This window comes from Tyto alba, unplaced genomic scaffold (assembly GCF_018691265.1).
Source record: "Tyto alba isolate M040663 unplaced genomic scaffold, T.alba_DEE_v4.0 Super-Scaffold_3, whole genome shotgun sequence".
Lineage (NCBI taxonomy): Eukaryota > Metazoa > Chordata > Aves > Strigiformes > Tytonidae > Tyto > Tyto alba.
This window is the reverse complement of record NW_024881304.1, coordinates 2,266,535-2,338,623: the sequence shown is the minus strand read 5'-3', so window position 1 is coordinate 2,338,623 and position 72,089 is coordinate 2,266,535. Positions and strand designations below refer to the sequence as shown.

General features: G+C 41.3%; 1 long non-coding RNA gene across 1 annotated transcript; it reads right to left on the bottom strand.

Annotated features, from left to right (window-relative positions):
- Positions 1 to 46,613: 46,613 nt before the first annotated feature.
- Positions 46,614 to 69,859, bottom strand: LOC116959469. The gene is made up of 3 exons (XR_004405866.1): positions 69,678 to 69,859; positions 51,775 to 51,841; positions 46,614 to 46,719 (listed from the first exon to the last, which is right to left on the bottom strand). It is a non-coding gene; the product is annotated as an uncharacterized LOC116959469 (long non-coding RNA).
- Between the last annotated feature and the right edge of the window lie 2,230 nt (positions 69,860 to 72,089).

Here is a 72,089-nt window from a genome sequence, read left to right as displayed (position 1 = left end):
AGATCTCCAGCATCGGCAGTTCCCAGAATGGAGACAGCTACTTTTCTCCTCAAACAATGCCCCAGGATCCAAAACCTGTTTTACTGGTTCTCCAAAATCTTCACAACCTGCTTATGCAGCGCATCTCACCCTCTCAAACCCCGACAGTCAAGAAATACTTCCTAATATCCACCTTGCATTCTGTTTGCTGCAAAATTTGCATCCTTTTGTTTTGCTGTTACGGAGAGAGATACAGGGGACAACAAGGAAATAGTCCCTTCACCTACGGGATTGTTATTCTCTTAGCTGAGACTTTTCCTTCCTGTGCTGAAACTCTGCTTTTGCTCACAGATCATTTTTTCTGACCTCTCCTCTTTCTTACTGCTGCTTTTCAGAATACCTCAGACTTGTTCATATCTTTCTCATCTCGTGTTGCTCAGAACTGGAGGCTAAGTCAGACATAAGCCTTACCAGTTTAAACTGAAACAAAACAATAACACTTTGTGACACAGATAGGATACATTCAACAGCACACATCCCAGGACTACACATGCCATCATGCACCAAATTGTTGGTCTATATTTAGTTTGTCGACTTGAGCTACGGGTCTTCTGTCATTTTCATGTCTAGCAGCATTTCTCCATTTTGTGCTTGGGGGCTGATATATCACTTTTATCTCTCCAGACAGCCAGCCTCGGCACCCCATGGCCAGCATTGGTGCACCCTACCATGAGAAAAGGGACGCCAGCAAGGCAGCCAGGCTCTGAGATATGATCCAGATCAAGGTTCCTATGCACCGTTCATATCCCATCAGCAACCCCACAGCAGCAGAGCAGCAACCCACATGCTCCTTCCCATGGTGGGTGCTGTGGCTAGTGTGCACCCCGGTTGTTTAGCCTGGGATGAGAGGGGAGAGCAGACATTTGGCTGATTGCTGGGTGATAGACAACATGCAGAGGACCTACTGTACCAAAAGGGGAAAGGGAATTGTCAACTGTAGACATCAGTGGTTATAAATCACATCAATGGCAAAGGGTCTCTATCAGCTGAGACCAAAAAAGGTACTTCCAGTTCAGCAAAAGTAATTGGAAAACTTCGGAGAAATGCAGGAGAGGACTAATGGTGCTTTCATTATCAAAACTGAATTCCTCAACTCCTCTTCCCCAAAGCAGATCTAGAGAACAAAAACTTTATTAATCTATGGGATTTCCAGGGCCAAGTGCACCAGAAAAGCCACTGTTTGAAGAGTAAGCAAAAGCATATGAAGAGCATATGTAGCAGAAGAAAACAGAGGCTAGTTCCAGCAATAAAAAACAGGCAAACAAACACACACAACAACGACAACAAAAAAACAAAACAGCCCCAGAGTGTAGATTTGAAAACCATACGCAGGTTTCTGAGTAACCAGCCCAATTTTTCTGATGTGTTGAGGGCTGACTAGTTCCCACTGAAATCAATCAAAGATGTTGATTGCTTGGTACTTTTGAAAATCAGGCCAACTCTTCAGGAGCATAAGTAGGGGCCTGAAATGCCTGATTATGCCCCATTTGAAGTCTGAGCCGTGATACACAGCAATGTGCCTGCTGTTCAGAAACATGTCTCACAACATGCACATCCTCTGCAAGGATGAAAGAGGAACCCTCCCTGTGACAATCAGGCTGGGGAAAGAAACCTCTATTTCCACCACGATGACACACTCCACCCCACCTACCCCTTATAAAACTGAATATACTAGCTTCAATTATCAAAGAGGAAAAACCCTTTCATAGATGCTGCAGCACATTATCAAACACTGTATGTTACATAATGAAGAGATAAAGTAATGGAAACTTAAATTTGCAGGAAAAGAAAAGCTGTGATGTGCATATATCTGGGACCTGTCATAATCTATTCGCAGGCAGAAAGTAAGCCAAGAGGTGAGGAAAGGGTGAGGCAAACAGAAAGTTAAATACAAACCTTATAGAATATATTTCCTAATTAAAAAATCCTCCAAATATTTGCTCTGAAGCTTTATCTTACTAGTGCTGGCTACTAGCGTGTTTCAATAAGCACTTTGTCTGGGCTTGGGGCAGGTCGTGTGCTCAGCCGCTGTTTCCTTCATTACCATTCAGCGCTTAACGGCTGCATTGGAAAGCGCATCGCATCCTTCCACGAGCACCTTCCCACCTGATGCATGCTCTGGCATGGTAAGCAGTGATTTACTGTTGAACCACACAACAAAACTGACTATATCCTTTATAAATTCATAAATCCCGAGTAGGACGGTTTTCCTATTATGGCTGCAGTATTGTTTCAGTGGTGTAACCCGCATTGCTGAAGGAGAGAAAATAAATCGTGAGACTCTGAAATCCATTGTAGTTATACATGAGGCTGCTTTTGGTCTCCATTTGCTAGTCACAAATAAACTCAGATCTTTTGAGTTTTCCGCAGGGATATTTATAGATTGCAAATGGTGACACATTAAATCAATTGGCTCCTATATTTTCTCCGGGATATTTTATTGTTTCCTACAAGTCAATGGATATTCTCCCCATCCTACAGGCTCTTCCATGTGGAGAAACTCTGGATGAGCTTAGGCTTCCTTCACACCCTTCCTTTATACTTACAAGGCTGTGATTTATACATGTACAACCATGCCTTTCTTGCAGCTGACAGAGGCATCATGAGAAACTATTTTTATTATATGGCTTTTTTGTTTGTCGCTTTTCTGTCTTCTACCTACTAATGCCTCTTCTTTAAGTTATTTATATAGAATAATCACAGAAATCCCTATTATAGCATTTATAATAATTAGTCAAAGTATTTTTTGAGAGCTTTTGGCAGCACCATTGTATCCAGGATATGGTCATGGCCCAGGACCAGAGGTGTTAGACACACTCCCATCACAAAATCAGGATTTTCACAAGTCCAGTTGCCATACAGGATAAAGCAGTACACAGGAGCTGCAGCCAGGTGGTGATATACTCTCCCCTGGTCCCCAAAAGTTAAATATCAATAGTTTTAGAGGACCACACTAGGGAACATCTCCCACTACAAAATCACTCAAAAACTTAAGAAGAAAATTAAGCCCATGAAACTTACCTGAGCTGTGTGTCAGGTGAGGGAAGGAAACTTCTCTCTTTCTAAAACAAATTAACAAGTGTGGTGGGGAATGGAGTCATTCTGTCAATTTAAAATCAGACAAAAAAAATATAAATCAAGATAGAGTGTATCAGTAGCTAACTTGAAGGAAACAGCAGCAAAATTAATTAATATCTTTTCTTCTTTTATCTCCTGCTGATTATGTCTTTAAGTAGTGGACATTCAAAAGACAGGATCTATCTATACACTGTAAATACTCTTGGATACCGATATAATTGTCAGGTAGTGTGCATGGACTGGTCTGTGGTATTGTGGGACATATTTAGGTTCCTGAAGAACAAAAAAAATAAAAGCAACTTCTGTTTCTTTATTTTTTTCCCCTGGTGTGGCTGTGCTTCCAAAAGGGCATACCAGGATTTTCTCTAAACTCAGCTCCACACCGGGAAGTTTTGCAGTAATCCTGTCAACAGCAGCTGTATCAGCAAGGCTAGTTCACTGGGTGCTGATAAAAACCTAAAGTGTTTGGAAAGTGGTGGTTCTTTTTTTTTTTTTTTTTTTTCTTCCTTTTTATTCACATGTTCAAAATGGCAATAAATATCCAGGATTTTGATTTTGTTCTGTTAAAATAAATGCATTTATACTAAAATACTTGAAAGAAGTTCTACTTAGTGATGAAAAAGCTTTATGTTCAAATTACTAAAATACAAGAAATGGGTTGCTGAATAGTGTAGCTTATCCTTCTGGTTTGACTTATTTACTACTTTTTTGCACTAGTTAGTAAACCTTACAAATAATTCTATAATTCTCTGCAATCATATTTCTACACACAAATTTTGGTGTTCAGATTACCTTTTCTGTATACAGACTTGAGCAAGACGGCTGAAGAATATCTAGAGCCCCAACACAGACATGTCTGTTAAAAAATAAGGCAAAAAACCACTATAATTTCTTCTGCAGCTGTCAAAACCAAAACTCCGTATTACACTGGACACCAGTGACAAGAGCAGGAGGAGAAATACAGAGTGCAGTATGTGCTTAGGTTAAGTGAGGCGTGATTAACATGTTTTCCCAGTCAGATTTTGACTGGTTTGAAGCTCTAGTAATCTGGTATTTGATTAATCCTTTTATTTCTAGAGCAATGGTTGTAAAGATCAGAATTTAGACAAGATGACAAATGAAGCAAGACTAGCAGGCCTCTAACTCACCATATAAAGGACAAGCTGTTAACAGGGTATAAATAGGTGTAGCGACACAGGAGGCTAAGACGGCCTGAAGATACTGAACTGGGAGCAGCTGCACCCACCCAGGCTGCGGCAGCCATCGTGCCGTGGCAGCGGGGCGCAGAGGGCTCCCTACACCTGGCCAGGGGTTCCCAGCTCCACACTGGGAGCACAGCACTGTGCCAGGAGGAGGAATAAAACTCTTCCCCCCATGGCAGGTGGCTAAGGCCAAGGCTGCAGCATGGGGCTGGGGTTCGTGGTGGTGCTGCCCCTGCCAGTGCAGAGCACCGGGGGCACAGCTCAGAGAGCCCTGCCACAGATATCTTCGCTCTTTAGAGACTAAAACTTATTTTGGTTATTAAAAGCCAGCACAGTTCACCAATAAAACACTGTGAAAGATGCTCAGGAATTAATAACATCAGGAAAGTGCCCTCTTATTGTAACCTAACAATGCAGATTTAGGCACCTCCCTGTCTGAGGACTCACCAGCCCCACCATCATTCTCACACCCTAGTGCTCTGCTGACCTTCCAGCAGTTCCTCCAGCAAGAAGCTGCAGCAGATTGTGCAAACAAAAATGATCAGAAAGTGATTTGGACCTAATATAAAGCCCAAACTTTTCTGCTACCTCTAAAAAAAAATAATCTACTGCTATTAATTTTCTTCCCAGAGGGCAAGGCTTTGCACATCTTACCCCTAGCTCAAAAAAGTTCTCATTAAAATTTAAATTGTTATAAAATACCTTTGAGTCCTTACTCTGTTTTATCATCATCCATCCCAAACACACACATCTCTTTGTAGCATGTATTAGGCACAGGGAAAGATGAGCAGCGCACAGTGGTAAAGCTGTTGCTGTAAGCATGATATAGATCCTTAACACAGAAGAAACTGAAGGGTCCTAAAATAGCTCTGTATCGTATTTCAGAAGGACATAAACCCAATGGTGCCTGCCTGCCCCCTGCGTACCACAGATCTGGGTATTTAGTTTTTGGGGAAGCAAGATACGTTGAAGTCACCGAAGAATGAGAATGAATAACACATTCAGTTTCTTTCTAAAATAGATGCAAGTTACTTGTAAGAAAAGATGTGATGTTTCTGTCATTGTCTACACAAAACCTTTGCTTTAGTTTTAACTAAATTAATGGAAACAATTTAGTCAGTGTGAAGGCCAAGCTGGCCTGCAATTCTAAAGGTTTATCTTTTGCTGAAGTCATCTTTCTGACTGCTGACATATAAAACAGGTCAACAGTATCAGCAGAGGATGTCCTGGAGGAGACAAAAGAGAATTGCCAGTGGAGACAGCATGGGAAGACAGAAGAGAGAATCATGAAGGTTAACAGATGATGGGAGAGAAGCTGGCTGATGGGGAAAAGCCTTAAAAATTCTAACAAAATACAAAGCGGTAGATAAACATACAGGGGAGAAAAAAAAGGACAGCAGGAAAAAAGAGGAAAAAGAACAAAGGGAAAGTTGAAACAGTGGTTTGATTTACCAGGTGGTGTTCTGTGCTGTAGACAATACAGTTGTGCTGTAGATTAGTTTAGCCTTGGACATAAAAAGCAGTGGAAGTCACAGAAGATTGTTCAGAGGCTGATTGGTTTTGAGTATCTAGCAAGAAGCCAGAAATATCTGGACACATTGTATTCCTTTTTAAAATAGACGAGTTGGAAACCTAGCACTAGCCCAGTAGTAATTCAAACTGATTCGATCTCTCTTGCCTACTTGCAGTGAGCTCCCAAAGAGTGTGCATGCAAAGCATGTGGCACAGCAGAATTCCCATCTAGGCTGAAGCAGATACAGACATTTACATGGGAAGTTTTAACTTCAGTCGGTGCATTTTACAAAAATAAACCAAAAAGTAAAACAACAAAAAATAAAATGTGTCCAGGGGGCTGCAAGAACAAATTCGGTCCTTCCTTCCCCGTCTGGATGCACATCTGCCTGTTGGGAGGCCCAGTCCTTCCTCCTGAGCAAATTCTGACTCCCAGGACTGTCTCCCATCCACTGTCTGTTGCAACCACCTTATTTCCCGCCTGGGCCAGCCCTCCCAGTCAGCATCAGAAGTGTCCAAGGACAGCTGTCCTTTTTAGTTTCCTGCTTCTCTCCTAAGTGCACACAGAAATGTGCAGGCAGCCCGGGCTCAGCACCTCTGCCTCTCCATCTGCCAGGGAATCTCCAGCTGCAGCATACACAGACAGTAAATTCTAGGCCCAGAAAGGGGCAGGCAAAGTCAACGCAGTGTGAATTTTGGACTTGCTTTTTAGCCATGTCCTTCCCAGAGACAGTGCAGGCACCTTCAGGTCATCTTCTAATTGCAGACCTAAAAACCCTAATCTCACCTCCCGACAGTCAAGTGAAATTAGCTACTCTGTAAAGCTCCTAAATGTAACAGTTAGACTGAACTTACTTTTAAAGTCCCTGTTAGCAACTGATCTCTGCAGGAAAAGTACTTGTATTTCACTCTGGTTTTCAGGTATATAGAGAGTACAATAGGAGGCAAAAGACACAGTTATGTTGTACCAAAAATGCTTTGCATATGCGCTGTTGTGTTCAGCTCACACAGAAATTTTATGTTTAGATAAAAATATTGTAATAAAGAGGCAAAATGATCTGTTGCAGGTAGAGAAACAAACTGCTGAAAACCCAGGGAGATGATAGAGCCGAGACTCCCAAGCCATAGTGCTGTGCTTGAAGCACAACCTCTTTGCTAAACGGATCAGGGGAAAGGTTGCTTTCCTTACACTACCTCGAAGCAGCTGATTTGAACACCATTGTATCTTTTCATACAGAAAAGAAATTAGGTCAAAACTTTCTAGGAAATTTCTGTCGTCTATTTTAGAACATGGTTCAAAAGATCAAAGGAAAGAAATTCTATAGAAACTCGTATGCGCTCTCATGTGGAAATTAAACACTAACAGGAAGAAATCTTGTGACTGAATACTGCTGAGATGACATCCAGGGGCTTACCTTTTTAAAAATCTCAGTATAGCTCTGCAGCAGCAGAACGTAAGGCAAAGAAAGCGAGTACACTTAAAACAACTCTTCCATCAGCGCCCACCCCAAGGACAGAAACACAATTCATTTTGTTAACGTTATGGCATCATTTCTCCCTGCTCCCATCTCCAGCGGCAGCTTGGCTGCAAAGAGCCACTTTAGCCTCTTACCAACAGTAACAAATCTTACCCAAGCAGTGGAGTTTTTATCGGTAGAGCTCCTCACTCATATTCGGTATTAAAGCGTTCTTCCTTCTAAAGTACTACTTTGATTAGATGATCTCTTCCCTGAGGGAAAAAAAAAAAAACAAAAACAAAAAAACCACAAACAAACAAATAAACAAAAAAACAACAAAAACCAAACAAACAAAAAAAAACCCAACACCACTTAGGTCCAGGTTTTTAAAAAGCTATTAGGCTCCTGCTTAATTTAAATGCATAACAGCAGGCAACTCAGCCTAATTCTCTACTTGAGCACACAGTCTCCCGATTTACACACACAAGTGGAAGAGCTTTTGTGCATGCATATTTTGCCTCTTGTTTTATCCTCTTTGTGTTTTAATAACTTACCTTATTATGATTTTCTTAGTTTGGATTTAAATTACACAAACAACTATTTAGCACACAGACTGCATGGACCAGTTCCTTCCAGTTGCTTTGAAAATAGAGTTCACTGGACTCCTTTTGTCCCAAGTCATCTCGTGGTGCAGGAGTTTTGGGCCAGTCCTACATTTGAGAAAGAAACCTGGGTCTTGTTGCAAGTCACAGGGGAGGAGGAAAGAGCAGAGGGTTTAAGTCCACACATCATTAACTCCTCCCAAACAGCCAGAGGGAACACTGAATCTCACAGTAAGACGACTTTTATCACTGATATATCTTCTTGCAATTTCCACACTGATCTCTCCATAGGTTCCTTTGATTTATGAGGTCATTTGTCTGTTGACAATTGATTGAATTAACTACTCTAGAAGAGCATTTCTGTCCCAGAGCAGGGAAGGGTTTTTTAACCCTTTTTTGTTAGCTCTAGTTGAAATAAATTGTTGGACATGCAGCTCATCTCTATATAATGGTTAAATTTCAAAACATTCTGGAGACTTACAACTTTGTTTAGAAGATTCAAAAGAGACAAATGTGATAAGTAATAGAAGAATTTTGCTTTCGTTAAAAGCAATTAAACAATTACTTCCTAGGCTAAAGCTATTATTAGTACAATGATCCAAATTTTAAGAAAAGTAAAGACTTTACTACTGGGAAAAGGGGGGAATTGATCTGAGGAAACACCAACCCAACAGCCCCCCCTCTTGGGATGCTCACCAGATGATCCATATCAAAGGGTGGTAACTCCTTTGCAATGGAATGAGAAAGAACAGAATGGGCCATCTCTGGTATCCCTTGTCCTTGAGATAAGAGAGGAGCCAGAAAAGACAAAGGAGCTGCAAATTGGCCCAGACTTGAAGGACAAGGTGTACTTGACCACAGGACTGAAGAAAGAAGATAAGATTGTAGAAGAAGCCAGGAGGTGTGCTGAAGGTGTTGAAACCGGCAGCTGGGTGGATAAAAGGGGGTTTGAAACTTAAACAATTTGGTGGGCCTGGACGGAGCTGCGACTCCTCGGCCACCCCAGTGGCCACCCCAGCGCTGCATTTGCTCTCTTACCTTAATAAAGATTCATTAATCCATATTTGGATGTGATTTGCCTTAATCTACCTATAACACGAAGATCTCCTTGATCAATGAATAATAGTTTTTTGCACAAAAGAGAATAGCAGGTTGCAGAATGTAATGTTAGATAATATCTCCTAAGCATGTAATTACTGCTGATTGTAATTTATACTGAAATACAGCTTGGCTAGCATCAGTTTCCAAAACATTTCCAGCTGATCATGCAATTCTTCCTAAAAGGACACCAGAAAATTAAGCTCCTACTGAGAATGAGATTGCCACCTGAGGACAGAGTAAACATACAACATAGCATGGGTGGGACACTAGGCCTGCAGACAGTGCTGCGCAGACCCCAAGGCACAGATAAAAACTCTGATAGACTGGGGCTGTGTAATCTGAGTAGAGACAATTCCTAATGCTGTGGGCAAGTAGGGACTGGGCATCACAGAAATGCCAAAGGGGATGTCCTAATGCCGAGATACATGCCTACAACTTTGTGTGGATTGCTTCATAGGTTTACAACCCTAGTTAGGTGTTGGGGAAGAGGACCCAAAAGAAAGAGTTGCTGAGATGAGAGTAGGAAGCACGAACTTTTCACGTGCACAGCTACAGTTGACCGCAGAATACCACCAGTGTGGTTTAGGCAACCACTGACTACGCAACCAAGGCAAAGGGTTACATCTCGTCTTCCTAGAAGGACATTGCTCAGTTGAGTGCCTTCACTTACCGTATTTTCAGTAATGCATGGATTGGATAATAAAATAAAAGGTCAGCCCAGAGCAGCTTTATCTGGTAATGAACCTTGTTCATATGGGGGTCCCCACCAGTGGGGCAACAAGATCTCTACTTCCTTGAAACTCATCAACTTGCCCTTGAACAAGACTTGTCCTTGCAGGTTGGATTCTTAATTGCCATAGTGTTACTGTTTCTTAATGCCCTTAAACTTACCAGAATTTCAACACTTACGTTCTTTTCTTTCATCTATTTCTGTAAAATTACACTAAGTTTTTCTTTTATGCAATATTTTATTACCTCTTTTGAGACATCAGTTGTACTCCATCATTAATATTTTCAGTGCAGTTTTTTCTTTAGAAACAGTTCTTTGGACTATTTTGCTTTTTCTGGCATTGATTCCCTGATTTTATTTTATGTTTTCTGGTTCACAGCTCACTTCTCAAGGCCAAAACTCCATACACAGGGTTTCTATCAATTTTAATTGGAGTTCTCACCTGATTAGAAGCTGCAGCAAAAAGTTTTATGATCGCACCCAGAGCGTGATGTTTCAGCTTCTCCTGACGCATCACTATTTCCAGATTTGATTCCAGTGCAAAGTGTGCATTGCAAGCTGGAATTAAAAAACAGTTCATTTTCAAAATTCCCTTTTAAGGAGAAGACACTGAAATAAAAATGATAAAAAATTCTTCCCCCCAGATTAATACTGAGGTAACTTGAAACACTGTTTTTTATTTAATAGTTTATGTTTCTTATTTGACCTGATTGTATGACACACCAGTAACAGTATTATTTCCTAATCACAGCATCTAATCACAGTATAAAAATATTTCTTGGTAATGCGTAACAGGTTTTCTAAGGTGAAAATAAAATGTAATGTTCATCTGCCTACAATATTTGAAGTAAATAAAAATGAAATACACTATTGGGATTACACCATATGAGATGATTGGCAATACTGGTGTGATTTGACATGCAACAGCCTACTTTGCTGGTATTAGCAGGCAATGAAATCATATAAAAAAATAACAGAAGAAAAAATAATGAATTTCGTAAGAAAAATGTACTTTTTGATCTTTTCTCAAAAAGAAACTTTCTGTTCTGCATTTTGTCCCACACCTCTTTTGGAGTTTCCAAGGAGGAGCCTTTTCACAAATCGCGTTAATTAGTCAGTAATGACACTCTTTGCAGACCAAGCCTAGCTGAACCAAAATTTAACTGGCACTTATCTGATCCCTAACTCTGTTGGCTTCTTCAGCTTCTTCCTATGCCAGCCGCTGTTCGCTCGCTATCAGACAGCTCATCCAGTGAAGTTTCTCAGAACCTCCAACCACGGTTTATTCTACCACATGCCCACGCTGTGACCAGACTGGTGACATCGCCCTACAACCCCACTGGTGGGTCAGAAATCCTCCTGGGGGCAGCTCAGCTGCCGAGGGTAAGGAAACCAGGGCCACTGGCAGACATGGCCCTCTGTGGGTGAGGACAGGCCCAGACCTGGCGCGCACCTCAGGCCGGGTGGACCTGGCCCCCTGGACTGAATGGGTCACTGCTGCCTCTCTGGGCAGCCTACGGCACGTGGCGCGTAACAGATCAGGTGCTGGGTTTGCTCCACCTTTGCCTGGGTGTTCAGCTGGTAAAGATGGACAGCTGTTGTTGGTGTTTGACTCCTTTTGCAGTCTGTGCTGTTCAAGAAGTAAATCATTTCACTGTATCATCCTTCACTTACAGACAAGCGCCTGTAGGCTCTACAAGATGGGAGCCAAGGAATGAGGAAAAGAGATAATGATGGAAACTGCCCCCAGTGAAAACAATGCAGTTAATGATCAACAACACACCAAAATCACTGCAGCTGAAAATACAGCTTCCTTCCATTGAACGCTCCATTCATTAGAAGGAACCTAAATGTCATTGGTTCTCAAGTACCTTTTCCCATCTGAGGCTTTTAGACAAGATATGGGTTATAAAATCCCTATGGAGGACTTATGGAGTTATGGTTCCACTCCCTAATGCCAGCTTTTGGGATGGGCGTAAAGTAACATAAAATGAACTCCTTCTGAGGTATTTCTTTTCATGGTGTTAAGGTGGTATTTCACCCTGCAAAGAACACATACACAGAATGTTTGCTTCACAGACTCTTGAAGTGTTTTCTGTGGAAATGATCCAAACTTTCTAAACATGAAACAAAAGCCTTTTGCTTCATGGGTCTGAATATAAAACATACTAGGAGCTACAGAGACTTGCTACCTGAAATCAGAGAAAGCAGTTAGGCTTCACAAGGTGAACTGATCTGGCCATGCCTGTCAGCTGAGGGCACATCCAGCAGGATACCCAGCTGCTGAAGGAACTTATTTGGACAGACAATCATTTCCCACCTGCACCACAAGAATAAATGTCCTCTCAGCCTGAGCTACCACTTCACAAGTAGCCAACAGCAAATTAAAACAAGCCAGAATATTTCTACAGGTTAAAATGGAAACAGTCTATTTTTTTAAAACCATTGCATTCTCTCTCACGTCAGACACATTTCATCAACGTTTTGTAAAAGCATACAAAGTCCTTTGGTTTGAAAAGCACTACATTAGTATGTTCTGGCTTTTAAACATGCATTTTTCCAAAACAATAATTTTTACGCATGCAGATACTTCAAAGGGAAAGATCAGAAGAAACAACACTTCTTATCCCTCCTCTATTTTATCTATCATCAGGATGGTAATCTTTAATAGCAAATGCAACTTCCACTTCAGTCAGCACTGAAGCAAATGAGTATTATCTGCTGAGTAACATCATTATTTCATCAGCAGATCCTCTGTTTTGTTTGGAAGCTCCTGATGGAGGCACTGCCCCCGCCTTGAGCCTGGCTAGTGCATTAGCCCTGGCAAGATCACAGCAAAAGTCGTATGAGCAAAGGTCCTCAGAAATGGAAATTGTTCCATGAGCTTTTAATGCAAATAAGAAGGGGTCAGTCAAAATAAGCACCCACAGAAAACTAATTGGAAGTGAAATATGGACTCAAATGATAAAATATAGCTCAATTTTATACAGCTCGATGCTCACATGCATTTATTTCTAACGTCCAAGGACAACAGCATGAAAACGTCAGCCTAAGCAGCTGGTTTGCACTTTTCTTCCTGTCTGCAGTGCTACCTTTCAAGCACAAAGAATCAACAAAAACAAAGTGATCCCAGGTGGGTAATATTACTGCTTGAATCATTTCATCAGAGTTTCAAAATGTTTTATTTAAGTAACATGACAGTCCTATAAGCACAATTGACCAAAGTGACCTGTTAGCCTACAAAATCTGAACACACATTAGAGATATGAGGCTTTTAGATACAATGGCAGTTTTTAAAATTTGGCAAAAACATTCAGATATTTGAGAGGATAAGGGCAAGTAAGACCACGTGGTGTTTTACTTCCAGTTTAGGACCCACATGGAGCACAGAGAAAGGTATTTTATATTAGGACTTTTAAAAAGCCAAATTGCTTTAAAGATTTACAAATTTTCAGTGAACCTGCCCAACAGTGAAACTGTGTTACTTGAATAGATAGAGGAAACTGGGGCTGCAGGCTCATGCCCAACCTGGAAGTACAGGGAGGTACCAAACAGCAAACAGCAACACCACTGAGCCGCAGGGCTTACAGCTCCCTCCAGAGTCTGCAAGATTAGGAGAAAGAACCAGCCATAATTATGTGATTTTTTCAGAAAATGTGGAAATTAATTCAAGCCTAAATTAGACTTCTGTTTGACAGCTGACCCATATCTATGCTAGATCCCATCCTAAGACATGGAACTCTCTTACACAACTCAAATGCTTGCAAGTGAAGGGGTGCTGCTGAGGTTGCCCCTGCCCCTCCATCAACCTCTTCTCCTTCCTCAATCCTCCTGTAAAACTAAAAAGAATGACTGGACTGGAGCAGTGTTGGGTCATAGGGAGAAACCACTTCTGTGTTCTGCTAAGTCATGAGTCAACATTCATGCAGGTGCACGTGTAGCTGTTAAAAAAAGAAAATAAGAGCAACATGCTGGCACAGCTCTCCTTTGGAGAGGTCACAAACCACTCTCCAGCAGGGGAAAATCATGCCAAGAGAAATGGGCTTAGCAGCTGCAAAATGCCAACTGATCATGGTGAGTATCTAAGCATCCGTTTTCATGCGCCAGATAATTGGGTCCTTGGGAAGCAAACTAAAAAGACAAATAAAATCTCTAAAATTCAGATTTTGTTTTAAGCCACTCACTTTTCCCCAGCAGTCATTTTATATAAGAGCAGTGACTGAGTACAGATGCAATTGTGGTTGTCCTGTCAAGCAACCATCCGTATTTCTTCGGTCCTATTCCTTTCTAATGGGCATTGTTTCCCAGAGATCAGCGTGTCAGAGCACTAGCACTTTTTACTGTAATCTCTTTCTTTTTCACCTCTTCCTTCTCTCTGCACCCACTGAAATCTGTGTGAACACCTAAAAATATGTATGACTTGGCAGATCTATGCTGGGGCTCCTCACACATCAGCAGTCTCCTTCAGGCATAGTGTCCAAAAGCTGAACATCATTATAAGTTATCCAACTAGCTGATAAAATGTTACTTCATTTTTGTTTCCATGCATTGATTTCCCCCTTGATGTGACAGCACAATCTCCTACTCACTCACTGTCAGCTGCTGTTTTCCATTTGATGCTGACATTCAGTCACTCAGTCTTTTCAATACACACCTTCCTTCGCATTAAATGTACATTTGCTATGGATTTGGCAAGCTGAAATTGCTCAGGAAAACTTTCTTTCTTTAGTTTAAAAATAATCTAAAATATTTCTTCACTGTTTAAGGTAATTGCTTCCCCTTGGAGAATGACATCATGTTGTCTTTTATATGTATACTTTATATCGCAAACAAGATATTGTATATATTTAGATTTTTTTAATATGTATTTTATGCCTTTTATATATATAAAGCCAAAATCTTCAGTGACCACATACAGTCAGTATGGATCCCTGAGCACCCATCAAAAGCCTGTGTTCAACTGCCTGCCAAAGTCCCAGTAAGGTAAGTGCCCACCCTCACCCTTGATGTCTCTAAAATTCACTAGCAGGCCTAGCTGGAAAGATACTCTTTCCTTCCTCAACTAATCAACCCATCATGCTTAAGGCAAATATTTTTGCTGGGATTCAAGCTGGCAAACCAGAAGGCACTGCGAGTCACCTATAGGTAATTGTATCTTAAAAAGAAAATCAGCATTCATAGACTGAACATAGTGTATTTGTTTGATTTGATGTTTCAGTTCTTTGCAGAAAACCAGCTATTTATAAAGTACTGACATTTTGATTGCCAAGGTTGACTGTTCTCTGCATTGTAAAGTTGGTCTGATATGTTAAAGCATTACACCCAGACTTTTGGATGATGGTTTTTCTGTTACTGACTGCTTTTCCTTCCTTGAGCCTTATATCCAAGTAAAGATTTTGAGATGGTCTTTCTTTCTACACTCCAGTTATCCCAGCTCAATCATCCTCTGAATGGTAAAAGCTATCCTGACTCTTTATAGAAGAGAAAGGGTATGCAAATCTGAAGACCAGATTCAACTTGGCTGCTGAGTTCAATTCTCCACCACTGGGAAAGCACCAACATCACATGCTGTTTTAAAAAATTAAAAACAAACAAACAAACAAGCAAACAAAAACCCAACCAAACAACAAAAAAATCAAAACCCCAAACATTTTAAAGAAGGAGCAGGTGCTTCCATTCCCAGTGCCTATCTTTACAATCTTTAAACAGCCTCATTTTCTGGGCATAAACATTGAGTCAGTTTAAGATCATTAATTCCTTTATATTCCATTCTCTAAACTTTCTGTAACATTCAGAAATCTTTCTCAAGGGAATAAGTAAACTGAAGTTTTTTTCATAATCTCATAATACGTGCTCTAGGTAAGTTCTGATCACACTCTGCTCTTTAAGGGACACTTACCACATCCCAGTGATAACTCCTGCACATCCTCTTCAAAACAGTGAAAGATAAACCAGTGCAGTAAGTATGATTAGAAGCAATGGTTAAGGTAACTGTCAGATCTGGAGAGCACTTTATTGAGAGTCGAGTTATAAAACACAGCTTCACTAAATAATTACTTGCCCCCACAACAGCACTTTTCAATGTCTCTATACAAAATCACTGTCAAAATTTTAGGCTGCTTCTTGGAAAGTATGGATGAATGTCCAAAACTTTCTCTTAATGATCTGAGGTTTTGGGGAATTTTGTTTTTGGTTTTTTTTAAGATTCTGGAATCATTTAGCACTTAAAAAATACCTCGTTAGAAATAAAAAAAAAAAATGAGGCCAATTTCCCTGGTACACGCCTTTTGGAATTTTTAAGGAAAAGAGAGCTATATTGGACAGTTTGAATTTTGCATATGTGAGTGTGTGATCATTGCACAACCCCTCACTTGTAGTTTCCAAATGACACGATATTATTCTTGATGACTGTAGCTACAGGTTGTTAAGAGAAAGGAAATGGCAACAGTCAAGCAAACAGCAAAAAAGTCAAATCCAGTAGCAGTAACCCACTATTACTGTCTTTCATTTTCACAAAAGCAAGCAACTACCAGAAGATATACTTCTTTACAGACAATGGGCAAGAAAAGAAGAGAACCCTCTGAGAGGTCTTGCAATCTGGCCCTGATCTTTACTTTAATCCAAAATAGCCTGACCTATGTGGTATTTGGCATGCTAGAAAAATCCCAGGTTTTATGGGATTTTTCACAAGGGTATGCTTCCTGTGCAGAGACACAGGGTGAACAAGAGTTCTTGTCACCACTGCTGGCAACCGAGTCCAGCAAAGGATGTGCTTGACAGCAAAAGAGATTTCTATCATGGCCCTCTCAGACTAAGGAAAATTACATTTTAAGTCTAAAACAAAGGATGGAAAGTCAGATTGCAAAAGAGCTGGTATTCATAATTGTGAACAGATTTTAAAGAGCTCCATGTATATGGGCTGAGTACTTCTGAGATTCTGACCACAAAACCACACACTAAACTTTTTTAAAAGCTCTGATGCCCCAAGCCATGTTACAGCCTATATTAAAATATCTTTTTAATATTTCAAGGTTTTCTCAGTGCCAACCTATTAAATGCATAGACTGATATCCTCAGAGCAAAATCCCTCCCCAAAAACCCATACAGAACGTCAATCAAAATAGTTAATTACTAACAAAAAAATCCCAGTAATTGACTGCATGGATTTTAATTTTATGAGATAGTGCTATCCTATGAGAGCTCTCCAAGCTGAGGTTGGAGAACAATGGCTCCCTGAACACGAAAGCAGTTTCCAAATCACAGCAGAGATGGTAACATTGAATTTGACCTCACTTGCTCCAATAAAAATTCAGGTTATGTCCATAAAAATTAATGAGAAATATGTAACAAAAGGGGTGACAACAAGAAGAGGAGGAGGGTCTTTTTGAGGGGAATTTGCAAAAAGGTACAGCCAACACTGCCTTGGAGCTTTCATCAGAAATTGTCTATAGGAGGTAAACAGTTTAGCAGACTGATAGCTACAAAAAATCACTACGAAAGCAGCTTAACAGTGGTTATTACACAGAATTCTTGCATATCCTTTCTTCCCTGCCCAGCAATAATTGGACTCAAACTGGGAACAGTGACAATGCAAGACCTCCACACCGGGTGATGGGTATTCTTACAGAGAATAGCAGTGTCCATTGTCAACATTTTATCTCAAGTTTCACACCTAGATTTTTTCCTAAAGGCCCTGCATTTATGTAGGAATCACCAGGCAGGTGTTTTAAAACTATTATTAAGGCTCAGAGTTGAGATGGAAGGCTCTGAAGTATAACACAGAATAAAAACTGCATTGCCAGTGCTCACAGCCCAAGGACTAATTAAAAGGCTCCACCAGCTTCTTGCTGCAGAGGAATGCCGACTCCAACTCCGCCACATTCAAGGTCCCCACTCAGAAGTGCAGTCCTCCTGCTCTGTGCTTTGGCACTCAGCCTGATCTTAGCACTGGAAGAGCAAAGCTGAGATTTGCGTGCCGTATCCATTGCCTACAGCATCAGCATCGACCAGCCATGAGGCTGCTATTCCTAGAGTCTGGGTGCAAAGCATTCCCAAGCTAAGAGGAAACTGCCACACTGAAGGTAAATACAATCTGGTCTTTGAAAATTCAAAACCAGGACAGACAAACTCCCATATCAAATGGAGCAGTGTGGGTTTTGCAGCAATTACAGCAGTACATGGAGTGATCCAGTCAGTCTTAGCTTCAGCTGGTGGGCACTGGCAGGCAGGTTTTCTCCAAATACAGAGCTCGCTTTCAGATCTACCTCTGTGTCTCATTCAGTGTCACCTTTCCTTTCTCACAGATATTGTTTCAGAAGTGTTTAAAGATGAGTATTTTTGCCTAGGTGTCAATAAAATAAGCTAAGGAGATTTCTAATAACTCCCCCTGAAAAAGGTCCCTGTAAATTACCTAGAGGCTGGATATGTTGAAGCAGCTCTTACTAGTAGTATAATATTTTTAGATTTTTGCTAGTCACAGCATCGGGTAACTTTAAAAGTCAATTCTTTACCCCCTCTTGGTTATGCTCTTTGGTTCAACATGGGGGTTTTTATTGTTTCCTTAACAATTTGACATACATCCATGAGTGGAAAATAGCAAACTGATAGTGTATCCATCAGAAGTCCTTCCTAAAGAAAGCAGCACATACTGAACATTTAAATCTTGTGTAGTAATATGCCAAGTCTACACCCCATCCTCTGCTGGAGTATCATTAATTTTGCCTGCTTTTTTTTTTTTTTATTTCTTTTACTGTAAACAAACTACTAAAGCATGCCCATGTTTTACTACACAGGTGGCCCTTCTCTGTGTTTAGTACAGCACATCCCAAAACCACAGATAAAAGGCTCAACAGATACTTACAGTGTTGCCTGCACTGAGTGGAAAGCTTTGAAATACTTTAAGGTGTATTTTATGTCTGAAAGTTTGTCTCTGGAGACTTTAATGAAGTCTTTACATATAGATAATAAACAATTAATGCTCAGTGCTGATGTGATTGACATGTAGACATGTCCTCTGAACTGGACAGTTTCTCCAGCTCGAAGCTCACAGTAATAAAATTTATACCTCTGCTTCATGTCAGCAGCGACTGAAATGACATGGGACTAATAAGTGGCAAGTTTAATTACATTTCAGTTACTTCATTAAAACAGCTGTTAATTTAAACTGGAAGGAGAATCCATTCTTTTGACTGCCCATCAGAAGTGCTCCCCACAAAAGGGGAGAAGCAGCAGTTCTGCTCATCAGCTCAAAAGATCGTTTGAATGATGCACAGGAGAAAATTGACACAAGGAAATGCAAAGGAGATCCTGTTTATAGCTGATACCACAACTGGATTCTATTAGAAAAAGACTGACAAGCATATTTTAAACTCCCAATAAAATTTTAAGCGAAAGCAGAACATGTTGGAAAAATCACTTGAAACTTTATTCACAACTCTTCTAGCTCACTATGCCATCCTAGTGGCTTTACAGGCAATGCAGTTCTGTACTCCATGACACTATTCTCCTTTATCACCAAGCTATATATTTTAGGGAATAAAGCAGATAATAGTTCCCCTCTGTTAGCCACTGAAGAGTATTTACAGACCTCCACGTAACAGTTTACCTCGGGATTCAGGCATGGACACTTGCTCAGAGTGAAGGCAGAGAGACATGCCACTGATGTCTCAGAGATGCTCTGCTTCTGTCTTGGCGGCGTACCCAAACAAAAAGTTTTCAAGTTTTTGAAGAAAACAACTAACTTAGAAAAAGGACAGATTAAAAAATCCTAATGAAATCCCACTGAAACTAGTTAAGACCACCAAAAACATGCAGCAAAGGACATTTTTTGACCAAATGATTTCAAAACAATGGTATCTACCGAGTTACATATTTAATATGACATAGCAATCGGCTGGTTTGAGGACCTATTATTTCCTCTCTTTTCTGGTCAGGCAAAAGAGAGGCAAGCCTGTAACTTCTTTTCCACCTGTGATGCTGTCTATGTTATACCCTATCAAACAAGAATGATGCTTATACAGTACCTTTGTTCAAAATGTGATGCTCTGGTTCCCTCCACCTACCCAAAAAACCCCTGAAAACTACTTAAGTGAGTTCTAATGTAAACTAGAACATGGGAAAAAAATCCTTCTCATTTGTCTTCACAACTTCGGAGCTCTTCACAACTTCTCAGAGCCCCAGGCTCTGATATTGGAGGCAGAGATCTCAGAGACAAGATCCACTCACTGCCCAACCAGGATTTGCTCCTCGATTCATCCAACATGTGCAGAAAAGAAGCAGAGATCTCATGGAGGAAACAGCAGTGATTACAGAACAAGACTATCAGAGGATAATCACCATGTGCCAGCTCAGTGACGAATGTGCAATTTAGGAAATAAAAAGACAGTTATTCACATAACTGTTCATACATACAACTACATTCAGCTAAACTTAGGCACATATGAACAACAGGTAAGTGCTCCAACCTTACTCAAATTGGACAGGGGGTTGCAGGAAAAAAAAAGAGTGACTCAATTAGCCAGAGGCAGTACTTGGCAGGGTTGAGCCTCCAATCAAACAGAAGGATTAGAGAGTCAGAAGAAAAGTGGCATAGCAAAGAAAAACAAAATGAAAGGAAACATAGATGAAATAAGATTCTCTTATTGATTTGCACTGAAGATGAATTACTTAGTTATCACTGCAGTTGTAAATGAAAGCCATGCCAAAGGGGTGTAACTTCTAAAGGAAAACAAATTAAATATGTTTTCTTCCTTGCTTTGTACAGAATGTGTCTGACTTCAGAAAGTTACTGCAGCAAAAGCTGAAAAATAAAACAAATGTGTCCTGCACAGGAAAAAGCAACTTAAAGTTGTGCGTTTAGCAAAGAATTTGCAGCAGACCTACAGCTGAAATCATACACTTCTCACACCTAAGGGCATAGCAAGATTTCCACAAATGAGGAGGATTTCCAGAAACCAGCAAACTTGGCATTTCAAAGTCCAGATTGTCAGCAAGTGCTGAACCTCCTCCTTATACAGAAAATCTGCCCTGAGAAACTGCAAGTCTAACACCCAACGGTGAGCCATGTGTGCAAGATCCTAACCCCAGTCTAAAATCACAGACAGGCTCTGTGGGTTAGAAGAGACTGAAAGGAGAACAACTTTCAGTGTTCTGCAGCACTCGCTGGGCCAGCGCCAGGGAGATTCCCACCTCTCACGCTCCTGACCTGTTGTTCACACCAGTGCCATCAAAGCGCTCCGGCAGTGCTACTCTGTTTTGTCATTGCTACTTCATAATTTTTCATAAACGAAGCCAGGTACTTCAGTGATCCCTATTCCAACTTACAAAACACATTGTACACTCACAAATGATCTGAAAACTATGTTGGTTTTGGTGCCGATTAGACTTCCTATGGCTGAGAGTGAAAGCCCAGTTGATGTGGTATGCAGGGAGTCCTCTCTCCAATAGAAAAGAAGTTTCTAACCCAGAACTACAAGATAATGGACTTCAAAGCTGTGAGGTTTATGCATGGAAAACCTGTCACTGGTGCAGGACTGAAACCTGCTTATCTTGGCCTTTCACATGGTGTAATTTGACAGGGCCCATAGCACATCTAAAGGGAAGGCGATGAAAATGCATCTAACTGTATTGAATTTATTTACTTATTTATTTTTAAGTAGTGGCAGAAGTTACTCTCTTCAGTTTGTGAGCAGTCCCTGTAGAAGTAAATTAGTACATGGGGCACAGCAGGTGGTAGAAAGTAAAATCCTTTACAAGGTTTGCTCATGCTGGTCAGAAATATATTTGTAAGTTGAAGAAATCATTGTACTCCTGAGAGCCCTTGGGTAGGAAACGAGTTTATCATTTACTAGTAAATGATTTTGACCTTTCTGGCAAAGGTTAGAGGACAAAGATATATTAACTGGAGTAATTTAAGTCAAGTGTAAAGTAACAAAGAGTTACATGGCCTTGGGGAAGAGTCTGAAGCCTTAGTTGCTGAAGATATTACAGCATTTGGTGGGGTTTACTATTTTAAGAACAAAATCATCATCATAAATTTCTGGGGTTTTACCTGGATGTGACTTGAACAATTTAAATTTCTTAATAAAGTTTATTGCCCACTTAATCTGTGACTTGATACCTATACCACAACATTGCACCAGGCTTCCAGGGTTATGTTGTCAGCTCTAATGAAGATCATCTTTGTGATCCTAGAGACAACACTTGGACTCCACTCAAGTCTTCAGATGGCTGGATGAAGTATGTCAGATAGAAATACTTTAATAGATTCCTCACTTTCCCCTTGTAATCTAAGACTTGTTCCAAGAAGCAGTAGCTCCTGCCATGGCCTCCTGCCACCTGCATGTCCCACTTGTACATGCATCCCATAAGCAACAGAACAAGAAAGTTTCAATACTGACTTGTGCTTCCAGGATAAGGCCGCTCAAGCAGAGGTGAGAGCCTGGTCCAAGCATGTACCCCCCATTCCCTCCTAGTCAAAGCCCCAAGGAGCCTGGCATAGAGTTGCCTTTGCAAGGAAGCATCTGCTGCAAACACTTCTGGCCACATCATGCTGCCAGTGGCAAGCACTCCTCCAGTAGATGCTCCTAGAACCAGGATGGATGTTTCTGAATGCTACATTTACTTTCTCCTCCATAAAAATCAGCCATATGAAGACAGTGACATGCAATGCAAAGATGAATTACTCACAGGAGTGATACTCTCCTAACAATTCACATAAACCAAATAGGCACCCTTGATACGGCAACATACCCCTCCAAGTGATCCCTCCTCAGCAGCTTATTCTGCCATACCTCACAGTCCCACAGCTTTCCAAGGAGCTCCTTGTGCACAACAGCACCTGAGCAACATTGGGTTTTGCAGTCACCACAGAAAAGTACACAAGCATTAGCCTGGTGGAGGTCTCCTACCTGCCTGAGGGGTCCTGAGGTCATGTTTCATCCCGTGGAGGTGATATACTCAACACAGACGGCAAATTGCCCATGTTATAGTGGACCAGAACAATAGCATCTACAAACTTGTAGGATGAGATGAGACCTTGGGTAATGTCAACTGTTAATTTTATTAATTTATTTTTGTTAAAGTGATTTTTCAAATGCTTTTGATTTTTAACCAAAAAGAATTTCCCTTACCACAAACCTTTTCCAAGACCTAGCTTCCTCATTTCTCCCTCCTTCCTTCTACTCCCAAATAATTCTAAGTGCATTAGGAAACACATGCAACCAGATTTCTATCTGACTTCTCTGATAGTTAAGGTCTGGCCAGATCAGAAGATCTTGCTACCTAAATGATCAAGAGTTTGCTTTCTAATTTTATCATGCTTTGACCCCTCCCATTATAAATTTATCCCACCACAGTATCAGACTAACGCTGCCGATTGAAGTATACTTTCGTATAATACTCAGGATAAGAGCTTGCTAAAGCAATACCAAATTCATTAAATTAAACAGTGTTAACACTACTTTTTCAAATCTCAAATGGAAAGAAAAAATTCCTATTGTGCTCAGATGCCTTGAACTTTGCTAATTCTCCATGTGCTGCCCAGATTATTGTTTCCTGTGTCAGGCATGTCAGATGAACATGTGTGGTCCTCTACTCTCACTCTGCAACATAATGAAAATCAGCTTATTTCTTAGCAGTTTCTGAAAGAGCTCAGCTATCTAAGGTTATTCAGGACTTGCTGTATGTTCTGCTGCTAAATTAAAGTTTGGGGAAAAAAAAATGACATATGAGAGATGCAAATATCATTACTGAAATCAACTGGCTAGGAAGTTAGCCCAGTATCACATAGTGACATCGTTTGAAGGCAATGCACAGAGAAGCTGAATATTCAGTCCTGCTAACGTGATTTTAGAAAGTTATCTAGAAATAGGAAAGGCAGAAACAGAATCTTGGGAATATGATGACTCAACTCTTACCCAAAATGTCAGCTGACCAATCCAAGGAGAGACATTTCTTCCTAATGCTGAGAAAATCCATCCCAGGGAATGAGGTTATGTGCTGTTATTTTAAAAGCGGTTTAAGTTCTCCCAGAGTTTTCATCTGAATGATTTCCTTTTCAGGGTAGAGTCACAAAATGGAAGAGGACAATAAATGCCTTCTATCCAAAATAACAAGGACATTTACACAGAATATGGAAAACCTAGACGTTCATTCCCTGCCCAATTCACAATAGGGATTTGAAACAAGTCTTCCCTTTACTGGAAAGTGATTTTGCGATGGTACAAGAGCATGTCCTAGGGCTGTGGTGTGCAAGCCACTGAGCACGTCCTCCTGGTGAACAAGAAATGTCTCTAGAGAAGCCTCAAGAAGTGAATATTTCTGGGCCATCGTTCTGCAGCCAAGGGAAGCAGGAAAACAAAGCTTCAAGGGCCTCTCTTCCAAGGTGGCATGAAAGGCTTAGCCTCCCTGCCTGGAGCTCATCCAGTTTGTAACAGAAACTAATAGCTGCTGAGCTGGCAATGAAAAGAAAGTCTCCCTGGCCTGATTAGAGCATCTACCTAACAGGCAGGACACCAAGGTATCAGTTCTGCTCTCATAAATATTTAAGTTCTTTAGATGAACTGGAAGAGTACTAATAAAAGACTGAGAACAACCCTACAGCCTCGACCATGGTGGCTTGAACATTGGCTGCTGAAACCTTTCAAGGTAGGAGTTTGTCACACCTTTAGCAAAGGTCATCACCCTGAAGTATGGTGTCTGAGAAAGAGGGCTAACTGTACTACCTCCCACTTCTCTCCCTCTCAGCTCTGTATAAATCCAGCTCTTAATTTCCTTTGCTTCTCTGATGTTAAAGATATGTTTAAAAATGGGAATGACTTTTTTCCAGACTAAGTCAAGCATTTGATCCAAATTAATTTCTGCTTTGTTTTTAATCTTAATGAAAAGAAGTATTTGTTAAAATTCAGACAAAACCAACTTTTTATTTCCAGCAATAAAAAAGGTTTGCACAGCAGTAACTCATACTTCCTGAGACTATGAAGAAAATTAAAAAGAAAAATGTTTCAATAATAGTAACAATATATAAGTAGTAATAGTAACTCCTCTTCCCAGGTCCCTTCTTAAATACATTATTGCAGAGGTGCGACTGATTGGCTCGGCCTTGATGCAGAGGTTGGCCTGACTTGGAGCCAGGGGAGTTTCAAGAAGCTTCTCACAGGGGGCACTGCTGTAGCCCCCTCCCCTGCTACCAGAAAACTCCACCACTCTCTCAAACCCAGGACAATAGTTTAAAAAAACTTTTCCATCTCAGTGTTATTCATATTTTGTGTCAGAGAGTAAAGCTGGTGCACCATTCACTAACTTAAAGTGAAGTCCGCAGCAGAAGACAACCTTGAGTCAAACACAGTAGATCATGCTGCCCTTAATACTATTTGTCAGTGCTCAAAGAATTTATTTTGCTTTGTTGTATTTTCTTTTTTTTTGTTAAATGAGTTGAAGCACAAACTACACTTCATAAGATACTATCATCACTCTTTTGCCAGTTCAGACTGAAAAAACACGTTTTTTCTATGACAAAATAACTTTTCCTCAGAATCATGTGTTAAATCACAGTTTTAGTCTAAAGAAAACTCCAGCTAGCATTCAATGAAATATCAAATGGAAAATGAAGATGAAGAATTTTCAAGAACTGCAAAGAACCACAGCAAGATCTTGCCAAACATTTCTCTGTTCTGGGCTATTTTAGCATTCAGCATCTTCTAATGGCACTTACTGTTCTAGTCATCTGAAAATTGATATTGGATGGTCTATTCAAAGATGGTCTCTGATGTTAGCAAGGCCCCAGTTTTCACTTTTTAAAAAATATTTTGAATGAGGAAAAAAACCCACAGGTAACATCTTTTCCCTGTGATCTCTCCAGCAGCTACAATAATCACATCCACCCCAACAGTTGCCTTCACCTTCTCCCAGAGACCATGATGAGCCCATTACTCATCCAGATGTTCTTCCTTAAGTAACTGCTTTAGTGCAAGGAACAGGTTCCTTGGTCCTCGCAGGATGGACATCACAAAGAACTACAAAAGGCAGAGCCTGAGATTTTTTTTTTTTTTTTCCAAAGACAGAAGAAAGACAGAAGTCATGCAGTTTAGCTACAGCGCAAAAGATCACAAAACTAACAACCTGCCAGAAATTACAGATGCTGTGCTCCAGTTGAGAACATACCTTCCTTCCCTCTAAAGTAACAGCCCCTTTCTGTCTACCCCTCACTTCTGAACAGCCATCTGGATACAAACCCATGATTCGCTTACTGGCTTGGTCATAATTACCCTGAAACTTGCTGAGAATTACTGTGCCGGCAGCTCGACGCAGCTCACAATCAAAAAGAGCTGAACTGCCCTCTCCTGGGAGCAGTGCAATCAGCAGGGCAGCCTCTAACAGACAAATGCATCATTAGCAGGTGGAGAAAGCTGTTGGAACAGGAAATGAATGCATCAGGCAGCCTCCTCCAGATGGACTGCCCAGCTTTTCAATTTAGAGTTTCACTAAAATTGTACTTTGTGTTTTGGATTCAACTTGAACAGCATTTCTTCTGCAGTCTTCAGAAATCGGTCTTTTAGCACCAATTTCTTCACAGGTTTACAGAGATAGGAACCTACATGTATTTATAGATTAAATCAATGGGGCAAAGATTAAGTGAATACTGGATCAGAACAAGAGCTTACAGAGGAGTTTAATAAGACTGACATAACACAGCCTGAACAGGTAACTGGTACTGCACATAGCAGATGCTTTTTTGCACTTAGGATTTTTCCAAATCTCCTGTTAATTTACTAGAAAGAAAAAGGGCCCCGGGTCCATAAGTGATGAGGGAAAGTAAATCAACCTGCAGCTATAACCCAAAACACAGTGAAAACTTGAGCTCATCGAAAACAAAAAGAGCTTTCATTGTTACATATTTTTATGATACTAGACTTGAAGCAAAGGGCCTGTAGCTGGGAGATGGATTAGTGACAGTAACATCCAACTTCAGACATCATCAGCCTGCCCTTTCTGGTCCCTGCTCTCCAATTGAGAGACTCTAGTATAAAAGAAAGTGAGGAGTGAGCTTACAAAGGCTGCAGGAGAGATAGATAGATAGATAGATAGATAGATAGATAGATAGATAGATAGATAGATAGATAGATAGATAGATAGATAGATAGATAGATAGATAGATAGATAGATAGATAGATAGATAGATAGACAGACAGAGACTTATTTTTTATATGTATATGTTTTTAAAGTAGTTCTAGCGACAAGAAACTGGAATTGCCAGGAACATCTCTCCACTAAGTTATCGACAGAAATCACAAGGTGGGTGATTTCCGCAATTTAAAGAGTGGGAAATGGCAGTCATTATGCTAATTAGGAAAAGTTCTAGGGAAAACATCTAAAGCAAAGCCCACCAGGAATAAAATGGGTATATGCTTTTAAGCTTAAAAAAAAATTAAATTGCCTACCATAGCCTCAGATGTTTTTATTTCTTTGGGTTTTTTGTTCTGTTTTGTTTTAAAAACAGAGTTACATTTCTCCAATAACTTGTTCTTCTGCAGGCACTTGGGATAAGGATGATCAGGTGAGTCACTTCATGAATATTCCTGCATCCATATGGCACACAGAGGAAATCCATTAGAATTAATATTTCTCTACACAGTTATTTATTCGAGTAAGCCCTCCCTTCAAAGTGCTGCTGCTGTTCTCTTAACATAATAATCCTGATAAATTACTCTTTTCTTCAATGCTCCGTAAGCAAGGAACATAAAGACTCAGAGCTGCTACATTAAGACCCATTACTCTGGCTCACTGCAAAGAAAACACCATATTTTTAAACACATTTCCCCCCAACAACAGATGCCTCTCTACATTTTAGAAGCTTCAGATGCCATTTTTAAGTAAGGGGAAAAAACCCAAGTCAGCCACCACTTGTGATTATTAAAAATTCATTTGTTTCTGACTGTTTATTGCTCCCACATAAATTTGGGAGATATTGCCATTAACATCCTGACTAACCGTAGCTGCTTCCAGACTTCCAGTCTGCCTGGGGTCTTTGACAGGGCTTTTGGTGAGATACACACACCATTGGTTGAGTATTTTGCCTGTAACTGGATACAACAGCTATTCTCACTTAGGTTTAAGCCAGAGCCACTCTGCTGAGTACAACTCAGCTAAGTGAATTGCCACCTGCTGAGGGTCTCCTGACCTCCCCATGTAAGCCTTTCCCATTTTCATTCCATTCAAATTAATTTCTCTGAAGAGCAATAGGGATTTTTATTGTAGTTTGATCACAATCATGTTCACTAAGACTTTAGATACATGGGCTAGTTTGGAAAATATTTAGTATGCTCTATTCTTCATATTTAATTTGTGGGTATAGTTTTTCTTAAGGAATACCTGTAAGCCATGAGAAGGAGCCCTGTGAATGCCACACTAAGAGCCTGACCTCCTTTCCAGGACCAGCAGCTCTGCCAGACATAGGTCACACTCATAGGACCGAGGGGCCACAGCAATTTCCAAACCATTCCTTTAATATTCCCTTTCCTCCTTCTCCTCCCCAGGCTGGCATCCTCCCCTAACTGGCCAGTATAGCCCAATACTGAGCCTTCCTCTCACAAGGAGGGGAAGGGATAGACAAAAAGGCACAGAGAGGACAACATGAGCTAGAAAGCAGAAGCAGAAATAGCAGAAGAACCTGAAGACCACGAAGCCTTAAAGAAAAAAGGAACTTATCCTGCCTGCCAGTGGTGGATGGGATGAGGTGCTGTTAACAGGGGAGAGTGGGAAGGAGAACGAGAATACAGTTACTCTCTATGGACTTCAGGAACATAGATAAACATGACAGTCTCCTAATCTTGACCAAAACAGACTCAGTGGCTAGCAAGCCTTGCAAGGAGCAAAGCACTAGCAGCAGGTGGTGCCATCTGTCCCACTTTAATACCTTCTTGCTCAAACAGTTCATGTCCCAGTTAGTGAGGAAGATAAAAAAAAAACCCAAACAAACCAACCCACAACTGCCTAATACCCAGGGAGCAGGGAAACTGGAGGCAAGGAAGCAAAAAGCTAATTTTAGCTAAATAAAATAAAATTAATGTAATAATTTAAAAAAATGTGACCGCTAAATGATGCCTTCTCTCCATGGTCTACTCTTTTGCCCCTGTGCCTGAAGATGAATTAAGCCACATTATGGTTTTATCAGTAACACTGCTTCTCCTTTGGGGTAAGAAGATACTGGGGGTTGGAGCAGGACCACAGCCCCATGATGCTTCTTTTCTACCTTTTCTGTTCTTCACTGGGAGGAACATAACTTCAGAAGTTATTACCTGAACATCCTTTGTACCCCACACCTGTGTGTGCAGGCTGGTCTCCACTAGACAAAACCAGCCCGTAGACACTTCAAAAATACCTTCTTGACTATTGCATGCAGAGTGAGTGGAAGCATCCATGAGACAAGCCCAGCCTGAGCTGCCATACATGCACTCCCCACATGGTGCTGGTATTACCGTGCTAAAGGACTGGAAAGGGTGTGTCAGTATCACAGGGTGAGGTTTCACACACAGGTCTGTGTGTTCTGCTGCCAGGCAAGTTTGACCTTGTGAACACTCTCCTTCCCTCCCTCTCTCCCTCCCTCCCTTCCCTCCCTGTGCCCTTGCCGTGCCGCGTGCTCTGGGCAGGTCAGCGAGCAGCAGAGCAGAGAGCTTCCCCGTCACACCAAGCGCCCTGTTGCACAGGGAGACCATCTCTCACCACTCCCTCTGTTACTTGCAAGTTAATACAAGTACCAACAACCCCTGAGCCAAAATACAAAGGCCCAGGCCATTTTGGCAGAGCCTGCATCAGATCCTCCCCTACTGTGCATCACTGTTATCACTGTCTAACTGTGGCACTGCAGTGCCACGCCTGTGAAACATGGGTAGGCACAGCCTGGTGCATCCACCCTCCCCTTCTCTCACCTGGGGCTCACGTGCATCACACAAATTTGCACCATTTCCACCTGTGTTGCTTTACCTATGGCCAAGAAAAGGGATTTTCTCTGTCAAATCTATCTTACATGTCACAGGCAGTATCGTCTCTTATCTCTATTTTAACATGTACCCATGTATTAAGCACTCTGGAAAATGCTGCACAATAAATATCAGCTCCACACTATAAGCAAGACCCTGTTGCAACCTCAACCAAGACCCAGTGTGCTCTTCGGTTATAACACTGCATGTAGCATAAGAGAGGCAATTACTTCCACTTGGACTAAATCAGGTTGAGAGAAATAACACTTCATTCTCCTGAGCTCATGACTAACTTTTTTAGAGCTGATGTCAAAACAAACACTTAAATACAAGGTAAAATTCATGTTATAACAAAACAGCAATCACCCTACCCCACCCCCAATTTTATGAACTGCAAGAGTTGTAACTAAGTTATGAGAAAAATAAAGGTATTCACTTCTGAATAATAAGGAAGAAATGACAGAAAGTATTTGGCACAGCTTAAATTAATTTTATTTGAGAGTCATTCAGAATCTAAACTTTGGATGAATTCCTTATTGAGGCAAATAAAGAATTTGCTGGCACAATGAGGAATAATCTCCTACCCCAACAAATGAAACAGGGTTTAATTTTATTTAATTTCCCCAATGGTGCAATGAATAATATTCTTTCTGGATCTGTGTTTCCACTGACAATGATTGTGCTTATTGCTGTGCTTGAGACACTCATGTTGCAGAAATTTTGCATAGGGTGCTATAAGAGAAGAATCAAAGATGTCACCATTCTGGTATTGTACTTCCCAGATTTGTCATCCAAGCACTGAACTGTGAGAAATATCATTTGATACAGAATATGTATCAAGATAAAGATAAGAGAGGAAGGATGATCCAAGGCTGGAGGAGAAAGAAGAGAGAAGGTAATCCCCCTTCTGTGCCATATACTTCCTACAGCAATGCCTGAGCACACTGAAAAGCAATGGTGGGCACATGCTCCTTTGCAAGTGAAAGTAATTAAAAAAGGACTAATCCAGCAGTTTCCATCCCAGGAAGGAAAGATCCACTAGACCCACTGAAGGGTTTAAACATACCAGGTCAGAGCAGTTCCTGAACAGCTCCACAACAGGAATTTATTTCAGAGATTAACTCAGTTTCTGATTTTAATTTTCACACAGCACCACAAACACCCTTGATTGACTCTCTGGGTACCCCTTCTCTGGAGACAAACAACATTTACCAAATGCCACTGCACGTGCTCACCACTGCTCACACTTGGTTTTGCTTTGGTTTTTAAACACCGACTTTCCATATCTTAAGCGTACCTAATCATTTCAGGTCTGTGGAATTTCAAATTTGGTTTTGCTTTTAAAAATTCAGGTTTGTTCCCAGTATGGTATGTTTTAATCCACCTCCCAGACACGAACTCAGGCTGAAAGAGCTGTTTCCATACATTCTAGTTCCCAGTAGGACCAGAGGTTGCTGTGCTAGAGCACAGCATGAGCCCTGCTGCCCTTCCGACACCATTCCACAAACTCATGCCTATCTTTTGGACTTGCATAGGCACTGACTATTTTGCAAAAGAAAGGAAATAAATCTTCCAGAGCTCTACACTTCACACTCAGTAGGAGAACTACACTTTTTTTTAAACACTTTTGTTTAAACCTTTGGCACAAGAATTTTCCTCAGGCCCAGACTTCACACCCAGTTTACACAGGGTGACAGCGCAGTGAAGAGTCATTGAATACTACAGAGATGCCCACAGTTCTCCTGAGATTACTCCTGTGCTATTACAATATTGAGCACCACTGAAGCAACAAGGAGATGTCGCACAAATTTTTTTCAATACTTTGCTGGCCACACCACAAAACTTCTGAGGCCCCTGACCAGTGTGAGATAGTGACAAGTCTCAGGACCATTCATGTTTGCTATTCCACACTCTTCACTCCAGATATCTACGGCAATTCTCAGCCAAAAGCAGCTGTGACACTTTCCGATCACACGTAACTTCCAGTGGAGCAGAAAAATAACATAGACCCTCCTCTCATCACAAGCTTGTCATACCCAGCAGCTTCCACTCACACAGGGATGCTCTGATCCCCACGTCATGCTCAGAAGTGCAGCACTCAGTGTTTTGACTAATACAGCACGGAGATGGGGCTTGTGTGTTTCCTTTTGGGAAGCCTTGAGGACAAACACTTTCCATTCTTCCTCCTCCCCTTACGAGTAGTTATTCATAGTTCAGCAGCAAAGGCAGGGGAAAAATAGGCTGGTATAGGACTCATGATACAATAGCCACAAGACACTTAGTAACCAAACACATCTTACTTCCAAGCACTGAAAGACATGAATAATAAGCATAAAGACATTCCCTGTTCCATCTGTATTGCAAACACTGGACTATGAAAGCTTTGGGACTCATTTGAAAATGTCCTCTGGCAAAAAGGAGTGACCTAACCTAAAACTGCTCTATTCAACCATGACAAAGCAATGAGATGCCAACATTTTCCTTTCTGCTGTCATTTTGAAGTCTGTTTACTTGCAACCTTAAAAGGAAGTGAATTACCTTAAAAAAAAAAAAAAAAAAAATGACTGCCTGGTGTCCATAAAACACCTCAATACCAGATAAATGTTTCTCTTACAGAAATGAACATTAGCACCCTTGGACAGCATATTCCATTCTGTGAATTGCCCAATTACTTCAGAAAGATGTAGTGGTATTGTCGAATGCTGATATAAACTCATTGATCTGTTCCCAGACTTACCAGTACACAAAGGAGGGAAACACTCCTGGCTCTGAGTTTCTATAATGTGCCTTATTGATTCTCTGAAATGCCAAACTCTGCACTTGTTTACACACATGCTGCACTGCAAAGCCCTTGTGCATAGAAAATGCCCTGCCCAATTTTCTCCTTTTTACTGAAACATTTTGTATGAAAAATTAAATCAGTTGTAAGTAATACACATGGATTTTTGCTCATATTTACAGTGCAGTTTTACTCAGAGACAATCAAATGGGGATCTGTACAATGCAGTGATTTTTCAGCTGAGATTAGCATAGGTTTAATAAAGTTGTTCAGACCTGTCTTAAGAATGTTGGCCTCTACATGCTTTATTGATTGATTTGTCTGTCCAGGGCTCCAGAGCTCTCCCTTCACCTGCAGAGTCTGTCCATACAGGATGTACAGAAAGAAGTGAATCCAGTGTTCCCAGATCTGCAGTGTACTGTCACTGTACTCACATACATACACACACAGAGTTTATTTGAACTCCCATAAGAGCCACTTTTCCTGCAAAAGCCCCGGGTAATAGGAGTCAGGAAAACACTCAGCTGCCACAAAAAATTTATCACTCACTTTAAGGGTGCTTTCAGGCTACTTTAACACTGCACAAAGCTTATTGTAACTAATACTGCAGTTGATCAGTAGGATTTCAAGGTCAGGTTTTGGTCTTTACACTGAAGTAACTGCTAGTCAGAAAGATTTTGCTCTCTGGTACATGCCTGTTCTCTTCATCCTCAAATAAAGTTCTCACTGATATTACTTCAATCTCCAAGTGTGAATTTTTTGTCAACACAGTTCTACTGGTACTGTCTACCAGTTCCCTGGTACTGTCTGTCTTACCAGCAAGACTGATCAGAGCTAATAAAGCACTGACTTTTCCTAAGTACTTTACTTACTTAACCACTTTGAAGCAGAGTAATGTCCTTCCACCTACAAAAAATATCCAATAGTTGTGTTCATCAGGCTTGGTAAGACACTTCTCTGAAAAACCACAGGAAGCAGATCTAAGAACATTAATTTTCCATAGCTGGATTTGGAATAGATCAAGATTTGCCCCATACTAATTTTTATCAAATTAATGCAGCCTGCACAGTACCCTTATAAACAGAAAGATGTCCAATGGGCCACATTTACTTTCATTACACCTGAAACAGACTGTGCAGAAAGCAAGGCAGGAAGCAGACACAACCTCCTAATGGTTTTATCCCAGTGTTTCCATGGCATCTCATCAAAACATAGTACTTTGCAACACATAGCAGATGCTGCTCTCTACAGGGTAAAACTGTGTTTTCTCCTACCTTCTTCTGAGCTACCTTCTTTCTGAGATTGATCCCCAGACTGACACATGCTCTGTATAGCTGTCTTGGGACAGCTCCTTTGCTCCAATCCTCTGCAGAGCTCAGACACCTCTGAGTGTTGCCTCTGCATCTCCTCCTTCCACCTGCACAGTGCTCAGTGTCCCTCATGGGGCTGTTAGCAACCCACAAACTTCCAGAAGGCAGGAGCAGAGTTCACCAGTTCTCCTGAACAACTGAAAGGAGAAGGGTCATCAACAGTGACTGGGTAATGAACTGCTCTTCTGGGATTTAGTTTGTGAAAAGGGAGGTAAAGGGGAGAAAACCACCCCAAGTCCTAAAGACCATTTTCCCCTGCCCACATCTAGGGGTGATGATTTGCTCCCCAATGACCAGAGAAGCAAACACTCATCTCATACATCTGTGTATGAACTAGAAGAAACAGGTTAATGTGCAACTCTGATTCATAAGCCATGTGCTGGCCCCCTCCCCAGGGATGTATTTCACCCCTGGAGTTTAATTAAACTCTCCTCCTTAAGTAAACAGTATATTCCTAAGAGATTCTGAAGACAATTTATTCTTCTAAGTTTATTTTCTTCCATTATTGTATGTAGTCATTTCTTATTTATATCAGACCTTTTGTGTATTCCACACAGCAAACCTAAGTACCATACCATTAGCATACTGTAGCTGCATGGGCTCCTTCCAAAAATTTACAGTCCCAGGCTAATCCCATCTAAGTACAGAAAGTAAAGATCAATTTTGCCACATCTGAACTAGACTGGATTTAATTCCATCTAACACATTCAAATGACAGGTCAGGAAACACAAGATTCTGTAAGATCCTGAGGTGAATTACAACCAGTATTAAGGCAGTGGACTGGAGGTGTCAATTGTGGAATATCCTCCTAATGTTTATTAACTTCTCTGTCAATGAGAATCGCTGCTCTGACAACAGACTGGCTCGTGAAAAATCGTTGTCCATCTGCTCCCAGCTCACATTCGAGGGTAAAGGACTTGCTTTCACTGCTGAAGTGAAAAAGCATCATTTGAGTTTAAAAGCACTAGAAATGCCTCTGCTATCATAGCCAGCCAGTCACACCCAGAGAACCACTGAGCTCAGGTTGTTTTGTAGGGGCACTGCCACAGTATATCAGGAAAAGTTAGTGAAGCCATTTAAAGACTTCCAAATCTCCCGCTCTGCAGCCCAGGCTGAGGCTACCACATGCACACCTGGAGCTGAAGAAAGGTCAGCTTCTTTCGCTCCCTTGTCACCACACCAGATACTGCTGCAGCTACGCAGAGATATTTGCCATCTCCCAAACCACCTTCAAAAAACTGGTCCAGCCTATGCCACACACTTTTGCTTGCCTTTAGCTTAAGTGAAGAAAATGCTCTTTCAGCATCCCCACAGTGCTTTTCAAAATGCTGCGCTAAAACCACACAGTGGCCAGAAATGAGTCATTAAGGACTCTAAATTCTGATGTTTATATTACCATGTACAAATGAGTTAACCAACATACTCTTGACAAAAGTCACTACTGAGAAGCCTGGTGCAAGACTAAACAATTGATTGGGTCCAGAGTTTAGAAAGCTAATAAGTTAACTGTACGCTGCACTACCTACAAACCTTCAGGCCCCAGAACTAGACAGGTTGCATCAGGTACACTGACATGATAATACTAATTAGATAATAAAAGTACAATGTAAAACAAATGATGTCTAGATAAAAAATAATAGTGGGTGTTAGAGGTTTTCTCTGTGGGGAGAACACAGGCGCATGCGTTATTCTGGAGAGAAGTAAAGAATGACTTATCTAATTGAAACTACGGGGGTGTAGAGGGAAGGGGGCAAGAAAGACAGACGGTAATTATATGAGCTGGAAAGTGGCCAGGACACTGGGGTTAGCAGCTACACACTTTCAGAAACTGTTATGAGAGTTATGTGATTACAAACCATCAAGAACCTAGTCCTAATTCTTATCCAAGTTACATTTGGCAGCAGGGCAAGGCAGCAGGGCAGGCCTTGATTTAGGCTGAAGGACAGAAGGCACCTATACCCTTGCATCTCTACCCTTTACTGACAACTTCTTTTTGTGGTTTCTCATCCAAACACTAGCAACGCCTTGGAGAGTCAGTCCCTGGTGAGATGTCGCATCCCTGGAGCTGTACAGCCTGTCACCCCTGTCAGTGGTATCCCAACAAATTCCCGTGTTTGCAGATGCCTTTGTGCAGCCCTCTCTGAATGAGGTACAGCCACTACCTCCTTTGGGGACCAACAGCAGCACCATGGCAGCAAACAAAAATTCTCTCCCCCAAACCTTAAAAAGCCAAATCCCATTTCATCAGATCTACAACAGCGGCAGGCACCCTTTTGATCACACAGGGTGTAGATTGTGCTACTCCCAAGATATGGTTCTTGTTTCTGCCTCTCATGCTCTTATTACACACTATTCTCCCAGGTTTTATTTGGAAAGGACGCGGTGCTCAGCTACACTTACAGCACTTTATTCTAAGTAGTAAGGATTCCATGGAGCCATTTGTTACTGTCAGACTTGCAAGAGACTATCACAAGAGTTAAAATGAAATGCCAATACTATGATCTGCTGTTTACAATATGGTCAATGTTATTTCCAGGCATGACACAGAAGCAGCATAACAGTTTAAGTGTATTAAATGTGCCATAAACCTCTAAATTGCTGTTACTATTTTTTTAAAGGATCAAAGAGACTTAAGTAAATATCCACTCACTTAATTGGGAACAATTGCAGAAGGTTTGTCAAAGTCCCCAGAGACCATCTAGATTCATAGCCCCAGCTAACAAGGCCTGCAGAGATGAAGCATGAGAGAACATTTTGGTCAGTGGAGAACTTTCCCATTAAGTCCCAGTGTGTATGGGAGACACATTTATCAGTAACCAATAGAGTCACAGGCCTAAATTTCAAAATATAGCAACTATTTAAGGCCCTGGTCTCACAGCACTTCAGTTGACTTGTGTTTTCCCCCTGGAACAAACCACTAGTTTTAACAGTGTTTATATGAACATGCATAATGTTCTCATGAACGTGCTGCTGGACTTGTGGGGGTGCTGGTGGTTTAAACCCAGCCAGCGGCCCAACACCACGCAGCCAGGAAACTTGTAGGTTGAGATAAAAATGATTTAATAATTGGAATAAAATAATAATAGAAAATAGAAATGAGTAATGAACAATGTGATTGCACACCACCTACCAACCAATGCCCAGCTCGTTCCTGGCTTCTGACCCCCAAGGAAAGAGAATCCCAAAACCGCAATCCTGGAAGCAAGATTGAGCTTCCCATTCAACCCTCATCTGTACACTGAGCATGACACTGTACAATATGGAATATTCCACTGGCCAGTTTGGGTCTGGTGCTCTGGCTCTGCTCCCTCCCAGCTTCTTGTGCACCTGTCCACCAGCAAGACAGCAGAAGTTGAAAAGTCCTTGATTTCTTAGCAGCAACTAAAAACATCAGTGTATTATCAACATTCTTCTCATACCAAATCCAATACTGAGTCCAAAACACAGCACTATTCTAGGTACTAAGAGGAAAAATTACCTCTATCCCAGCCAAAACAAGGACAGTGGGGTTTTCAAGTGTGTGCTTCTTCATTCGTTAGTTATTTGCATATTTGTTTTCTTTCCTGCTTCAAAAGCAACTCTCCCTTATCTCATAAGAGTAGATCCACTTTAGAACAACTAAGACTAAAAAAAAAAAAAAAAAAAGAAATCAAGCCTTTCTTTTTATCTAAAGAAACATTATTAAAAGCTTGAAACTTCCCAGCAGCTACTCCTATATATTTCTTTCCAAACTTCAGCCACATGCATCATCCAGAGAAATCATTTCATAGTAGGTAACATTACAGAAACATGAAAGTTGCTATGGAAAAGGCCCTATGGGCACCCCCCAAAGCCCAGTGGTTTGAGGCATAACACAGCACAATTTCATACAGGCTTGGTCAGGAGGCTGGTTTTGACACCCTCAGTACTAAGGCACTAACTAGCACTGAGGTACACCTGGCCAGCCAAACGCCCCTGGACGGCTCCCTGAGCCCCCACTGAAGAAGAGGGTCCAAATCCCACCATGAGGGATCCACGTTTTTTATTGGTTTGTGTCCTGAGTGTAGACTCAATGATATTTAATTTGGAAAATTATATTCCAGGTTAGTAGATAGTGGAACAAGAGAGTGTTTCATGGCACTGCACAGGATTTCCTCTGAAGGAAGGGTACCTGATCTGTTATTCAGCACTTCAGGAGATATTTGCCCTTGAAAGCGTTGTTGAGAGAATGCCAATATTCAGGACAATCCAAATGGTGGGATATTTTTCAATATTTTTGGCCCCAGATAGCATTGAGGATAAAAAAAAAAAATTGAAAGGCAAGCTCATTCTCTTCTTAATAAAAATTTTCTTATCTCTTCTCTATAAATTCTTGCTCTCAGGGTTTTATGTCTTGGTCATTTTTAAAATCACATCAGGCACCATTCTGCTACACAAGTAACAACCCTCCGGGCAGTTATTATTCAACAATGGACTTAAAATTAATGTAGCAATTTTTAGTTACCTCCAAGCAAAACAAAAGCACATTTCCTAAAGTTTCCAACCAAAAAAAAAAAAAAAAAAGCAAAAACACACATCTGTGTCTTCTTTAGGAAGCAGCAGAAAGGCAGTGTACAAGTTGCACTGCAAGAATAAAAAATAAATCAACATACGGAAGATGACTTCTTGTAATGCTTCTCACTGGCTGCAGTGCATTTTAACTTGGCTGAATCTCACCTTTCACAGGCCCAGAAGCAATGACGACTCCAACAAGCGCAGCAGCCAGAGAGGATGGAATTCACGTGGCTGTCTGAAAATGCCAAAAAAACAAGTCTGAACTAAGAGACACTGCTAAGGGACAACTTCCCAGCAGGCATTCTGTAGAGGCTGTTGCTTTCTTTTTCCCAAGGGTGGAGAAAGAAACAAGGCTTATCAGTATACATTTAAGCATCAAAAAGATTAAAAGAAAGAATGAGAGGAGAGGACCAGTTCAGCCCTCATCAGCCACTCGCTGTTCTAGAACAGGTTGTTGACATTTTGTCCTGAAGATGGATGCAATTCTCACTTCTTCCCCTAACAACTTTGCACTCTACGTTTGAGTTTCTTTTCAGGACTTAATATAGCAATGAGGTTACACACACACATACATTCATGGGTGCAGACTGCCATCCTGGAGGGCTAGAGATGACCAGGGAAGTGAAGGGCAGCTGCTATGAGTGGCACTGGCACAATAAAAAACAGAGAGAGACCAGACCTCCCGACTCGCCTATGTTTTGCTGCTGCAACACTGCTCAGCACAGACAGCTGGATTTCCAGGGATTACCAGGCTTGCAACGCAGAAGCCTTTGCGCTTTGGGAAAGTCTCAGAATTATTATTTTTTTTTAATCTATCATATCCAAGGTTGCTCTGAGAACAAAACAGCATTTAGCAGAAAAAAGCTGTACTGCAAGAGAGAGTTGAGTGACAGAAGAGACACCTGTGGCTTGCTCTGCATTTCACCCAAGGTGAAATTCCTCTACAGATGAGTCCCCTTCCCAACAGGGATGCTCTGGGAAGCTCAGCCTCTTATCCAGCTAGCATGGGTGGACATGTTTGTGCTAGCACCAAAGAATGCACAGGTCCCCATAAAATCCCCTCAGATGACAAAATTAGTGTCCCTTCTGTCATGTTAGATGTGGAAAAAGACTAGAAAGGAAGAAGTGGCAGCTCAGGAATATAAGCCTCAGCAAACGTTAGTGTGTAGCATCAATGCAAGACAATCTTGTGGAAAAAGCCCTCTGTGGGCTGTCCATTTAAGTAACCGCTTGGCTCTGAATCTCTCTGAGAGCAAATTAATCTCAGAGGCAGCCCTGCCAGACTGACAGATTGGCTCGAGAGGAAACAGACAAGTGACCCAGGTACCATGAACATAAAACACGGGCTTGCTTTTGAATTGCATAGTACCCAGCCAGAAATACTGTCCTTGCTGGCTGGTCTACAAGACGCAACATGCCTTTTGCTGTGCCAACACACAATGACATTTTATTCAGAAATTCAACAGAATGACATCTGCTGCTGCAATGGCCAAGTTTCTACCTTGGCAAAACTTGGACTGGATTTTAGCTATGTGGGCAGACAGTTGATAACATGGCAAAGTCTCCATCCTCCTTTCAGTGTTGGCTCTTCACAGGGATGCGAAGGGGTGAACACCTAATTCTGTAGGTGTGGAAAAGCTGTGCACTTCAGATTTCTGTATGTACCATGGACACCAGAGATGTTGCCTTGATCAACTTCAGGGAATAACTGAGTCTGTGTGAGGAGCACTAAGGTCAAAAGAACGGGAAAAGAAGAAATATCTGAAATAGGCCCTAGGCACCCCAGAGATACATAAAAATTGGGAAAGGTCCGGGTTGGAGAATGTATAGCTCTGTCTCCACAATCTCCTGTCACATTCACTCTGTGCACACTCAGGATGCAGGAAAATCCAAACACAGCAACTCCTCTCCACTGTATTTAGGGGCCGGAGGGGGAGGGGAATAGTGAGAAAATGGTGCCCAGAGATGTCCAGAAGCATTACCAGGCACAGAGGTACAGACAATAGGAACCCAGTGCTACATCCCCATACAGAGGTGCAAGTCACTGGGCTGGAAAAACATACAAAAACTCTCCTGGACAAGGTTTTTCCAGCTACATAATTTTGCTGTGTTTTGAAGAAGCTTGGGTCATCTTAAAATCAAGCAGATGCTACTGAGAGAAAAAGGCCTGCAGGCACCAAACTATCTAGCTTTTTTCAGTGCTTTAGTATAGCAAAGTTAGCAGCCAGGCTGAGAGCAGCAGAGACTACAGTCATAGAGTCAAGGCAAAGTGGAGGTACCAAAACCTGCTTTCCAGTCAGAAGGCAGCTTCAAAATGTTGATGAAAAATTGTGTCTGCCAAAAATACAGGTGTCTTCTAGGTAATTCTTCAATCACATTTTTTTTTACTTGCAGTGCCTATTAACTCCCACGTTCACTGGAGTGGGAAGAATGTGACATAGGGGAGGAAGAACAAGAACTGGTGAAACTCCAAAAATGTCCAAGTTTTATCCTTGGGTTCTGCAAGTGATCTAGAAACATGTCACCCCAAACCCCATAGAAGGAATAAGTGCTTTGCAACAAATGAGCACTCTTATGTGGATGTCATCACTCAGATCACAGCCAAATAATTCCAGACTAATACCTGAAATCCTGGCAAGATTAGCTGATGTTCATGCTGTGCAGCAGATATCCTGATTTATGCCTGCAGGAAACAAGAGTAGCCATGGTCTCCTCACTACTGTTGTCATAATGTCCCTTATTTCAAGGAAAATTCAAGGAACAAGTGTTTGGGAAGACTTCACAAACAGCTGATTGTGCAGGAGACAAAGCAGGCAGGTTGCAGCAGGGATTTTCAGGGTTACTGCACACACAGATCCTGAGCTGGTAGCACACTGGATTGAGGGAGCTCCCTTTCCAGCAGCAGAAACTGGAGAGCTTGCCCTGCAGCAAAGTGGGAAGACCTGACTTTCAAGCAACTTCAGAGCAGCAGCTTTCTTCATCCACAGCCCCAGAAATGAAAGGCAAAACCCAAAAATTCCTTTTCTGTTTTCACAGGTAGGCTGTGAGATTGCAGACCAGCCGCATCCTTCCCCCTACACAGAGACCTCTCTTCGGCTTCTCACAACATCCCTTGTGGCCACAGCTCTGCCAGCACCGTGCTCACAGAACATATTTCTAGTTATTCCCTTCTAACCTCTCCAGCTTCACGTTACAGAAGACCAATCTAAGGAACCCAGGTTCACTGTAGGTGGATGGGAGCAGGAGAACTTGATCCACAAAGTGAAGTCTTAAATCACAGTGACCAGCAGAGGCTGATTTGTACACGTGTGTGGGATTAAGTCACATCTAACTTCAGGCTTCCCATGTACAAACATTTTAACAGCTACCTCTGTACTTGCAGATTAAAAACATAAGCAAAGAAATGTAAAAACCAGAAGTGCATCTTCAGCGTGTGCAGCTGGGGCCAACTGGCAGACAGCTGTCACGAAGCACTGCACCGCTTCAGCAGAGTCTCAACCAAAACGCAGTCTCCCCTCTCCTTGAAACACTCCTGAAACAAAGCCTTGTGGCTCAGACCTGCCAAGTCTCCTTTATTTGGACTGAAACACACTCACACTTGGCAGCAGTTTGGTGCAATTTGAAGCTGGCTCAGACCTAAAGTGAAAAGATTAATGGGATATTTGAAATCTCACTCCCATTTTTCCTCAGATCTTACTTATGTAAAAGCTGTGATGTTGGTCGCTGAGCTCCTTAAAGCCTAATCTGCACAATGTGCCACAGTAAATAAACAGATTTAAGCAGCAAGTCTGTTTAAAAGGAGTTTATTTAGAAAGCACACGCATCACTAAGAGAGCTTATTTCTTATCTAACTCCAAGCACTTAGAAGGCAATCCTTCAGGGGTATTCTGCAGGCAGTGTGAGATTAATTTTGTTTGCAGCAATTATTTTCAGGATGTTCTCCACTCATATTAAGAGGCTGAAAGTTCAGTTAGTTTTTTGGCTCGGGGATTAGAGAAAAGCTGGAGACATTAAAAAAAAAAACCTTTGGGCCAAACTTACCCAGAAGAGTGGTCTTCCCCACTTGGGCAGACTGGCCTTCAGCAGAGGAAGCAATAGGAGTCTAATGCACTCAGACCTGCAATTGGAGGATCTGTCGGACCATGATTGCAGCCCTACATCTCAGCAGTAGCCTCATCCAAACAAGTGAAGGCCTCCAAAGAGCGCCTGAATTAACTGAACTCCCACATGCACATTTACTAGACAGACAGAAACTGGAGTTGCTCCTCCCACAGAGAGGCTGGAGAGGACCTCAGCAACCCCCAACAGACACGTTCTGAACACTGACCATCACGGGACTGACCACACCATCCATTTTTGAAAGCCAGACCATACCCTAGTGAAAAGTTGTACCTTTTTCATGTAAATCACAAGTGTGCAAGTTCAAGTAACAAACAGCACATGTTCAACAGCCTCTAGGAAAACTTCAGGCCAGCAAAGACTCTGAATTCCCTCTGAAAATCAGGGGAAAGTTGATAATATTTCTCAATCTGGAAGCCCCTTATGGGGACCACTGAAGCCTGATTGTGTTCATCATGGACTCAAAGCTCACAAGAGGGCAGGGGCTTTGATTTAAAAGGGTACAGGAGATATGACAACTTTACATTTCCTTCCTGACTTGCTGATGAGTTGGTTTAGTGCTGACTTAGGAGAACAGCAAGCAGCTACTAAACAAACACATTTTCTTTGCTGTTCATTCATCTGTACCTCAGGATTTACATGGAGAAGGGAAGAGACCCAGGGTCTCTGCAGCTTACCTCAGGAGCTGAGAAGCCATATTAATGGTTTGTAATCTCAAAATACTATATCGTGATTCAAGTTGGAAAAAAGATTTGCACATTACCACTCCAATCTGAAGTGATTTAGTCTTTTCTAGTAGCAAGAAACAGTATTCTGATGTGTGGACTCACACTTTGACATTCACACAAAACATTCTCAGCATCCTAAATCCCACCATGCCGTTTCCTTCCACCCTTCCTCACTCCCACTCCCACGAACATGCCCAAATCAGTAACTTCGATGCAAGCGAGACTGTAGGCTCCCTCTGCTTTTTAATTCTGGTTTTCTGTGCCCTGTACAATACATCAGGCAGCACCATCTAACCGATTCAGGCAGCTCCTGAGTGTTTCTTTATCTTTTTTGATGCCAATGCCTGTGGCTGCAGGTCTGAGCACACCCACTTGGTACCAGGCCCATGCTGACTGCATGTCTGTTGAGCAGAGAATTACCAGTGACAGCAAATGGCAACTGTTGTACAAAGTGGTCTAACGTTGCAATAGTGGTAAAAATACTCTGGAGAAGGTAGGTGCTTCCATTGTTTCAGGAAATTAATTCCACATGGCACCCTATTACCCCACATTGTCAAATGCATTGTTGTGCGAGTATATTGCAAACACTAACTCTCTGTCACGCACATCAGGAAAAATGCTGACACTTTATTTCATGTACAACTCTTCACCCATGAAACATAAGGATGATGACTGACTGGTATGAAAAAATGACAACAGACTACTGAAGAATACAAGTAAATAGTTGCATACAAACTATCTAACCCTCTGGCAGATCAGCACAAGTGAGCTGATCATCATGACACCCCTTCTCTCACTGAGGAGGACAACGTGTGGCCAGGGATGCGTGCTGGCTTGGTTAGCTCAGGGGCTGAGTGCACTGAATATTGATTGTAAGGTATCATGCAAATAAAAAATTGCTTTATTTGCTATGTTTGCACAGTAATTTAGAAAAGTCACGGTGCCTTGGCATCTGTCCTCTACAACCTGTTTTTTTCCCGAAGTACCAAATCTTCCACTGTAACATTTCCCAATGAGCATTTCTTACCAATACAAGAAAAAGTTCAGTTAAATATTGAATGTGATTTTCAATACACAAATAGCTAGGCTGCTGAGCATAGGCCATTTTTCTTACCTTATTCTACCAGGAACTTTTTTGGAAGTCCCTTTGGCTTTCAGATTTAGGGCATATAGCACTGTTGTTCTTGCCTGCAGCCAAGAAGGCTGAGCTGAAGCCTGTCTGCCTCTAATTTGATTTTAACATCTTTACACATTTGATTATTTACTGTAACAAGGGAAACACATTCAGACAGACCCATTTTTCAAACAAATCAAGTCAAATATCTTTAAGACATCTCTAGTTACCTGGATTAATTCAATTAAAACACTCTGTAAAAGCAAGGGTCAATGATACCAAGCTACGCCATTATGGCATTTCATAGACGACATGGCCGAATACAGAAATGTCATGGTTTTTCCATTGCAGTACGCCCTGATTCTGTCTCTGGGTGATGCTTTCTATGAATTTTTAGTGCCATGAGCCTTTCCATTCTCTTTCAAGGTCACAGCATTATGTGCTCTGGTGCTTTTCAGTTACTTTAGATTTTTCAGTTTCTGCTCATTACTGCAAGCTGGAAAATGCAACAGTTTATACTTTGGATTTAATGCTGTAAACCCAAATCACTGTTCTAGAGAGAGGAAAAGCTTCAGGCCTACTACTACCTTTAATATACCCAAACACCATTTGTGGAAAGAGCTGAAAGAAAAAAATCAGGGTTTCTAGTCTTTGGCCTCTCCTTTTAGCCAACTCAGTTTCCCAATGAAACATGGGACAAATAAGTACCAAAATTTTGTAGGGAGCTTACGGAAGCGATGGTGCAGCCATCCTGAGCCAATGTAGCACACTGAAATGTAAGAATTGCATACAAATTCCAGAGCAATTTAAAGCCATTTACAGGGTAAGGATCCTGCAGAGTGCTGGGTGCTTCCCTGGCATTTAGTACTGTCAGTCCCACTACTGTGAAGGTAAGTGAAAAATGTTCAGTGACGGGAATGTCAGGCTGGAAATCAGACACCCAAGGGAAAGCTCAGTTCAGACCTACATATACACAGTGGTTATTGGTGAGCTGTATTTCACCTATCTCCTAGTTTCTTTCAGATGAACTCTTTAAGTAATAGGTTTTGGACCCTGGGATCCCCATGCTTTAGGCCTTTTGGACAAAATCAAGTATCTGGATCTCAGCTACCTGCTCATCCTTCCCAGACACCTCCGCTGTTGCTGCAGCACCTGAAGCTTCTTTCAGTCACTCTGGCAGGGAGCCTTTGGAGACCACCCTGCATGAGACCAGCCAGATCACTGAGCACCAGGTTTTCAGTTAGTTATATAAAAGAATAAAACATCCAAATAAATGCAGAAAAGGCGTACTTACTTTGGTTTTATTCCACCCTTTTTTCTTCCTTACCTGACAAATTTCAGTTTCATTTTAGTCTCGTATTTCTCCATTTTCTCCAGTGGTACCTCCAAGCACTGCTGCTCATTTCTTCTGTCGTCACCTGTATTTCTAGGTAGGGCCTTTTTCGTACACCAGATACTTTTGAGTTCATTTCCTTAATTCTGACAGACTGGCAATGATAGCCATTCCTCTACTGACTGTTCTCACAGTCCCTGAAATATTTTCTTCAGGGCTATCACATCTTTATTTTCCAGGAACAACAAGCTGTTCTGAACTAGTCCATCCATGCAACACAGCAACGTACTACTCTATCTAAAAGTTACAGATTATCCCCAAATTCTTTGTAACATAGAAAGCTTTCTTTGGCAAATATATTATTTGGCAAAGCCAAATAGCAATGTGGCACAGACCTCTTGATGACATCATCCAACCTTGAGCTTCCTTTGAATTGTGAAGTTGCTAGTAGGCAAAACTCTTCCATGGAGCAAAACATGAGTAGGAAGAAACTCCAAGAGGAGAACAAGACTTCAGCTGGCAATGAGCAATTTCCTCCTCAGAGAACACCTGGGAGAGTACCATACAACAAGTACAATAAGTTCATGGTTTGTATCAATAATGCAGAGTGAAATGTCAAAGCTTTAAGTGATACAACTGTAGAGACACAAAAGAAGAGCCCTCTATAAACAAAATTTTTGAAACTATCCTTAATGCTTCATTATGTGACTGTGCTGGAAATAGCTATGGAGATACACTTTTTGCTGCATAAAAGGATTTATACCTGCAGCGATCCAAACACTACTGATACACACCTGCTTCCTTCTAATGGTCTCTGCTAAAGCAGCCCAGGAGATTTTTGTTCAGAGCAAGGCCCTATCACACCTGGTGTTATCCTGACCCTTAACAGACACTGACCTTCCAGCCTAAACCTGAAGTCCTCAAGCATCTTGCTACAAGGCTGGTATCAAATGTGCACAGTGGGTGATGAGGTCAGTGAACCAAAACCTATAATCCTTTATGAAACACCAAGTCCTCTCCAGCTTGCAGAATTGTCTGAAAAAAACTGGTACAAAAAGCCAAAATGTCACACATTAAAAGTGTGCAGTTGTAGCTTGTTAACAGAGGTTGTTCTCAGAGCTTTAAGCAGGTAACAGACATGAATAATTTTCTGGATGAGGTAAAACATGCAAACGTGGTAGCTTACAAGTATGTTCAAAGCGAGTCTTTTACTGTTTTTAAACAGTGTACTAACCATATATGAAAAATTCCTGACTGGATTCTTCAAACACAAGTGACACCTGAAAGCTGACATCTGTCCAGATCCTGTTATAAAGGACCCAGTGGAATTTACCAGTTCTGTTTCCTGTGTTACCACCACCAAAAAACCATCTGAGAAGCCAAACACACGTTGCAGCAACCAGCACCAATCCTCCTCCCATGCACTCTGGGATGTGTAACCTGTGTTTGGCTTATAAAGCTTTAGACCAAGAGCTGGCTCTTTTCCTTTTAACTTTCACATAGTACTTAGTATAATGAGGTCCAGAAATGCTGATTCTACAGATCACCATAAAGCAATTAAAATCCAGCCATGACTTCCTTCAGCCTTTTTACTACTGATTTACTACAATCAGCTGTAAAGCCTTCATGAGTCTGCCTGCGACCATTAACAAACTTCAGGAATAGTAAAACAAATCCTAGCAGCAGAGACACTGATCTTTTGATGTCTTGAACGTCAGAGACATTCCTCTCCACAGAGTTGAATGAAAACCACTGCAGTGTGAGGCCCATGTAATGAAAAAATACTTTAAGGTAGACACTTCTCCTTCTCAAGGTTTTTGTGTTTTTTTTTTTGGGGGGGAGGGGGGGATGCTCTTCTCCCCATTCAAAGTTGACCCCAAGTAGTGGTAACCCTTCCAGAGATGCACAGTCCCATTACTGTCTGTCCCCGTTTCAATGTCACCCTTAGAGGCATCACAGCTACTGATGGAAGCACATGGCTGTATTTATCTGTGGGGTTCTTCAGATTAAAAAATTAAGAGATTCTCTTCACATCAGACACAAAGCAGTGGTTCATAACTCTGGAGAGGGAAAAGGCAGGGTCTGATATATTTAATATCACACATAATCAGCCGTGTAGTGCTTAGCATCACACATTTGCTTTCTTTATGCCAATTATTCAGGCTGTAGTTCACGATCAATCCTTTCAGCAGGAGCACCAAGAGCCGCTCGAGAGCAGCTGGGTCACCACCCGCCATGCACAGCACGCCGCGCCAGGCACCCACAGCACCCGCTCCAGGAATGAGACAGACAACATGGAGAGTGGTTATGTGAGCTCTGCCCTAGGCAAGTTTTCACTTACTCACTCATGTCTGCACAGGTTTTATGTGACTTTTTACCTAAGAATACAATAAAAGTAGTTACCATAGCAATTTTCACATCACTTGATACTTGTGCTACCTCTGAGAGTCAGAGCACCTTTTTATAGAAATTCTTACCATGTGAACTTTCTGATTTTTAGATGGTTTTGGGGGAAAAGAGACATCTTGCATTTTCTGAGATTTCAAAATCCTGTTGAAAAGCAATGCCTTTGTTTCAAGAGAGAACAATGCATATTGCAGAGTTGAAACTTAATGCATTTCAGAGGAGATAGAAGAAAGTGGCTTATTCCAGAGGTATTCATGATCCACAGAGATGATGGAAAAATGTCTGCCAAAAAGAAGCCTCTTGCTCCGTCAAAGATACAGCATGCTTAAAGAGAAGTTTTGTTTCCATGGTGACTGAATTTGGAGTAAGAACATCCCCTGAATCAGACATTGCTAAATCAAAAACCCAGTTGCTTTTGTTCATGCAGCGAGCTGGGTTCTTAACCCTGCCTCATCCAAATAAACATTTAATTAATATTTTGTTCTCCCATTTTGATGTGTACGGCTTCTCTTTGTAAATGAAGCAGTAAAAATTAAGAAGGTAGAACTAAATACGAGAAACCTGCTCTTACAATCTTAATAATTAGAAATAGCTCTAGTTTTCAATACCATACCAGTATTTTTAAAAAACACTTTTAAAAATATTAGCATCAGCTATCTTTTAAAGACAATTACCAATTATGCATAGGCCAATGATGTACAAGTTCTTCTTTACTTTCCTCATCTCAGATATAAAAGCTAATCCTTCCCTCATACTATCAATCTCACATTTTTCTAAAGAATGGGAAAAAAAGGATTCTCAGCAGCCAGCTTTGAAGGGACTGCTACCCTGGAGTACAGTCAAATGTAAGAAAGGGCAACTCAGAGCTGAAGGTCCTCAACAGCCACATTTTGATCAGTCATCTGCCTGTTTAAAATTCTGATCTCACCTATCTCACAAAAACTGGCAACAGCTCCACTTCCATCAGTCAGATTACTGCCATTCAGACTAATACCAGGCACTGGACTCAAGACAAAGGTCGTTTGCTTGAGCGTCTCACCTCATGCATTGCCAAAGCACCACAGGATGCAGAAGATTGTGTGAAGGCAGCAGGAGGTGAAACGGGAAGCCCTGGCTTTGTGTCGGAGCAGTACCAACAGGCTGACAGTGTTGTGGCTTTTCAGCATTGCATGGCTGGATGGCAACGGGAAAAATGGTTGAATCCTTTGCTGCTCTGGGGACGTATCTCTGGTGATCTCACGTGTAGCATATCATTTTTGCCAATGAAATTGAAGGGCCTATTTTAGCACTTGGGTTTTGGCTAAAGTCACTGAAAGCAAAATCTGACACAGCCACTAAAGCTACCAGCACCTTCTGGTAGCTGCAAATGAGCTATTGTCATATGCAAGTTACGGGAGCTGTATGGAAAGGGAAAAAAAGTCCATGATGGCTCAAATTTAAAAAAAAACCAACCAAACAAACAAAAAAAAAACAATTAAAGTGTTTGAGATACAGAAACTGGAGTTAACTTAAAAGGGTACTTAACAGAATGATTTTCTCTAGCATTTCTGGCCAACATTTCCAAGTTGCACAATTCTCAGCACAGTGGCATTTATTTTTTTCCAGCAAAAAAAAATACTTCAGTACTTCTTTCTATATTAATGAAAGAATTCCAGCTTCAAGCAAGAAACCTAATATAACAATGGACATTGCATGTTTCCATTTAAACATATCTGAAGGATCAGTCATCGTTATCCAAGTTGCCCAACACTTTCCAGTATAATGCCCTTTGTCAGTTATTTCTGCCATTGCCAGGCTTTAGGCTGAAAGCTTACATGCTGGGTGTATGCCTCAAGCCATTTCTTTTATCTTTTTTTTTAATTTTAACTAAAGCAATACAGCTGTTTCTGAATTAAAATGAAGAAACAGTATGCTGCTTCGCCCACAATACAAAGCTTTCAACTTTTGCCTTGTTTGGCTCTACCCACCCCACAATTGAGAATGCAACCCAAAGCTTTGGCAACTATTGGCACTAGAGCAAGAATGTTTTCTGCCATCTCCAGGAAAATCCACCCAAATTTAGCCACTTTACCAGCTTTGGAAAATAAAACCTCAACTGCTATGTGCCTATAAAAATAAGTATTCAAGATCCTTTTCCTGAAGTTTAGCACTCTACACTTTGGCCTTAAAATGTAATGTTTTGTTGACTACTGTCAACAGCATTATCCAAAGTCCCATGTCACATGCAACCAAGCAGGCAGAAGCCTGACGCTGAATAAAACATATCTTTTCCAGATCCCTTGGCTCTGACTACCTTTTCAACAGCACATTGCCATGTCAATAATTCTCACTAGACTGACTGTAGAAACAAACAAAAAGAAAAAGTCACAAAAACAATCAAGCCCAATTAATTTGGATATTCCAGAAGTTTTCCATCAGCTTCTGAAAATGGGAATTTTTCACATCCAGTTTCAGCAGAGCCTGCCATGCGAGAAACAATTGAGACTTTATTTTTATTTGGAGCAGAGCAAAATGAGTCTTTCAATTAAGTTTGTGTACAAAAGCTGAGGTTTTAAGTCCTTCCAAAAATCATTTTCTTCTACTTTTATCAAGTTAACTGAAAAGTTTTCACTCAAATGTTGTCTACAAACAATCCTGTTTACTAAGTGTAAATTTTGTGATATCAACAGTTTAATTCTTCAGAAAGTCTGATGATGGATGGGTCTCCTCTCAGCTCACTTAATGACAGGTATCTAACAAGGTGGAACGAAGCGGTCTCTAGAGATTCCCGTCTCTCAGCTGCCTGCTGAATGTAGCTAAGACCAGACACTTAATTTTTAGGCAGCAAAAGCTAGATGAAATGAGTCCTATCCAAGGATTAATTTTATTAGATCCCCTGGATATCAACTACTTCTGCTTGCAAAAGAAGGAACTGCAGGATGAAAGCTTGGCTCTCCTCACTTCTGCATCTGCTCATGGGCTTGTGTCAGGGATTCCAGCTGCAAGCATCAGCTTGACTTGCGCTGCTTTCATCGTACTTTAAAGAGTTTTCTTTAGAACTGCAACATGAAATCCTTAGAAATACAGCAACAGTTTATTAGTGTTGAGGAGCATTTCTGGACCCTGCACAGTCAAGGCCTGGGAGGAAAGGTTCTCACCATGTCACAAAGTACAGAAAGGACCCAGGGTGGGAATATGGCCCTTTTACAAGTCTCAGCCATGACTGTCATCCTTAGAAAGATAAAAGGAAGGAAGCAAATAAAACATCTTTCTTTAGACATGCCACTAATGTGCACGCATGTGCCACAACTCCACTGCAAGGGGCAAAACCAATCTGTCCCATTGGTTTATGTTGGCATGCAGTGAATTTTGCCTCTAATTGCTACCAAGGGATCTCAAGTTCTTCTGTCTCACAGCCTCCTCTTTGATCATATTACTTGGGCTCCTTATGCCTATGCACTTTAAAATGATAGCTAAACCTTTTGTTTCCTATTCTGAGCCAAAAAGTCCCATGTAAGGGTAAATCCTGCATCAATATGCTTATATATTTTGAGGAATACGTTATATCTGAAGTTGCTGCTCAGATAAAAACTAGCTTTGCTTTTTACCATAATCTACCACACACAGACAGACTAGAAGCTCGGGGGTGTCCATTTCTTCCACAATTTATATTCAGTCTCATTAACTTAACAAGTAGGTGACAAAACAATTGTACCTATTCAGCATAAATTGGGCAGCATCCTTTTGAGCTTCCTTTCCAACGTTTCATAAGTTCCATGCACCTAAACAAGGAAATTAATACATTAAGCATTAGTACTTAATAAAGGTTTCCAATTACTATGTTTTCCTCCTTAACCTGAAAACCGACATTTATGATTAAAAAAAAAAGTTGATGTTATGAAAACCTTCAAATAAAGAAGAAAAAAATTGAGATCTATTGTACATAGGCCAAGAATTTAAAAAATTATACTGGGAGGAGAACCATATTGTATTTTCAAATCAACTAAAACCAGTGGTCAATAGGTTTTAAACTGTTGAATAAGATGCCTGTTCACACAAGCTCCCTCCACGATTTACTCATTAGCCCTTATGAAACAATAAGAGTTTACTAATACAATCACCAGAGCCTGCTACTCAAAGCACCCTTTCCAACCTTCCGACAACTCGCCTTTCTGAAGGATGAGTAAAGGATGACAATGGGCAATTTGGAAGCAGAACATCATGTCACTCAGCCCTATCAAAACCCACAGACTGCAAGAAATTAGATGGCTTAGTGCAGTGCCACATCTCCAGCAGCTCTTCAGCCTGCCAGCATCTTGGCACAGGGAGCCAACAATTCTGCATCAGCCATTACTTGTCCTGCAGGTCCAAGACTCTTTCCAGGCTGACTGGTGCTCTCCTTCCAGTTATTCTCATCCCCAGAGCACCATGATTTTCTGCCAAATTTGCATACACTGCTGTTTCCAGAAATTCCAGTTCAGTGTTTACATGTGTTTCACAATGATCACTCCTAACAACCATTGAGAGAGACAATATTATCATGTTTTAATTTCCTATGAACTAGTGGCTAAGACTGTGTAGAAGTTGTGAGTGCCAGATGGTCCAATTTATTTTATTTATTCTTTCAGCATCTTTATAGAGCCATAGGCACTTTACACATTTTGCCATTTAAAATCATAAACGTTTTGCCACCAGCCCTAAAATTCTGCCAGTTGCCTTGGCTGTTACCTTTGCTACGTCACCAGTTACCAGTCAGCATCACAGGCTTGCCAGGACCAAGGCTGAAGTACAGTTAAGAGAACTACAAATCCCAAACTGCAAACAGCTCTTAGACAAACTGACTGTCAAGCAAAGCTTTACTGGTGGGCAACCATTATTTTTTACTGGGAAATCCTCTTACTGCCTTTGAGCAGTGGAAGTCAAATAGGCAAAGCACAAAACAGCAGCATTTACTTTGTCACAGCTTAGATGACTTCAAACACTTTGTATAGACAAGCAGAAAGTTTGAGAGCTACTGTTTTTATTTGTCCTATTAGTTCTAACTTGGCTGACCCCAGAAGATGGGTTATTTAGGGCAATCATTAGTGAACAGTGGAAGGACGACCAGCTGGAAGTGACCGTCTTGATATCACACAGGAAATGCTGATACATTTCTATCTTACTTTGAAGTATGTGTATGAAGAAAGACTCTTTATCAACATCCAAATGAAAATTTAAAAGAACCAGAAATTTATGGAAAGGCCATCTGAATTTACCGCTCCAAATCAGCAAGTGTGGAAGTAGTCACTTGAAAGCTTTTCTGAGCAGAGATGTGCTGGAGTACCTTGCTGAGGCAAGATCCACCTCCCAATCCAGCAATAATGGAAATTGTTTATTAGTCTTTTCATTCCACTACTTTTTTTTTTTTTTTTTTTTTTTTTTCTGTGTGAGAACTCCCCCGACAGATCCTACAACACAAAGGAAAAGCTGCTTTCCAGCAAGTCGCAGATCTAACCAACATGAAAGTGGGATCCTTACCATCTGCTACCTGGAAGCTGTTCAACATGCCTCATCTATGCAAGAAAAATGACAAAGGCAACCGTTGTGTTACTCACAGTTATATTTAACAACAAAACCCCTAAAATCTCACTTTCTTCCCAGTCCCAGGCTTCCTAGAGCCCATGGTCAGAGCTGCCTCTCCTTCCAAGCACAACTTGCTCTGGAACTGTCCCCACCCTCTTGGTGTCCAGACCTTCTTCATCCTACCAGCTCTGATCCCAAACGATTTGTCTACATGCTTATTTGGTGGCAACTAGGAGAGAGTCCTAATCAGAAGAGAGTGACAAGTATTCCAGTATTATTAGTAGTTTCCAGTTATTTTATTGGGGATTTTAATTTGACTTTTTCTTCTTTCCTTTGTTTCAGCACTCACTGAACTATTAGACTTAAAAAATATCTAATGTCAAGTAATAAGGTGGGGGCTTCTTCACTGAGACCAGCAACCATGGAGATAGTCTGGTTTTACTATTCATGACACCATTTAGGTTCTTCTTTGTCACCTGCATTTTTCAAATCACTTTACTGTACTGTGTGTTTCCCAATAGCCAACCAACAGAATTACTTCTCTGCCATAAGACAAAGCAATGTGATAACACAGGCCAGTCACTCAGGCAAAGGAATAGCTTCCACTTCGTTTATATGAAAATGGTAATTTGTAACAGCCTTAATATGTGAAATATTCTGGATCAGATAACATAATCATCAGCCTATGCTCCTCAGAGGCCAGTAACTCTTGCTCAACATCTCACCTAGGAAGAAAGCTTGGCTATCTGAAAAAAGTGCTAATTAACTAAAACTCCATTTTGAAAAGACAGTATCTGCACAAGAGAGTTTGGCAAATGTTTCTTTTCTGAAGAATTTATTTGAACAAAACACTGCATTTTAGCTTTAATTACAGTTAGACCAGCTATACTGCTGCTTCCCAGGGAACTACAAATCTGTAGCACAAAAGCAGCCATACTAGCTGGATGAACTTTCTCTTCCCCCCCCACCCCCCCCTTTTTTTTTTTCGGAAGCACTGTAAATCAGCTGTTTGACCAGTCTTTTCTCCAGGTGAGAGCCATACTGGATACAGCTTTATAGTCTAATTGCAAATCCACTGCCTGGGGAATCTGCTAATCCAGAGCCCTGTAGCTGTATCTTAATCTGAATTAACATTTCTGGAACTGCTGAAGATGTAGAAATATTATTACTCATTTGAAAGATGATTGGAAGGACTTTTCCAGGCAGGCAAATTCAAAGTATCACGTAGGTGTTGCTTCTTAGGCTTTTTATGTAAACTCACCGGGAAGAGTAGAGAAGTAGGACAGAGAACAGTAGTTTCCCAGCTCAAACCATACCCTCACAGGGGCTTACCTGTGTTGCTGAAGGGAAAGACTTTTTTTTCTATGTAAAGCCAGCACTTAAGAGATTCACTGTAAGCACTGAGCAGTTGTTTAGGTATTACCATGGTTAAATAATCATGGAGAATGGAGTAAGGAGAACAGCGCTGAGAAACTGTCTTCATGCTACACAGGAAGAATATTTTGGGGGGAGTTTCTAGGCAATCTGCAATTGAACCTGGGTGTTATTTATTCAGGCATCCTGGAAACATCCTCCAGTTGCTCTGTGGGGGGTGGCAGAAGAATTCAAGTAACATCCCCTGGTTTAGAGCCAAGTGGGTGATGACCGAGGCTTCTTCCTCTGCGGCCCTGGGAGGAGAGGAGACTGGCACAAGCTCATGGTACAAGTCTCAGAGACACGGACAAAGTGCCCTTTGCTTCATGAGACAGTTCCCAGCACGCAGCACTGCTGAAGGATACTTAGTGCAGGATTCCTGAGAATCTCTTAACTTAGCTCTTGGATCGTATTGCCACCAGGATGGAAAATTAATTAAAGCAATACTTAAAATTGCAAAACAGAAAAATATTATCCATATTACTAGCATTACAGTGGACTTGTTTTTTTTCCTTTAAAAAATCCCCAGATACTACACGGGCAGCAAGCTCATGATCTTTCCCACTGGAAGTACAGTCTGAGTAATGCAGTTTTGCATATGGGACATTTCCCACGATTCAGGGAGTCAAAGGCATCCTTGTTTCCTGGCATAGCCCAACACAAACCCCACAGCTACCAGAGCTTTTGGGACGCTTGCAGTTGTTCTGAGTGTGATATTCTGCCTTGGGGAGGGAGATGATGTATCACACAGTTTTGTATTTGACAACCAGATCTTCCCCTGATGCGGATATAAAATTGTGGGCCAGGCAAACAGACCTTGGTTCTGTTCCTAATAAAAAAGACTATTGCTCCCACACGAGACTCTCCAAAGACGACTCGGAGGCATTGCCTCCCCAGAAATGCCATGTCCTCTAACCGCATTGAGGCGTTTCTTGTCTACCTGTCACACAGGCCTCAAGATCGAACGTCCTGTTAATGTCTTCACAGCTCGGGGTGGCGTTACAGGAGGCACGAAGGGCAGAAGCGGCCGGGCTGGGGCTGGGGGCGGCGTGAGGGGGCGGCTCGGCCGTTTCCCGCCCAGGGCGCAGCAGCGCGCGGCCCCGGGCGCCCCCTGGTGGCTCGCTCCGGCACACGCCGCCCCCGCGGCCGCCGGCTCAGCCCCGGGCGCGCGGCGCGGCCCTGAGGGCCCGACGGCGGCTGCCACGGCGGTCGCGCTGCCGGGGCGGCCTGGGAGCCGCGCGTTGGCATCCAGTCTCCGTTTTCGGAATAATAAACGGTATTTCCCATCAGCAGAAGCCAAATCTACTGATCACAAAAAACGGGCAGAACAAACAGATAATGAAACGCCTGCTGAAAGCATTAGTGCCCCTCCTCCTAGCAAACATTTCTCACCTGTGAACTGAAGTGTTCTCAGTCAGATTCTGGACTTCTGCTACGTGCAGAAATTATTGCTCACCTGCCGTGTTTCGTCCTATTTTACCAGTTTTGACGGATCATTTTAGGAAAGGCACTTCGTTGCAGCCAGGCCATTAATCCAAATCTCCTCCACTCAGCCAAGGGGCTCTGGGATATTCCAAGTAAATCACTGTGTTGATTTGGTTTTTGGTTTTGTTTTTGTTTCTGTTTTTTTGTTTCTTTTAATCCCTGAACATTTGAAGGACAAAAAGATAGTTTGGGATCTGCCTCCTGCTTCCCCAACACCTTCATTGTGCCACAGCTACATCATATGCCCCTGCAAACCCGACTGTTTAAGCATCTGTAAAGAAAACTCGTAGTATTAAACAGTTGCACAAACACCTCCTGGGGATGGTTCAAAACCACCCTTATATGTAAAATTTCAGTCACAGAATGAGCTTCAGTTTTCACTATGTCAAACCTCATTATATTCTGCTCTCACAAATAGTGGAATAATTTATCTTGTCACAGCCTGATGAGACTCCGGTGCCAACATTCCCCTAACCCACATACTCCCTTCTGAGCCATTTTGAGGGAAGGATCTAAAGACCTGTATTTTTTAATTACTTTATAGCATGTGATTACAATAACTTAGAATAAACTCAAGGGAAAATGAGGGCAGAAAAATTAACTCTTGAGAAAACTGCAAGTTGCTAACATGAAGTGTACACATTTCTTAATTTTTTTTTTTTTTTTTTTTAAATTGTGTTATGACTCATCACATGGAGTTGCCTCCCCAGTCCAAAAGCCAGGCTGTACAATTAAATTTTTGGACTTCCTAGGAATTCACACTTGAGTTTGAATTCTGTGAGCAAGTTTTAGCTCCCGGATAATCATATTAAATCACAGAAGCCAACACCTCTCATGCAAACTCAGGCAATTTAAAATCCTTACCCAGTATGCAATTGAAGTCCAAGCTGGGGCTAGTGCTTCTAGTGGACACACACACCCCACTTTAAGTGACTCATCTTTGCAACACATTCGCCAAAAATCTCATTCTCCCTTTCCAGCCCTGCTTAGCTTTTCTTCCTTCACAGGCTGGATTATCTCCAGCAGCTGCCCATGGTTTCCCTATTGTAGGTATATGGTGTGCACCTCAAGCTACTGACTCAAGCTCACAGACCAGACATTTCTGTCTTGCTCTTGGTGAAGTAACACAGAAATAGTATTATCTCACTATCATTCCTGTTTCATTTGTAATATTTATTCCTTTTTTTAAAAGTAAGGGTATCAATGATCACTATGTCAGCACTGAGATTTCTGGACCCTGATGTGACAGGAAGCATACAGCCAGACATGCTGGACTGCAAAGACTTGAAGAAAATATATTTTCAGAGCCCAGGGGAGTTACTATTGACAAATAAAATCTACAGGTGCTTCATGAATTCACAGACATGACAGATACTCTATCATTGGCAGAGTTCACACATGATAAAATAATTGATTTATCTCAGAGTAAAATGTGTTGCTTCCTTTAGAAGCAAATGACAAAAGTTAATGATACATCAGATGTTATCAAGTTATTTTAATATTTTTTTTAATCAGTAAAGACACTTTCTCTGAATTAGTTTTATTTATAGCTGTTCAAACCAAGACAGAGAGGAATTCAAAACATGGAGTTTCAGATCTTTGTAGAAACTGCTATTTCACTATGCTATTATGAACTAGGTTAGTTCAACTTCAGGGTTCCCCCCGTTTTATAGCACCTGTCATAAACGCTGAAATCACTCCGCTCCAAAGACAGGCAGAGCAAGCTTGAATACATGACTTCATCGCACTGCTTGTATAGCTGTGGTCAGTTTGACCACCAGAGAAAGCTAGAAAACCTTCCAGTCATTACAGTAATGCTGCCAACATGACATTTAGAAATACAGATGTTTTCTAAAGACACAGTTGAACACCAACATGCTTTGTGTCAGTAAGTCTTGTGGGAGCAGTCATTTCAAAGCAGTTTGTCATGGGTTAGGAAGGGTGATTTTCATTTTCCAACTATGCAGCTTGATGTCCCTATAAAACATTTACAGCAAAATCCCAAAGACATCAACCCAGTAGCCAAAAGACCCTGTCATGAGACAGTTGCTGCTGAATGACAACCCTGGCTTCCTGTGGCTGGCTTATTGCCTAAAAAGAAGTGAATGAGAGCCCAAAGCAGACACATTTTCTGTGGCTGTGCAAATGTAAGAAACCTGAGCTTCTCCTTCACAGAGGTTTGGCTTTTCACGCAATCAAAACACAACAGCCATGAGAAGTAGCTCTGCCCATGTCTCCAGACTTGGCTGCTCCCTATTGCCCTTCCCCATGCCTGCTCAGCCAGCATCCTCGATCCCTTCCACAGTGCCTGGCCCCTACCTCCCCACAATCTCGCAGAAAAAAATGGGTCATCATCTTTGTGCCCATCAGCAGAGCTGGAGATGAGTGTACAAGCAATGCAGAACTACAGCTACAAATTTTCCCTCTGATCTGTAATGTATAAGAGGAGAAAATAGGAATTAGTTAATATCAGATACACTCTTTCTCTCAGCATTTCAATGACTGTGTTAACTTTCTGGTTTGTAAGCTCTCTTTTCATTTTGGGGGTGAATTAATCCCACCGATTTGGCAGTACATCTAATACTTAATGAAAGTTGCATTAACACTTCCCCTTCAAGCACTAAGGCTTTAGCAGCACTGGGCCTTGTGCTTCTAATATTTGAAATCCAAGTTTTAAGAAGATAGAAATCTTCAGTTTAAGAACTAGTTCTGTAATTCTCTCTCATTTTATCCCTTGTTTTAAACACAGTCTGATTTAACTGGTCTACTTTTTCTTGTAATGTGCAAAAGTCCTCAAGTGCTCTGAATGCAGAGATCTCCAGGAACAGCAGTATCACATGAAACCAAGTGCTCACCATTTAATGTTGACTCACACTAATAATCCTGAATGCAGCACACTGGCCTACAACTTTACCTTGGAGAGACAGTCTATAAGAGAAGGCAATATGATGGAGCACAAAGGAATGAGGTGGTGTCCTCAACTGATATTTGTAAGAAAATTCATAAATTGTAAAAGTAGTAAAACTATGATTGATTTTACCACTCTACTGGCTGGCAGAAGGATACATACCATTGACATGGAAGGATAGGAAATGATGCTGCATCAGTAGAATTATGCAAAGCTATCTGAAGAAAAGCTGGAGTGAAAGCTTGTTACTTGATCTCAAAGATTTTTGTTTCCAAAGATCAGGATTTCTCAGCAGACAGTAACTATACCAAAAAAATCTCTATATATTAAGCCTGACACACCTGTTTCATTTTTTCCATCAGGAAAAAAATATCAAGTCAAAGGCTCTACCAAACTTGTCAAAACAAGAGAATGTTTCTACATGTCAGCCTCATCAATCAACTGGTGCCACTGCAGGAAATGCAGTATTAGGTTTCACATGGATAATAAACACTTTTTATATTTGACATTGATTTCTAGCTTGTCATTTTTTTATTAATACCTCAGCCCAAAAAGGAAGAAAGAGTGTAAAGCAAGGCAGAGACATGAGACTCTTAGTGGACATAATGCATTTGGTCTTGCTGATAATTCACATTGTCCCTATGCATTGAAGAAAGTAAATGCCACTGTTCAGGACAACTGGTCTTCAGTGTTATAAGGCTTTTATAAAGTAAGGCCATCTATTTTAATCTGGTTTTCAGAGTTAAAAGATACTATTACAGGTGGGATAAACATCTAGTTTTCATACTGGTTATATATTTGTCCAAAAATGAAAAGGTTAGGTAAATCTCACTGTGTTTTCAGATTTATAATAATTTATCAATGATTTCTGTTAATTAGGAAAGCAGCTGTAGGCTTCATTCCTATGGAAAAGGAGACAGCATCTACAGGAGCTATATCTATTCAACTCTGCAGACACCTCGGTCTAATCTGGCCTCTGTATCCCAGAAATATAAGATGAAATCAAAGCTCCCAGGCCCATAGAGACACAGGGCTCCTCATGGCATCCATGTGCTGAGAAGCAAAGATAACTCACCTCCACTTTTGGCAGGATTCTTCACCTGAGGCAAGTAACTCATCCTTGGCTGCTGGGTTTTCTCCATCTGTATACGAAGCAAAATTACTACCTGACAGCAAGAGGGCAAATGACAGTTAATGTTTGTGAAGTGCTAAGAATTGTTATGACAGACCTCACTCCTGCCAAATGAGGAAAATCAATTAACCCATCTCTGTGCTAATCCATCTCAGTTCCAATCAATCTAGTAATCAGCCATCTGAATGCTATTTTCTATCAGTTGCTCATAATTTTTTCACCTTGTTTTAATACAAGCATAATTTATTGGGGGTGGGGGGTGTAAGCCTCCCAGAAAAGTGAAATTAAATTTCACGGTAGTTTTTCTTCCTCACAAAGTGCTTACTCATCTCTAATTCCTGTTCTAGAATCAAGACAGGCACCAGGGAAATACATATTCAGGTTAACTTCTACAATCAGTACCTTGATGTACCTTGAATGAAAAAACTGACCAAGTGTCCTGGGTTGAGTGAGTGGTGGAGTTTTTTGGTGGCAGGGGAGGGGGCTATCGGGGCGGCCCCCTGTGAGAAGCTTCTCGAAGCTCCCCCAGCTCCACGTCAGCTCCACTTCTGTTTGGGAAATTGAGCCAATTGGCTGCGCCTCTGCGATAACGTATTTAAGAAGGGACGTGGTGACGGGCAGTCGGACTGGTAAGGAGTTGCTGCTGCTGCATGAACACCAAGGTCAGTGGAGGAACGGAGGAAGAAAGGAGGGGGGAGGTGTGCCAGAGCAGAGACCCCCCTGTATCCTGTGGGGAGACGGCAGGGCGGCCCCCCCCTGCCACCCATGAAGATCTACCGTGGAGCAGACATTGATTTACAGCCTGTTGTTCCTGCTCAGCTGATCAAGGTTCTGTGCCCGAAGAAGGCCGGGGTCTCATGGAAAAAGGTAGCCCCGCTGCTGTAATTCAGTGCTGGGAGGATTGCAGCATGCGGGGGAGTCCCACGCCGGAGCAGCTCGGGAAGGGCTGCAGCCGTGGGAGGGAATCCAGTCGGAGGAAGTTAGTGACCCATGACGGAGCAGTGTGGGGAACGCTGCGGCCCAGGGGAGGAATTCAAGTCAGAGAAAGTTTGTGGAGGACTGTCTCCTGTGAGAGGGGGACCACGATGGAGCAGGGGGTAACAAGTTTTGGACACTCCCCTCACCGAAGATGAAGGAAGTGGCAGCGCTGACTGTACCCCCCATTCCCTGCCCCTGCGCCACTGGGGGAGGAGGTAGAGATATCGGGAGCAGAGCTGAGCCCGGGAAGAAGGGAGGGGTGGGGGGAAGGTGTGCTCAAGATGTGGCAATGCTTCTCACTGTCCTACTCTGTTATGTGTTGTTAGTGTCTGTAATAAATGTATGTTCTTTTTTTCTTCCCCTAACGAGTCTGCCTTTTGCTCATGATCATAAAAGGGGGATTTTCCCCCATCCCAGTCCTATCTTGAACCCCAAGCCTGGCTCTCTGCCCCTTCTCATTGCCGGAGGGGAAGGGAGAGAGAGGTGCTGCATTGTGGTTGGCTGTCAATCAGGCCTAAACCACAACACCAAGTAATGATGAAGATGAAAAAATGTGGCTTTTTGGTGAAGCAAATGGTTGGAAGTTGCTCTCAAACTACACAAAATTGGTTTTGCTATGATGTTAGGCAGCTGGTGTGCTGTGGCTGCTGTTTATTGTAGTAACTGTTGTCTCATTGCTACTTTCAACCCCCTCATCTATTTGGTACAGTCATCTTTTGTTTCTCACAACTAAAGTACAGTGGTTTTCACAGGAATGTGTTTTTGTTCTATGTCCTGTCTTGCATAATGGGGCCTTAATATCCGCTTCTACATGATAAATATTTATGTTTAGCATTTTCATGTCTTCTATAATGGCCATTCTGCATTGGCTTGGGCTGCTGTAAAGGAAAAATAACCAGTTGCAGGCATCCAGGGTAATCCTGGTCTTAGAGGAAGTAAGAAACCGAATTTTAAATTCAGCAGCTCATAAGCCAGACAATTTCTGCTGATTCAGGTGTGTGTGACAAGCAGATGCCCTGAGGAATCCAATGCTGATCTCACACCCACATGCTCCAAGAGGCAGAGGGGAAACCCTTCTGCTTGTATCACAGTGCAGATGAGTCTTGGGACAGCTGTACGGGAGTGTGAGGATCCTAAAGGGACATGACCTAAAGACAGGTCATGCAGCTGGGCATGCAGCTGAAGTGGAATTACTACAAAAGCTGGATTAAAAAGTCTGCAGAGACAGCTCCTTTAAGAAAGCACAACTCTGCAGCCCCTGGGTCCCTAACTCACAGTATTGGGACTTATTTTTCCAGCAGACTTTTAGTATGCTGAGCAGGGGCATACAGCAAAGTCATGACAATCAGGAAAGTCTCAGGATAAAGTGGCAGCACATAAAGCTAATTCAGCTACGTTAATAGTGCCCCAGGAAACATAATACCTGTTCTTTAAGTGTGTAGTAGTTAGTCCTTCATTAGAAGTTTGTTTTGAAGAAATTTTTCTGCTCTTTGTTCTCTCTCAGTTCCTTTAAAGATGTTTTTCTTTCCCTTGAAAACAAATCATACTTAGAGTAAAGAGACTGCTGACCTACATTCTCAGAGTTCTATTATACTTAATTGTGAGGCATGTCAAATGAAATTCAAGAGTGAAGCGATCAGCACCGAGACAGGCTGCAAAAACACCTACCTCTCAAACTCCTAAGCCTCTCATTTGAAACCATTAGAATAATCTCTTTGAAAGATTCAAGTAGGATTTCCAATGACTGAATTTTTCTTCAGAGACACACCAGAGCAAGGCTTTTCACATCATAGAAAAGCCACTTAACTCCAATGCATGGACCAACCTGAGCCAAACACAGGCATGTTAAAATCAGAATATATGTTGCCTAAAAACACTTCCGTATTCAGGGATGTTATGACCAGATTGCTGTGGTCTGTCAAAATAGGAGCAAGGAGTGTATACCAAAGCAGGAGATGTCCACACCTGCATATCCTGAGATAAATACTGTTAGGGAACAAATAAAATAATACTGTATTAAAGACCACATTAGTTATTTTGGTTTATGCACATTTAAAAGTCCTGTCCAAATGTCTCTATCTCTTGGGAAAGAGGGATAAAAGAAATCAGAAGGTGCTGTTGGAGTAAGGAGCCCGATTCTGCTTGATCCTTGCCTGCCCAGGCACTGATCCTTGCACCCTCCCCAGCACAGACTATGGTGTACGGCACCGCACGGGGCTGCTGGCCACAGCCCTGTGGTAACAGGCCCGTTAAAGTCCTCCCTGACTCTGGACAGGAGTGGTATTTACTGGCTAACAGGTAATTAACAGTCCCTTCCCGATTCAGGACACTATGTTGCTAAAGAGACATTGTAAAATGCTGGGAGATTTTACAAATCACCCTTAGCCATCATGACCGAAGTCACATTAATTTTGGAGAACAGTTTAAAACAAGGGACATGCCTCATGCTCGCCGAGGGTTTGCACAGGCCCGTGACCCTGCCAAGCAGGGCAGAGCCCAGTGCCCAGCCCTCTCGCACGGTGCCTCAACTGTTTGGACACACTCATTTTGCTGTGGGTTGAGTGCACTGACAGCAAGTGTGTTTTATCCAAAATCATGTTCAGAATAAAGCTTTGAGTATAAAGTGCCACAAATCAAGGTGAATTTGAACCTTGTGAGTGAAAAATTCCACACAGTATGAACTTAACAGGTAACGAATGTACCAGGGATTAAATCTCAGACACACATGTACACAATATGTTTACATGCATTTATGTGCAGACAGTTTATATACATCTCAAATAAGCTGTTGCTTATGTAGTCATTATTATTTTTTCAGCTTTGGTCAGCTACTGCAATGTATTTCAAAAGTTTCTTTGACTGTGCACAGCTTGTATTTGGTGTATTCTTGACTACTTTCAGAACAAATGCATGTAAATGCAAAAAAGAGCAGGAGCAAAGACTGCTGAAAACTACTTTCAAATATTCTAAATAAAATCAATTGTAAATGTGTTTATTCTCACACACCCTTGTTCAAAAAACACAGCTGATTTGAGAAAAAGAATGCTAGTGAAGACTGAGGAGGTTCATCCAGTCTTATAAGTCTTATATCAGCTTAAAGAGAACTATAGATAGATATAGTGAACTATAGATATATTAAACTATAGATATAGTACAGATCGTAAACTACAGATAGATATAAATGAACAGCTCAACGTCTTTATTCCATTTGCTTTTTTAGATAGCACTGAAAAAAAATATCTATTCTGTCGCTGTTAACACAAAAAATACTCATAACATGCTACAGATTCCATGCTTCAGGCAGCACACCGTTTCCAAAGACTATGTATACGTTTTTTCCTTTGTGCAGCACCAGAAATACAAGGTAACAAAGGCCAGTAGTAACTTTCCAAGCTCACTTTAAGAGGCTTTTGCTTATCTTGCATTATTTTGTTCTTCATTCTCTCTCTCTCTCATTCTCTCTCTCTCTCTCTCTCTCTCTCTCTCTCTCTCTCTCTCTGGTCTCTCGAATGAAACACCTAACACTTACAAGGGTGACAAATTTTCTAGCAAGCAAGCAGCATACGAAAGATACTATTAAATACAAATTGTCAACTTGGTGCAAATACTCTCATCTCTGAGAGGGTAAAATGAAAGTGTCTCTTTCTATGATGATGCAGAGGCCTCATTGTAAGCACTGGGCATCAGGAATGTTTGCTATCACATACTTAAGTTAATAACTAGGTACCACCACACCTGGGACAAGGAAGGAGTTGAGGGCAATGAGCTGCTTTTGCTCAGTTTGTGGAGTTTCCATTTGGAGGAGGAGGAAGATATAAAATAGAGGATGATTTAAAAAACTACCTTGAGTTGAACAGCAGCCAGAGATTCTCACTGGATGGGATGAGTTGTGTTAAGTGTCTGCGGAGAAGCAGCAGGCAGACCTGAGCCTGGACCTCTCAGAGGAGCTCTCGGAGAAGGGGTAGAAGGTGGACTGGCACTTAAGAGAGTGCCCCGAGAGCTGCAGGTTGAAGGAACACGCCTGGCAGCCAGAAGCACAAAATAAACTTAGTCCCCTTCACAACAGGTACAATGCTGGTGTGGAGATGCTCCAGGTGAGCATTTCAGTGACAAAAAGCAAATCCTTCTACTAATCTTCTGACTATGCTGAGCTGTGAATCTCAGCCTAGAGGAAAATGCTACTGCCTCAGCCCTGCTGTCTCACTCTTACTCTGGCAGCTCATGAAATATCCTATGGATGTTTCATCCAGTGAAATATCCTCACTCACCATTGCCACTTGGAAACTGCTAATTGCTAAGACATAGCTCTTAATGAGTCGCATGGTATTTACAGAGACACTGTTCATTTGGAGTGATGTTATCTTGCAGATAGTTTTCCAGCATAAGCAGTACTGAAGCACACCAGGGCATACCTGACAATCATAATTTCTGTCACCCAATACAGTTTTACAATGACTACCCTGAAAATTCAGGTCAAAAACATCATTCTTGTTGGAGAGAAAACACAGCTCTGCCACAGGTGCATCAACATAGTTTTAGATTATTTTAAAATGAGATTTATCCAACCTGTCCTGCATTTTCACCATATCAAAATTCACACAATCCAACGAAAAGAAACTCATCTCTATGATATTCATTTCTGAGAAGACATGGTATATTTCTGCTGTTCTCCAGATATACAGCATCTATAAATTAAATATTTTTTTTTCAACATTTGTGTAATAACAGTTTTAAACATATTTCACATGAGACGTATCACAGTTTTTATAAAGAAAAGGCCGTTATCTTTTAAATACATTGTTCTGAATCCATACCTAACCATTCATGACCAAATCTATTTCATCTTTGTCAATTTTTAGTGTTCTCAAAAGACCACAACAGAAAAAGTTTGTGGTGAAAAGTTAATCCTAACAACAAGCTTCTCCATTCAGGACAGGGCATGACGCAATAACTACTTACCTGTTGATGAATTCAGTTTCAACACATCCCATCCCATACCTAACACCTACACCCCATGGAGCAGCAGAGCCTCTCTGAGCCACAGCTACGTTTTGCAGTCCTTGCTCCCATTTCTGCCTGAGTCAAGACAAAGGTAGTGCCTTCTGTGCATATAAAATGAAGAGCAAATCTTCCAGTGTTGCCAGTCTGAACCATCTCAGACAAAAATACCGAACCTAAAGCTCTATCCAGATCTTACTCCTGCCAGATTTCCCATTCAGTTTTGCTAATATAGGACATTCCACTCAAATAAACAACCAAATATTGATGTTTATGCAAATGAACAAGTTGCAATGTAAACCTCTGAAGTTTGCTTGTGTGTGCATCAAAACCAATAAACAGTATTTTTACTTTGCACCTTCTACCTCAAATACTATGAAAAAGATACCTTTCAAGTAAACAAATATCATTCAAATCAAGATAGTACCTGCAGTGTAAAATCTTCTACCACATTTTAAGGCAGCAAATATGCTATTATAGCTAAGTTGTATACCACTAAGACCAAGATTTTTGTAGTAAAAACATTGACAGACCCTTAACTATTATAGTGCCTCCTGGCAGTGCTATAATTAGACTGAACATAACTATTAGTCATCTTAATTAGTATACACATTCCTTGTTTAGCACAATAAAAATTACAAAGCAAGGATGCCACTTAATTAGGTGACCTGGGAATTGATGCCTATCTATATTTCACTTTTATTTTAAGTGTCCTTACCAAGATTAAATCTAATATTTATAACTAAATCTGGGTATTTATATGGCTTTCCACCTGTACATAAAATCACCTGTTAAATTAATATATATTAAATACCTCAAGGACATTTCTGAAGTTATGTTAGCAATTCATTTGGAACTGTATTCCAAGGAAAGAAATACATCACAATTTTAGAAACTCAAGGTTAATTGCATATTCTAATAAGTGTCTTACATACCATAAATTTAAAAGAAAAGAAAGTGCATTCAGTTAAATCCCCCATCACCCTTCTAGTTCTCCTGATGATGTCTCATTGTTTCCCTAGTGAAGTGCTTAGGCCTCTTTAAAACCTCTGCCACAGGACTGTCTAATGGCTCTGCTGTTGTAGGGAGAGAGGAAGGCAACATCAGATCTGTGAGCTTCACCTAATCCCAGCAGTACCACATCTATCCACATTCAATAAGAGAAATATTAAAATCTCTCTTACAGGTGCCTGAAAAGACAAGCTGTGAACCTGCAGCTCAGGACCTGTCTGTGGATCCGTCCATCAGTGCTCCCACACTGTTCCTCAATTTTAGGGCACAGGTACGCATGCAAAGAGCAGACATTTGTTCGACGGCCAGCAGTAAGGAGGAGGAGTTGAAGGTTTGGAAGAAACCACACCATTTCTTGAGTACCTCTGCTGAAAACAAATTCCTACATGATCAGAACTGCAGCTGTATTTTCTGCTCTTTTGTGACTTGAAATTCACCTGCACTTTCTTCTCATTCATTCCTTGTCTTCCCCATAACTGTTGCAAGAGATTCACTTAGGAAACCGGAAAAGTGCTCAGTGGTACTTTACCAGTAAGTGCAAAGACACTCACCAGTGCGTGGCAGGATGCAACAGCCCTTTAATAACCTTTGATTGGCTAAGGTAGATTTAGTTTTAAAGGTCTGGCTATTCAAGTCCGAGGAAAATACAATGGAAATCACCACTTCAAATACCAGTTTTTGATGATTTAACACCACAACATTCACTATGTTTAGCACCAAGTACTCAAACACACTTTCCAGCTGCAATTTCTGCAGATGTTTTGTTTTAAGAGTAGAAGTGAGTAGCCACATGCTTTTATTAGAGAAGTGGTTTTTAGTATGAATCTTATCCATCACACATTTTAAACCAATGAAAACTTAGTATAAGTAATCCCTGGTACCATGAAACTCTCCTCCACTTCACAAGTACCTGAATTTCTATAGTGCTGAAAGGCCACTGAGAACATATCTAGGTCATCTGGCAAGCTGTGTGAGGACTCAGTTTGATTTTAAGTCTCTGTCTTCACCTCAAAAAGTGGCAGATCGTGGTGGTCTTTCCCATTTCACAGATCAACTGAGGAGTTATTTATCTGAGGCTTTTTGAAGCTCGTGGTCTAAAATGAGACCAGCTGTTAGTTTCATAGCATCAACGATGCTACAGAATTGTTAATTTTGTTTAACAATTTTGAACGCACTGGTTTCACATAGATTTCTTGAAAATGAGGCATGCCTACTTTGCCACACAGATACACTATATACAGTAGGAGACACAGAACAAAGCAAGCAGTTGATGCAAGCCTCTAGCGTGCATCTTTAACTGTATGAATGCAATAACACCACCCTGTGTTTAAGCCTTGAGTGGGCAGAGAGCCTTTCAGTCTACCCAGAGTGCAATACAGCATGCAATAAACAGCTTCCGTGTGATACAACAGCATTTTGCAATAAAATTGCTGCTCAGAACAAGAGCCCACAAGAAAAATGAAGACAAAACAAAAATGTCATGACATTTGGTATAGAAACCAAACGTGCTTTCTTGCCAGGTACCTACTGACATTGCCAGACTTTAACCTCCTCCCTCCAGCCCAGAAAGCCCACCACAGCAGTTAGCAATCTGTTCACACTGTCATTAAACTGATTATCCCTTAGTGATGGAAAAGTCTCTACAAATGCCACAGTGCCACTGCTCTGTGACAAATCCCATTCCTTCTAAGTGGTGAGCATTTAATATTTACTATCCCCAGTTAATTTGAATTTAAAGGGGAAAAAAAAAAAAAAGAATGAATGAAGAAAATTGCTTCTGTAGGCAGACTATGGTAAATATCAGTATGTTTCATCAGAGCTCCTCTTTCATTAGTTCTAGACCAATTACAGCAACTATTTATTTTCCAGGCTAATTCTTCAAGCTATTAAAAAAACATGTGGATAAAACTAAATTCTCTCTCACCTCCTCATTGCAAAGGACTTTCAAATGATAATTGTTAAAGATATGGGGAGAATGGGAGGGTTATTGTTTGCCACAGATTAAGAGACTTGCCAAAAAACATAGAAGAGTTGATATACAATGCACACAGCAATAGAAAACAAAATAATATAATTCATGTAAAAAAAATAAGGCAACAACAATACAGGTGCAGGAAGTAATTTTTCTTACCATGACTCGTTTTCTGATTTCTTCTACTTCACCAGACTGGAAATGTTCAGACCATGGGCTCCCTGGTAAATATTTCTGGATACTTCAGGAAAACCTTTCAGTGATGTGGCTCCAAGGCACTGGCATCAGGCTGTCAGGGTCCAAATCCTTCTGAAAAGATGTGCTGTGCTGGTGGATTTCTTGTGCACCCATGAATAGCGAGAAAAGGCGATTACTGTAAATGCTTTGTCCATTATCCCCAAATAGCCAGACAGTTGTGCTGAAAAAGACTGGAAATGTAAGTATTTAACACTAACAGATAAAACAGTGTTGCAGGGCTTCAGCTTTGGCACACACAGAAGTTGAAATGGGCATCATTTATCCGATCTGATGAAACAGCACAAGTCAGTCTGCATTGGATCACGTTATATTTGCCAGATTTCCTTCATAAATGATAGCCTGCTAAAACAAAGTGGAACAAAGGGAAAAAGTACAAGGCCAAGGTTCACCAAAAACTTATGATGCCCCAGAGAAGAGACACTTGAGTAGGCTGTGAGAGGGGTTCAACCAATCAACACAAAACTCAGCAGGTATTCACTTAAGTTTTTTTAATAGGTGAACATAATTCTTGTTACTTTAAAACATAGTCTGTAGACTGTGCACCTCCCCGTCCACTTCATCAGTTTGCCTGAAGGGGACGTTAGGAGAGACAGTGTTGAAGTCTAATGTACAATGTATTTATAATTTACCTCTGTCTGCCTTCCTCTCTGTTCTCCCACCTCCTCATTCCTGTTACAGACTGAATATTCTCCTGCAGTAGTTCTCCTCTACACTCTCTTTAGTAGCAGCTTTTTTGGGTCACATTGTTTAGTTCTGATTTAGTACAGGCTCCCCGATTAAAACTAATAATGTAGAGGAAAGCTCCACCTAGCTTTCTCCTCCCTATTCTGTTTATGTTCTTTCACATATCTGCTGGAGATACTTTCTCATGGCTCAGGTGACATACCTCTTTTTCCTTCACATCATTTCTCCAAAACTGCATTTCTCCAGCTAAGGCCACCATGTCCCGGTGCCCAGGGGCTGTGGGGGTCTCTGAAGAGAGGCCGGTTCCACACCAGCCCCACCCCAGGGCCCAGCTGAGCCCCTCAGTGACACCACACAAAAATATATTTAAGAAAGGGGAAAAAGGTGCCCGGCAGTGAGGGTGAGGAGAAAGGAGCAAGAAACAGCCCCGTGAACACCAAGGTCAGAGGACGGGTGCTTATTACCACCTCCACTCATCTTTATAATTTATTTCTCCACTTCAAGTTACAGCTGGACTCCAGTCCTGGCAAATTCTAGAAGTTGAAATAAAGAGGGAGCAGGTGATTTTTTTTATGTGAGGAGACATTCTGTTCCGAAATGAAACTTTTTCTCATAAGTACAGAGAGTTAGCTTTCATCTCCAACAACAGCATTTTGCAACTGGAGAGAACTGAATAAGCAATGTAGATTCCGCTCTTCCCACTGAAATACATGGTTTATTTTTGAAATATAGAGCTGAAAGATATCTCTCTAGGAAAAGAGAAAAATAGTTGCAAGCTGAACTGCCTTCCAAATTAGAACTTGACTTCAGCTTTTTGCATTTTATGAGTCAAGCCTTTTGCTTTTATTAAGGGCAGTTGAAATTTCAATTTACTCATGGCTGGATATAGTTCTTCATTCAACCCACAAAAAAATATTTGATTTATTGAAATGTTTCAGTTTCAGATCATTCCAAGCTAATATTTGTTCAGCTCAGCTAAACTGAAAACCAGAAGCATATCTGTATTTAAATATAGTAGAATAATTTCTTCCATCCCTGTATCTGTGTCAGCCTAATCAGGTCACCGGTGGGAACTGTTGACTGGTAGAAACACAAGGCTTTCTTGTTATGAAAAATGACTGACCTTGCTTTAAAGCAATTTAGTTTGTGTCAACATTGCCTTTCTCATTTAATAATAGGCTCTAAGTGGCATATCCATTCTTCTTCAGTACAGACAAGAGCTCTCCAGGCAAGTCCTGGGATGCTATTTTTAGGCACCTCATAGTAATAACGTGCTCAATGCACTGTTTGGAGTATGTCTACAATAATTATTCCTTGTCTGCTCTGTTGTATTGGTCAGCTCCAGAGAGAGTTCATAAAAATATTAGATTTTCACCCTTACTTGGATGCAGAAAGGATATCAATAAATGTAACATTTGGTAGCACTTGCTTAGCTGTAAATAATACCATTGCATCAAGTTCATTAAATATACACACAGCTACCTCTGTCTGAAAATGCTAAACAACTTCATTATAATTCTTCCTTGTTTAGTTGCTGTAGATGACTCCTCTTGTAACTGCTTGACACTAATTCTCCTAACTTTTGGTATTTCCTGTATATATTACCTGGCCAGTCATGCAAGTATTGGA